This window comes from Brachypodium distachyon, chromosome 5 (assembly GCF_000005505.3).
Source record: "Brachypodium distachyon strain Bd21 chromosome 5, Brachypodium_distachyon_v3.0, whole genome shotgun sequence".
NCBI classification, from domain to species: domain Eukaryota; kingdom Viridiplantae; phylum Streptophyta; class Magnoliopsida; order Poales; family Poaceae; genus Brachypodium; species Brachypodium distachyon.
This window is the reverse complement of record NC_016135.3, coordinates 12,452,215-12,522,021: the sequence shown is the minus strand read 5'-3', so window position 1 is coordinate 12,522,021 and position 69,807 is coordinate 12,452,215. Positions and strand designations below refer to the sequence as shown.

The following is a 69,807-nucleotide window of genomic DNA, read 5'->3' as shown; positions in this document are numbered from 1 at the left end:
GGGCATGTGCCCGGGAACCCCCTGTCCCGGCAAGTCGATCCCCGGGAAGCGCCCAGGCCCAACGTACCCAGGAACCTGCCCAGGATGAAACCTTCCCGGGAACTCAGGAACGGGGCCCACGCGTTGCGCAGCGGTGGTACCCCGGGTGCCACTGGTGCGACACCTGTGCTGTGACAGCTCGCACAGGCTCCACCTCGATCCACTTTGAGAACTTGTCGATGGCTACAAGGAGGTACTCGTAACCGCCAACAGCTCTCAGCATCTTTCTGACGATGTACAGCCCCCAGACCGCAAACGGCCACGAGGATGGGATGACTTGCAGGGCTTGCGCTGGCTGGTTGCTCTTCTTGGCATGAAACTGGCAGGCTTTGCAGGTCTTGACTAGTTGCTCAGCATCAGCTAAGGCTGTTGGCCAGTAGAAGCCGTGCCGGGATGCTTTTCCAGTTAGCGCCCTGGAGGCCACATGGTGCGAACATGTGCCTCGATGGATATCCTCCAGCAGCGTGCGCCCTTCCTCCTGTGGCACGCAGAGGAGCATAACTCCGCTTGGACGCCTCCGGTAGAGATCCCCATCTACCAGAGCGTACATCTTGGCTTGCCGGGCTACTCGCTCCGTGGCAACGTCTTTCTCTCGGAGGGTTCCGTCCCTGAGGTAACGAACAATATCCGCCCCCCAGGCTGGCGGTTCCCGGCTTAAGCATGCCACGAGTTCGGTGGCATGTTGCCCCACAGCTGCGGGGTCTCCTTGGGCTGCCGGAGGGGCTTCCCCGGCAATCGTCTTGGGATCGACAGAGGGCTTTGACTGCCTCTGTACGAATATCCCAGGAGGCACCTTGCTGCGTTCCGCTGCCCACTTGGACAGTTCATCCGCAACAAAGTTGTCCTTGCGCTTCACGTGTTCAAACTGAAGTCCCTTGAACTTGGACTCCAGCTTTCGCACTTCCTCCACGTACGCTGCCATCTGGGGGAAGTCGTAATCCTTGTTCACCTGGTTTATCACGAGAGAATCCCCGCGAACAACCAGGCGCTTGATGTCGAGGGCGATTGACGCGCGTAGCCCGGCTAGCAGCCCCTCGTACTCTGCTGTGTTGTTGGTGGAGTTGGTGAAGTCGAGCTGTATCACGAATTTGAGTTGATCTCCAATGCGCGACACCGGCGCCCTACAGACTGAAGGTGCCGTCGAAGTACATGACCCAGTACCCTTCATCCAATTTGCTAAGAAGGCTTGCTTCCAGCTCTTCTTCCTCTATTCCCGTGGACGTCCACTCTGTGACAAAGTCTGCGAGAGCGGCGCTCTTGATGCATTTGGTATTCATGAAACGCAGCCCGAACTCTGCCAGCTCCATTCTCCATTCGGCCACCCTCCCGGTGGCTTCACGGTTGATGAGGACTCGCTCCAGGCAGAACCCCGACACCACCGTGATGCTGTGCGCCTGAAAGTAATGGCGCAACTTCCGTGAAGCGAGCAGGATCCCAAGCAAAAGCTTCTGAACCTGCGGGTACTGTACCCGGGCATCGCACAACAGAAGGCCACAAAAAGAAAAAAGAAGAAAAAAATCTCAGGGATTTACTTGTTGTGCCACCGTGCTAACGAAGTACACGGGGTGCTGCACTAGCCGCTTGCGGGGGGGCATCCTGAGTGGACCGCCCCTCGGCTCCCGGGGTAGAGGCGGTTGCCGGGGGTTCTCCCGGATCGCCGTAGCCCCCCCCCCCCCCTGTCTCAGTCCCCGAGACTTGTTCTTCCCTCTCGGCAATGAGCATGGAGCTCACTACCTGGTCTGTTGCTGCCAGGTAAAGCAGCAACGGCTCGCCCGGCTTGGAGGCAACGAGGATCGGCGGCGACTTCAGGTACTGCTTCAAGTCCTGGAACGTTGTTTCTGCCTCGGGGGTCCAGTTGATTGGGCCCTTCTTCTTCATTACCTTGAAGAAAGGCAAGGCTCGCTCGCCCAACCTTGAGATGAAACGCCCGAGCGCCGCAACGCAACCGTTGAGGCGATGGACGTCTCTGACCTTGGGGGGTGCCTCCATCTTCTCGATCGCCTCGATCTTCTGTGGATTGGCCTCGATTCCTCGGTGAGATACCAAGAAGCCCAGCAAGTGCCCCGAGTCCGCGCCGAACGTGCACTTCTCGGGGTTAAGCTTGAGCTTGATCCTGCGGAGATTATCGAATGTCTCTTGCAGGTTGCCGACGAGCGAGTCCCCGCGCCACGACTTGACGACGATATCGTCCATGTAGGCCTCGATATTATAGCGTAGCCGGGGTCCCAGACACTCGCGCAAGGCGCGCTGAAATGTCAAGCCCGCGTTCTTCATCCTGAAAGGCATGCATGTATAACAGTAGCAGCCAACTGGGGTGATAAACGCTGTTTTCTTCTCATCTTCGACTGCCATCTTAATCTGATGGTAGCCGGAGAAGGCATCCAGAAAGCATAAAGACTCACAACCTGCTGTGGAATCTACTATTTGATCGATTCGGGGTACGGGGAAGGGGTCCTTAGGGCATGCACGATTAAGATCAGTAAAATCTACACACATGCGTAATTTATTCCCAGCCTTAGGGACTACAACAGGATTCGCTAACCAAGTAGGGTACAACACTTTCCTGATCGCCCCGGCATTCTTGAGCTTTTCCACTTCTTGCTGGATGAAGTCCTTGCGTTCTTGTGCTTGCCGGTGAACCTTCTGCTTGATGGGCCACGCGTCTGGCCGCACCGCCACCCTATGCTCGATCACCTCCCTAGGGACTCCGGGAAGGTCTGACGGCTCCCAAGCGGACACGTCAGAATTCGCCCAGAGGAAGGCGACGAGGGCGCTTTCCTATTTGTCGCCGAGGCTCGTACCAATGGAAACGGTGCGCGCCTTGTTGCCGTCATGCAGGGGCACCTTCTTGACCTTGACACCCTCCTCCTTTAGCTTCATGCCCTTGCGGACGCGCGCTGTAAGACCCGGGGACCGGAATTATGCAATTTAGCCCCAAATTGCTAGCCTTAGGTTCTTAACCTACGATAAACACTTCAATACATACATGCATTAATGTGCTCATCGCAGGGTTTTGCAACATGAGTATCATTATCAAAACTCTACATAAGAGAGTAATTACAAAGCTCATACAAGGAGCGGAATAACAATTATTAGAAAGAGAGGACATATGTCCCAACATTACATCATTACATCAACAGAAGTCGAATTATGCCCGAGTACGGACAAGAATACAGCAAGGCCTGAAGAGGCTGGAAGCTGGAAGGAAACCCACCACGAGTCTCAGAACCCTGATCTGGATCTCCTGGCTAAACATCGAATCCTACGTCGTGCTCTACGAAGAAGCTAGCGGCTCACCTGCTCTGCTGGAACCTCTGAAGAAAACAATGTTGCAAAGCAACTGAGTACAAAGTACTAGCAAGACTTACGGGGAGAACTAAACTAAATATGCAACCAGTCTCAAAGGATGGATATATATGGTGGGATTATGCGGCAGCATTACTATCTGGAGAGACACTCTAATAACAACGTCTAATGAGAGGAAGAGAAGCGTCTACCAAGGTGTAAGGTGATTAACCTATTTACTAAACACCAAACAACACAATCTCATATCACCCCTCAACCCCTTGTGAGGAAATGATCCAAAGGCACTCACACTTAAGCAGTTTAAGCATATCCATGATTAAGGCTAATTACTACTCAAGTTTTTGAGATTAAGTTGGTTAAGTTCTCTGTGATCAAGTTATGACCAACCAAGTCGTCCATAACCGCAGACACGGCTTTCCGAAAGATTTATCCCTGAAGGGTGTGCCAATTTACCCGTGCACGTTCGCCCAACCCTTATTGCTACTTGAGTAGGAACACACAAAGGCGTGTGTCGGCAGGATTGGGCGACACGACGTTTCCAAGCCCCACAACTAATCCAGGGGACCAACCCAACTGAGCCTATCCGAAACGAGAGCCCGGCCGAAGCGTCGTACGGACTCAAGAGTTGCGTGAACAGCTGGTAGCGGTTCAGAGCCCGCAGGATGACCACTCCAGACTAGTGCCGCAAGCCCTATATGTATGCAAGGTACCAACAAATCTCCAAACACAACACCAGGGTATATGCGATATGCGAAATGGAACGCCCGAACTATGTGGCCCCTGGAAGAGCTATGAAACGAGTAATAGGCCGAGAGGGAAGCCATATCTTCTCCCACGAGCGATTAGCACGAAGTTTCTTGGGTCGGCGAAAATGAGATCTCAGTCCTTAGCCGGCTCGAATGGAACAAATCACCAATGCGTTAGAGCACGGCCTCCCATCGTTGCCTTGTTACAGTTAAATAACATATCACAGTTTTAAGATAAAATAGCATGTGGATGTAGCAATTGTGTAACCTCCAAAGTAAGGACATTAGACTCGCAACCTAAGCAAGACTTCTAATGACCAAGAACTAGGCAACAAGCAAACATGTGACATGGTATTAGGACAAGTAACAAGACATAGAGCAATAAATAGAGCTGACTAATAAGTTATGCAACCTAAAGGCATCGTGACAAGACTGAGATAGTAACTTAATGCAAGATTGAGGGAGAAGCAATAGGTAAAATCAACATGGTCAATGAAGGATTGCTTGCCTAGAGTACTCAATTGCCCGGAATTGAGTAAGAATCCTGAAAGAAGAACACAAGGGTAGTCGTCGTAGTAGAAATCGAAGACTAGCAAGGAAGAAGCAAATACACCACACAAAAGGAAAGTATAAGCATGCAAGATACACAAGTTAATTGATATGTGCAATCAAAGAATGATGCGTGGCATATAGGGATGATGCGTGACATACTAAGGATTCCGAAAGTAAATCCGATATACAATTACCAAGTTAAATGGAGTCCGAAAATACTACACATAACATCTATACAACTCCATATGCAAGGAATAGAGTTTAATGGATTAACTACACTCAACATTATAGTTGTATTATCATGCATGAGAATGACATGGATAGGTGCAACACATGCTTTAACAAGAATAGCACAACGATCCGACTAGGTCGGGGTTGCACACACCAATGGCAACAAGGTACATGCACCTATCGGTAATATCAATATATACACAGCATCTCATACAACACATGAATATCATTGATCGTAACCTACGGGTCTACGCCGAAGAACGGTGGCTCCACGGTTTTACCTTTGTAGCGTGCCACGTCCGTAGTCGATGTAGCCGACGTAGTCGTACGGTTGAAGTAGTCATACAATCGTCGTGGTCATAGTTGTTCATGGCACTTCGGGTCCAAGGCGATGTTGGTCTCCACGGTGTTGATGAAGTGCGGCAGCAGCAACACGTGGACGCAGCAGCGAGGCGACTCGACACGGAGCGATGACAAGCGAACAGCAGCACACAGCAAGGACAGCGGCTGACAAGCAGGGCCCACACGTCAAGGTTTAACGATTTCCAGAAAATAGAAAAGGAGCAAGGGCTATGGGATTAGCTTCTGATGGACTTGGGTTTGCGGGCTGAGTCCGGTCCTTGCTGGGCTGGGCGTCGGCCGATTTGGGCCTGGGGCTGGAGGAGATGGGCCAGCAGCGAGCGGAGCATCAGGAGGCGGTGCCGGTGGTGAGCTCGACGGCGCGGGGAGCGAGGAGAGGCGGCGCCGGCGAGGCAGCTTGGCGGCGCGGGACAGAGAGCGGTACCGGGGGTGAGCAGCAGGCCGAGGTGGCTCGGCGGCGTGGCGTGCTATTGCAGGACGGCGGCGAGCTGCGCTGGGGAGCAGGTGAGATGGAGGGCGCGCTGCAGCAGGGAGAAGAGCAGATGATAGTGGGTTTTTGGACCAACAAAAACTTCAACCAAAAATATAGGTTTGCAAATTGAGCTTTTCGTAAAAAGGTAAGAGGCAAGGGGCTAGGTTTAATTAAATCCGAATTAATTTGTCAAACCAAAATAGGATTTCTATAAAATAATTTTAGGCTTCTACAAGCACAACAAAAGACAAGCACATGACAACACAAAAGAAATGACATTTTGTGCAAGCGACATGTGAGATGATGCTAATGACATGGCATATATGCAGATGATGGCATGAGCATGACACGACAATGAAGATAATTAAATTACAAAACAGTCCAAAAGGGTTTAAAAGAAAAAGGGTTGGTCTCGGGCTGTTACACGCGGGCTGGAGCTGGTGCTACCCCCAGCATCCTGCCCGGGAGCGGCTCGCGCCTTCTTCTGTGCGGGCTGCTCGTCCGCAAGTGGATCCTCGCTCCCAGAAACGTCGTCGTCGCCGGAATCCGCCACTGCGGAGGTCTTTACGACCTCGCCCACGCACCAAGCAGCGTCCTTCAGGTCGCACTTGATGGAGAGTACACCGTATGTTGACGGCATCTTCATCACGCGATAGGCACAATGAGTTGCCGCCATGAACTTGATCAGCGCCGGCCGACCAATAATCCTATTGTACGGCAATGGGAGCCACGTTCAAGACAACGTGCTCAGTCCGAAACGCTTCCCGGGACCCGAAAGTCACTGGGAGCGTGATTCGCCCATGGGCTGCACCACTCCGAGGTTGATCCCCCGGAACGGGTCGGTGGGCTTCATCTTCTCCAGAGGTAGCTGAAGCTTTTCCACCAACTTGGCGGACAGGAGGTTAAGCCTCGCCCCGTTGTCCACCAGAATCTTGGTCACCGTCACGTTGTTTATGATTGGTGAGACCACGAGGGGCAATACCCCTAATCCGAAGGGACGAATCGGATGCTCGGCACGCGACCACCTCAACGGTTGTTGCACCTTCACACTGGGGAGGAGGGCGCAGACCTCACGAGTGAGCCGCTTCATGGCGGCATGAGACGTGAGAGCATAGGCTCTCTCGTGGATGCGGGCGACTTTGCGGGGCTCCTGGAAGCCGGGCTCGTCGGCGTTGGCGCTGCAATCGTCCTCGCACTGCTTGGCACGAGGCTTGTCGCGTCCCCGTGGAGGACGGTCCTTGCCGCCGCGGGCGTGACCGCGACCCCCCGCGGGTTTTCTCTTGTCGCCGCCGCTGGCCACGCCCCGGCCCGCTCCGTTGCGGGGGTTGTTCGGGCAGTCTAGGGAGAGGTGCCCGATATCCCCGCAGTTGAAGCAGGCCCCGGCAGCACGACGCTCCTCGTGACGCTGCTCACGCTTCTCCTTGATGGTCTGAAGAGTGCGGCAGTCCTGTGCGTCGTGGGTGGCGTTGGTGTGGATGGGGCAGCGTGCGGCCGCCGCCAGCTTGCTACCCGATGCTCCCGCCGATGCCGCCTTCTTGGTGGGCCTCTAGGGAGCCCCCGGTTCCGCGGCAAGCACTTGCTTCCCGCCGCATTTCCGGGAGCCCTTCTTCCCGGAGCCCTCAGGCGGGTTCGCCGCCACTTTGGCGGCACACTCGGGCGCTAGGCGCCCTTTCTCGGCCATCACGCACTTGTGCGCGAGAGCGTAGAGATCCCTGGTAGTCCGGATCCAGTGCGTGTTCAGCTTCTCACGCATCTTCGGGTCGCGGATGTTGATGGCGTACATGTTGATGATGGCGGCCGCTTCCGCCTCTGGGATGGAGTAGGAGATGTTGGAGAACCTGTTAGTGAAGTCCCGCGACGTCTCCCCCGGCTTCTGCACCACTGTGTGCAGCTCCGCCATGGTTCCCGGACGCTTGTAGTCACCCTAGAACGCGTTCACAAACTGCTCGCGCAGGTCAGCCCAGGAGGCAATGGACCCGGCGGGCAGGTTGAGCAATCAGGTCCTCGTTGATCCTTTCAGGACCATCGGGAACCAGTTGGCCCTGACCTTGTCGTCAGCACCGATATCATGCATGCCCAACGTGTAGGTCAGGAGGAATTCTTTGGGGTTCACGGTCCCGTCATACGTCCCGAGCGCTGGCGCTCGAAATTTGCGGGGCCATGTCACCTTGCGCAGCTCGCGGGAGACGCGGCGCAGCCGTCATCGGCGCCCATGGGAGCGTCTTCCTGCTCCTCTGGGCGCTGGTGCTCCATCTCGCGTCGGTGCTGCAAGCGCTGGCGGAGATCTTCTTGCTGGCGGCACGTCACCTGGCGTGATGGTCGGTGACGAGTCCGAGTAGTCCTCGGGATCCTTGCGTGTTGTCCTCCCGAGGGTGGAGGATGCTCTCCATATCCCGAGGGGCGGGGTGCGTCTCCACGCCCCGGGTTCTGTCCCTGGCCCGAACCGGTCGGGCCACCCTCACCTCGTGGCTGTTGGGCAGCGAGCACAAGGAGCGCGTCCAACTCCGCGCTCCCCACGTCGTGCGCCGACGTGCCCTGCGGCGGCTTGTAGCGCACCATGACACGCGCTGCAATGATAGCTTCCGCTGGGGTCTGGGCGGGAGGCTGACGGTTCTCAGACCTGCTGCCGTCCGCCCGATCGCCCGGTGCCCTCGGGTGAGAGGGCCGAGATCCCACTGGCGTCGAACGCGACGCGCGGTGGTCATGACGCAGCTGTTGCTGCGCGTCCTCAGCCCGCGAGTGAACTTGTTGGCTGGCACGTGCGACGTTGAGGTCGCCCGTGCGGCTGGCTCCGGCCCTAGGCGCCGTAGGCCCCCTCGGACGGTTGTCCATCGACGCCCGAGCAGGTGCCGGTGGCAGCTGGGGCTGCTGCTGCGGTTGTTGACGTTGAGGGGACCCCCAGTCCCCTTGACCTTGTGACGCGCGTTCGGCGTCGTGGGATCGAGTGCGCATGGCCAGCGTGTCGTGCAAGTCGACCCGGGGCTCGTATGCCTTCTTGGGCGGCATGGCGATCTAACGTAGACGATGTCGTTGGTGAAGAAGCCGATGACGCCAGCGGTCACCCGAAGTTCTCTGCACGCCCCCCTACCTGGCGCGCCAGATGTTGGAGCACGGGTCTCCGGCACTGGGTTCCCGGGTGGGCTACTTGTTCTTCTCAGGGATTCTTCTATGAATGGATGGAATACTTCTTGTTACTGACTAGGGTTCAAACCCTTTGAGCGATGGGATTGGTCCTCCTTTTATAGACAAGGGGATACCCTGTGCCGATGCATGCAACGTGACACGTTAACTACACACGTGTCATTGCCACAAAACTTACTCTACTATAGATCCACGCTGGGCTTCATGCAGCGCCTAGGCCACTGTGCATTGTAAATAAAATCTCTCTTAGGGTAGCCTCTCTAGACTTGTTGGGCAAGACAAGCCCTGCCGATGTGACTCCTGTCGGTGCATTAAATTCACTGCGTCCGCTGTCTCGTCTTGTCTCCACTATTCCGTTGGCCCCACCTGCAACCCCCCAAAGCTCCAGTACCCGGGAGGTGCCCCGGTACCGTTGCCCGGCAAGTTGCGAGGGAGCGAGCTGGTAGCTTCCCGGGTTCGCACCTCCCGAGGAGCCGGGCTAGCGGGGTCTCGTTAGTTGCGACCCACGCGTCCCGTAGCAGTGGGGCCCCGTGGGCCACTGGTGCGACATTTCAACAATCCAAAAACCTTATTATAGGCAATTTACACCGAGTGGCTTTGCTGCATCAATGAAGCCGCCTTTTGAGGCCGCGCATTATAAGAGATGGCGTATCAGAGTAGTTCTCTGATTTCAAACCATGAGCTGCTATAACGTCACTCTTGGAAAACCTGAGGGAGAGCATACAACTGCTCAGGAAGAAGCTTTTCAGAAATCCGACACCCTCTTTAGGGCGGCACTTCTCAGTGTTCTTGGCGAGAACATTGTTGACTCGTACATGTCATTTGAAAATGGCAAGGACATGTGGGGTGCGCTCGAGGTCAATATTGGGGTCTCGGACGTAGACAGTGAGTTGTATGTCATGGAACAGTTCTATGACTACAAGGTGGTGAGTGCTCCGTGGTTGAGCAGGCTCATGAGATACACTCTCTTGTCAAGGAACTCGAGCACTTCACTTGTGTTTAACAGGACAAGTTTGTTAACGGAGGCATCATTGCCAAGCTTCCTCCTTCATGGAGGAATTTTTCTACTTCTTTGAAGCATAAGAGACAAGAGTTCTCTGTCACGGATCTCATTGGGTCTCTTGATGTGGAAGAGAAGGCGAGAGCAAAATTACACACGTGCTCGAGGTGCCGATGAAGGTTCTAGTGCCAATTTGGTGCAGAAGAAAAACTTCCAACGCCACAAGTTCAAGAACAACAAGTTGTCTGAGGGCAAGGGAAAGTTTGATGGCAAATACAAGGCCTCGCAGTCTACCAACTTCAAGAAGAAGACTGAGGAGAGGAAAGGAGTTTGTCATGTTTGTGGCGATCCTGATCACTGGGCTCCTAGTTGCCCCAATCGCTTTGACAAGCGTCAGCAGAAGAGCGGCAAGACTGCTAATGTTGTCATTGGTGATACTGAGATGAAATATTCTGGGTACGGTATATTTCCTATTGTAACGTACATGTTTGTGCTAATATTTTCATGTTTTCTTCTTATCAGGTCATAGGGACTCCCCCCGTGCTGATGGGCAACGGTTCTCATGCTTCTGTTCGTGGTGTTGGTACGGTCGACCTGAAGTTCACTTCATGAAAGATCGTGCATCTGAAGAACGTGCATCATGTGCCCTCCATCAGTAAAAATCTTGTTAGCGGTTCTCTTCTGTGTCCAGATGGTTACAAGGTTGTTTTTTAGTCCATCAAATTTGTAGTATCCAAGTTTGCAACTTTTGTTGCTAAAGGCTATGAGTGCGGAAGCATGTTCCGCCTATCTTTGTCAGATGTTTGTAATAAAGTTGTGAACCATGTTTGCAACAATAGTGAATCAAATATCTGGCATTCACGTCATTGTCATATTAACTTTGGTTGCATGACGCGGCTAGCCAAAATGAGTTTAATCCCTAATTTCACCATTGTTAAGGGAACTAAGTGCCAAATTTGTGTGCAAGCAAAGCAACCTCACAAGTCTCATACGACTGTTGGAGTAAGAGATTTGGCACCACTAGAACTTATACATTTAGATCTTTGTGAGATGAATGGTGTGCTGACAAAGGTGGAAATAAATAATATGAGGTTCATTGATGATTCCACTAGACACAGTTATGTGTATCTTCTGAAATCAAAAGATGAGGCTTTGAATTACTTCAAGAACTATAAAACCAAAGCAGAAAACCAACTCGATCGCAAGATCAAGAGGCTTAGGTCCGATCATGGTAGAGAGTATTTTTCCAATGAGTTTTATTCCTTTTGTGTGGAAAATGGTATAATCCATGAATGGACCATGAACACGTGCAGATTAATGGCTACAATGTAGTGGTACATTTTTTCCGAAAAGGAGGTTGAACCCCCGGCCTCTGCATCAAAAATTGATGCACATATTGACTTATTCAACAAGCCTGCAAATGAATACATCGGTCGAAACAACCCAAAGCCACCATGCTATATCGACTATCCTAATGAAAGGGTGTGGCCAATATCAGGGCCGTATGCCATGATAGCACACCACCGCGCAACATCTAAATCCGGAGGCCACGAAGGCAACCGGTCAAGCTAGTTCCAAACATGTGCCGTATGCTCATGCTTAAGAAATTGCCACCACCGTCTTCCACCAACCCATCTTCAAGACAAAGAACAATATATTGAACTTGCCAGGCCTGGAAACAACGACGCAAACCAGAGCAAGACCAGCAAGGGCGCAGCCATCCACCAAGACCCCCATGCTCGCAGATGAAGTGTTCCCCCGACGGCGCACCCAATGGGGAGAACGACACTGCCAGCGCCGCTGCCGCCCAGTCCGAACACTTTGGGTTTTCACCCGGGAACAGAGCGGGGGTGGTGTGGGAGTACCCCGACAACGCCACATGGAAGGAGAGAGATGTCCAAGGACGTCACCGTTGTCATGGTCGGACACGCGGACAGGGAAGTCGCGCCACCACCAACTGGTCGTCTGGCCAGGGCAGCCACCAGGAACTGCACGGGCATCACTCTGGTCAGTGCCGCCGCCACAAACCACCCACAATCCAGGGCTCTGCCGCCGCCGATGGCACACAGGCTTTGCCCAGCGGCGCGAGCTGGCAACGGCGAGGAAGGAGGAAGCTGGGAGGTTGCCGGATTTTCGGATCGAGTTGAGGGAAGAGGAGGAAGGTGCGGGACTCACATCTACAAATTCTCTTCCTCATGAACACGTGCAATCTAATGGCTACACTAGTGCACCATGAATACGTGTTATTCATGGCCTAGGACATTGAATAAGATTCATGGCTCTGGACATTGAATACGATTCAGCGGCTCTTTGTTTCACTTTCCAGAGCTTTGCACGAGATACGCCACACTCTATGCGACTGCCACCTGGTTTCAGAGCTTTGCGCCGCCGCTCAAGTCTTCCCCATCTCGCCTCGCGGCGTACATCGTGGTTCGGGATAGTAGGCCTCTAAAACCTTGTCTCTTCACATTCTGTACGGAAAAAGGGCGATAAGGTTTTTGGGGAGCGCTCTAGCGCGACTACTGGCTTCTTCTTCATCATGGACGCTGACGATCACTTTCCAGATGACGACTACTTCCCTGACATCGCCAACCTGCTCGACGACAAGCCTAATGTTGGCAGCGCTGCTACCACGAACGATCGACATCGTACGTGTTTTTTTTTCTATTCAAAATTTTGCTACAGTTTTTGTTCTAGCAAATGGTTTAGATTTGCTCCTTTCATATTCGATGTTCTATTCATATCCTCAACTAGTTAGCATGTCTAGTTTAATATGTGTTCTTGACGTCATTATTTATCTATCTACTATTTTATGGATTAAAACTCATGGTGAATTGCTCATATTTCCAACATGAACATATCGAAGAAGAAAAACATTAGAGTTGCAGACACCCTCGCTAAAGACCTACGATGGAAGAAGGCAGTCTGTAACGTCCTATTGTTTAGCGCTATAGCACGCGTACGTTCGCGCCATCGTCCGCGCACGTGACGGTGTTCACACTGTAGCCCCAGCTCAGCGAACCTGTTGGCGCTTTGGTCCGGCCGAGGCCCCTCGTGAGAGCTTCAAATTATGTTGGGTCAGCTTGTAGCATGTTAGTCCGTTATTTTTCATCTGAGTCCGAGCAGAGCACTGGCAATGTTATATTATATCTGATTTCTAGCATAACAACAGTGACACGGCAGGCATGATCCACAAGATTTTACTTCACGAGATGAATCAAAAGCGAACTAAAAATCTTTAATATTTCACAAATATAATATCTCAAACCAAATTAGAAAATAAAACTAAGAGTTGCCACACAAACTATGACTCTTCTTATGAACACAAATTGCCGCCTCTAATGAACACTAATTGCTACCTCCATTCAGAATGACCTCACAAAAGCCTTATGTCCCATCAACGCCAATGAACTGAATTGCCACCCATATATATTAATTAAGCATAAATTTCCATCCTTAATGACCACAAATTGGCATCCTCCATTTAATATAAAGGTACAAATTGCCAACCTAATAGATACTCCGTGTGTGACGCGGGGAGTACAAATAACCATATACGTCCATTTCGGTCAAAATCATATCCCGCATCTTCTGCACTCCAATTCGAGCTACACCACCATCCGGACCTACCTCACACCGACACATATCTCCATGTTGCACCTAGTGAATGCAAATTGTTATCCGTAATGAACGCAAGTGGCACCTGTAATGAACACAAAACATGACTCCTGGTGAATACAAATTGCCACCTCGTAATGAACACAACTAACCATCCCGTAGTACTAGTGAACCCAAATTGCCACCCCTTATAAATACAAATTGCTGCACCCCCAGTGAATACAATTTGCCACCTGTGATGAATACAAATTGCCGTCGTCTAGTGGACACAAATTGCCGTCCTAGTGAACTCAAATTGCCACTTATAATGAACACAAATCGCCGCCCCAGTGAACACAAATTGCCGCCCCTAGTGAATTCAAATTGCCACCTGTAATGAATACAAATTGTCGGCCTCTGATGACAAAAATTGTCACAAATTGCAAATTGCCGCCCCCAGTGAACTCAAATTGCGAACTTTAATGAACACAAATTGTTACCTTCTAAATACAAATTGCCATCCGCAGGGAATACAAATTGTCACCCGTAGGGAATACAAAGTGTCACCTCCATTTTAAAGGAGCTCACACAAATCCTATTTTCATGTCATACACAAATTGCCAACCTGGTTGAGCAAAAATTGTCACTCCAAATAAGCACAAATAACCGCGATACATCATTTTAAAATAAACCACGCGCGACCGCATCCCGCATGCCACTCCAAAATCGTGATTCTCCTCCAACACCGGACGGGAAGACAAAGCCGTCGATGCGTCCTTTTGGGCGAGAACCGTTTCACCCACGGACACTCGAAATGAACACAAACAACATGATGTCAGCGGATACAGCAGGGGGAGGGGGCGCGGAAGAGGCGACGGGGACCGGGGCGGCGACGGGGACAACTCGTACACGGCGGCGGAGACAAATCGCGGCCGCGAGGAGGGGCTGCACGGGGACTGCGGCGCGAGGCAGCGGCAGAGAGGGCGGCGCGCGGCCGCGTCTGCGCAGCCCGGAGGGGTGCGAGGCAGAGGCGGAGGGGGCAGCGCGCGGCAGGGCCAGCGCAGCGGCGGCTGCGCAGCTCGGGGAGGCGAGGAGGGGGCAGCACGAAGGTCGGGCGGAGGCGGCTAGGGGCTGGGGCAGTTCGGGGTGGCGGGTAGGGAGCTAGCAGCGGACGCACGCGCAGAATTAAGATGAGGAGGCCGCGAGAGGAAAGAGATGGGCAGGCGCGTCGCGCGAGAAGCACAGCGAGCGAACGTTAGTTCGATATAAATCCCGATAGATAAATCTGTAGACAGACTCTTACTCTCTCCCCTCCACCTCATAAAAACTCTCACGTATCACCCTCTTATAGACAGCTGACGTATATTGTTGTGCTTTGCTGCTTTGGAGCATTTGGTTTGCCCGCAACGAGGTCAGGCACGACAACACTGCCTGATGTGGAAGGCTCCAGTCGGTTCCTTTGCAGCTATATGACCTCCCTGGTGAATATCAAACTTAATAAACTCTCATGGATGTTGTCAAAGGGAAACAGCCGGTGATTGATTTCCAAGGTCGTCGACTCGTCGTCTCCTGTCCCGGGGACTCCGGCTGTCCTGAAGACCTGGGAGAAACCTCTTGCGGGCTGGCCTAAGCTGAACATTGATGGCTCCTTTCTTGCGGAGCCGAAGGCAGCAGGTGCAGGCATGATCCTTAGAGATGAACATGGTGCCGTGATCTTCTTGTCCTGTCGTGCTTTGGCTCACTGTAATGACACAATCGAGGCCGAACTGTGTGCTTGCATGGAAGGGATCGCTCTGGCGTTCAATGGTCCCAGCTGCCGGTCCTCGTTGAGACTGATTGCAAGGCGGTCGTGGCTGCAGGGATTGTCGAAGGTAAAGACTGGTCTAGATTTTCATGTGTTGTCGATAACACTAGGCTTTTGGTGTTGCAAGCGCGGCCTGTTTGAACTATACCTAGCCATCTTTTATCTTTATTAATTCTCTATGCTAATTTTCAATTTGTGATTGTGAATTTATCTAGTCTCGTTAAATTTAAGAGTTATGAAGCCATTTGTCGTCTAGAAAATATCGTGAGAAAAGGAAAAAGAAGATATTGGTGGCATCAGTTGAAATTGTTAAAGAACTATATTTAGCGTCTACAATGTCTCAATAGAAGTTAAATAGTTTGACAACTTTATGCCTCGAGAAGAAATTGGTGGATGGGATTGATATTCATAACATTATCAAATACTTTGCATCAAAGAATGTTAGAAGAAATTTTTAAGGTAACATGTATGAACCTTTTGATATAAATGTAATTTTAGATTCATTATTAGTTTCTTTAGTGAAATTTTACATATACATACATTATTTATTATTAATATAGTTTATTAAGGGCCCCGAGAGGGCATTGAATACTAATTTGGCACCGGACACCAGAAATCTCAGGACCGGGCCTGCCGGTACCCCAAGCTTTGGGCCGGGCCACCCATGCCTAGGTATAGTTTGAACAGTGCTTAATCATTAATCATGCGTTTGCAAATATCGCTCGCATGGAGAATCGCACAGTCGTGTAGCTGGGTTCCAATCTGTCCACTGAGATGGACGTGGTTCTCAAATGTTGTAATATTTCAGGTTTTCAATATATCTCCCTAAAAAAAGTAAGGAAGACGATTATATAAGCAGGCTCTACTACCAGATGTAGTTGCCCGCTTGCAGCCTTGCAGGGCAATCTGAGTAACCGGCGCACCTACGATCAGGAACGTTTTTCAAATTCAATAGTAGTAGTACTCCGTATCTATTGTTAGAAAAAAAAAAGAGCTAAATGCTAATATTTGTCTAATTCGTGGTCAAATTAAACCTCCAAATACATGTCTGCCCATTAGATGTGGACGGAGGAAGTAAGCATTATTGAGGTATTTAGGCGTAACATGTTAAAAATCAGACAAGCCACTGCAGTGCAAAACCGAAGTGGTCAAATGGTTAAATTGCCATTTAATTTGTACGGCCAAATGCCCAACGAGGCAACGAGCTTCAAATAAGCTGCAAAACTTGGCATGCACCATAAATAACACTGCAGATCCGGCAAACCAGATCCAAAAATGCTGCATTTTCTATCCCGTGAGACTAAGAGCGCATGTAAAAACACCGTTACAAACATATAGTCCCTTCGAATAAAAACACCTGTGGTTAATCCATCTCGTATGCCTTACTAATTACGACTCAGTTGGACCAGGAGCAACAGCGTCAGCATTTTCTTTGCCCTTCTGCTTGCTCTTCTCCTTTGGGGCCGGGACAGGAAAATCTTCCTCCTGCTGTCGGTGCCACCGGAAATTCGAGGCTTCAATCCAACGAGGGTGGACCAAGATTTTGTTGTTGCCAACCGCCCAGCGGGCCTTCTCTGTTCCGCTATCCACGGCAACAACATGGGTAACCGTGGAATCCATGTCCGCGCAGCAAATAGCCCCCAACTGCTCGGCCATCTTCCATATTATCTGATCCTGTGGGCGAGAAGAGGACGGGAACACCCGACTGAAGACTACTTTGCAGCCCTGCAGTACTTCCTGCCGTACCTTCTTGATTACCTACAAAAGAGGGATACGTAAGCAGTACTCCATGGAAATTCACAACTGAATTTGCTTGCACATTTTTTTGTTATCACACCATGGATCATATATCCATGAAAGTAGTTTTACAAGTGAGAATTGAGCAGGGCTGTCCATATTCCACAAAATGGTAATACATAGCAATTAGTGAAGGTTAAGGCTACTGAACTTTAGTGTAGATACCATGGGATAATTGTTAAACCATTCATGTTGCATAAAATACAAAAAACTTCCAGGGTAAGTCTGGAAGTGTACCTGTCTTACATCCCGTGAAGAAAGAGCAGTTTCAACAGCCTACAGAAGAAAAAAGTGCAGGAGCAATTGATTAGATAAAAAACATATGTGCTTATTAGGTTCAAGTTTCTGCGCAGTAGCGAAAAGGCAATAGGGTGGTAAATTGCGGTAACAATGTGCGCTTAAGTAACCAACCGAGTCAAAGAAAAGCGTGTGTATACGCTTCAGGACATCTAAAGTAGTAGCCAAAGCACCATCACTCTCCCTTTCATCTTGCATTGACTCTGACAAAGCTTTGACGCTAAAACCAAACTGGCGACAGCTTGAAGCAAAGTAATGATATCTCTCCATCAGAATAAGGTTTTCTTTATGCTTCTGCCAGACCTGAAAGAAGATACTACCATTCAGGCTAGACAAATCATGCTCATACAATTGAATTATGAATATATCTATCTACTATTATAAAAAAGCCGATTGGTGGCGGCGGTCTGTCACCTCCTTCTATTGTAAAAAACCTTTCTAGTGCAAACAACAAATCTACTGCAATAAACTGCGAGGGTAATGAAGTTTGCCACCAGAGTTGGAGTTATTATTACTAGCAAATATCGCTAATATGTCATAATTGTTTTTAGTCTAATTTATCTATAACGAGTAGTTTAATTTGTATTATCCATAGCAATGCATGTGTATTTAGCTAGTATCTACTAAAACAATAAACATCACACTACCATAGGATCAGAAAAACAGCACTACTGTTGTTAAGTCTTCCAGAATAACTTAGCGACTGAAGTATATAATACAATGAGGACGTAACTTGAGTACAAACTCCTGATCAATAATGATTACTGAAAATAGTATCATAAATGTCTGTCAAACATGCTAACCGGAGAAAAGCACTTACATACTCAGTGTCATCAAGAATGATTGCAACATTTTCAGCTCCAAGAACCACATCAAGACCTTTCTGGTGTCGCTGAGTGCAGTCAGAGTTTGAAATCACTTTGGAACCAAAATAGACATTACCAGGGTCAAGAAGCTTTGCAATTTCAATTGCGTAAGCCTTGTCACCCATGGTGTATATATACATCTCAAACATATTGCTTGCTTCTTTTAAAAATTTACAGACAAAGGGTCTCAACTTTGTAAGCATCTGCATTGCTTCTAATGTGAACAAGCTTTTCTCTGGAGCGTCTGCATTTAAGACATGTTAGTGGTTTAATTGCAAATAAGTTGAGGTGGAAGAAAATAATATTTTACAATGGAAGTTTGCATACGCTAGAAGTCCACGACTACAACTAGTATTACAAGACTGTTGCTCCCATCATATATGCTACTCCCTACGATCCATATTAATTGTCGAAATATTACATGTATCTAGACGCTTTTTAGGCATAGATACTTCTATATTTGAGCGAATTTGAGACAATTAATATGGATCGGAGGGAGTATATCAGTCTGCTAATTTTGATCAGCTTAAACTATTGCCAGGCTGACTGATGTAAATTGCACTGAGCCATTATGTTTTTAATTGAAAACCAGAGAAGAATAACATCCTGGTAAATAGTGATTCCAAATATAAGAAACAAAACAAAACAGAGAATTACTATGCATACATTAAATTTTCATTTATTATCTGATTACATTGACCAAGAGTTTTGAACGTAAAATGTTCGTACGGGTTGCAAAGTTGCACTAGAGTGAAAGTAGTTGACAACAGATCTAATATCAGTTCCTCGCAGAATTTAACAATTTCAAATATATTAGTGGTGAAAACTGAAAAGACTTGGATTCCACATAAACCAGTCACATTTATATGTTTAAGAACAGAGTTAGTGCTTCGACATTGATGGTCACAAAATATCAAATCATGTAAAGAAATAGCTAAAAGTTCTCAAAACTTGAATGCAAGTAAATACACCTTACCTTCTGATGCAAAAGTTTGAATTCCCAGGTCCCTTTCAGCAGCAGAAATATCATGGAGTTTTGTTGAGTTAATCAGTGTATGATCCAAGTCTAAAATAAGTACCAGTTTTCTTTCACGCAGCAAACTCTTCACATTAGATCCACGCAATCTGTCAATTTCTGAAGTACCTAACCTCAAACCCTGCATTTAAATAGTTCCAAATTCAGGTCCTATCAAGGCACTGTGCGCGCACAACTGGAAATGAAAAATACAATTTCAAAATCTGACAATGTATTAGAGAAACTATGCTAATGTTTCTCCCAAGAAATGGGTTTTATGAGTACGGTAAATTCAAAAAGGGAACACCGTTACACCTCTCATCTTTATATAAAGGTCACAGGTCTATATACCTTATGGATGTAACCAAAAGCAACTCCCGGGACATCTTCTTCATCTTGTCTTTTCCCACATCTAAAGCAAAGTCCACCAAAAAATCCAGGATGTGGAGGACAGATCTTGATTTGAGAATCTTTACATGAACCTGCTAAAATAAAATCAAGCAATACAGCATATCACCTGCTCTACTCATGAAAATTCAATGCTCTAAGATATAACAAATTGAACTGAAGATAAGATGCAGATGCGGTAGGAAAGAAAAGGAAGCTTTACATCAGACTAGCTTCTACATGTTTTGGGTATATTTTAAAATACAAAAAGAAAAGGCATGTAGAGTTTTAGGCAACTGGGTAATCTGAAAATTGATAAAATACATGACATAGATAAATGTTTGTTGCATATTCTAGATCAAAAGATGAACATGCAGACATTTACACCCTTTGCAGCTTTATACACACTATGAACAAGGATAGCCAAATTATGCTCTTAACCTGTGCATCATTCATGATTGAAATGAAGAAAGTAACTTAAAATCGTTTAGTTAGCATTATCAAAAATAAAAAACCAACAGTCCAATATAAATATATAATACCAGCCATGTGAGCAACAAAATCAGCAGCTTTTATTTAAATTTATTGTTTACTTTCTACACTAAAGTACATCTTTTATGTATTACTGCACACTTCACACAGCATCTAATGGACAGTAATGATAGAAATAATATTTACTTTCAATTTTCAACACCTCATAAGCCATGCCAATATATATCTTTATTTTACTAGACACTTGCTGAACAAAAATAAAAAATGAAACAAAGAAACAAATATATGATCATCTGTATGTCAAACAAAGTGGTGAGTTAGTTAGAAAATTCATTGGAGGTTGAGATCACGCAAGTCTTCACATGCCCACAGAACTCAATGATAATAATAACATCCACTAATGGGAATGGAGCCTGGAAACTTGTGATCACATAGACCCTTGAGCTGATAATACTGCAGATCACGTATCAAAAAGACAAATACTATGAAATACAACTATTTGTGGCAAACAGTCATGTCCCCTTGAGTTGAGCTGCTAAAGTTTTTTTCCTTTTTGGCAGAAAGTTGAGCTGATAATGCTAATTGCTTTGCAAAATGAAACTCATAACTCATAAACATACCTTTGGCATCTTCATCAGGCTTTATTGTTATTCCTCGATCTTGGACTTGTTCAATCACTTTACGCCTTTTTGTACTGCATTTTTCATGGGGTTGACATCAGTCAGATAATCATGATTAGTTCTTTCTCAATACAACGTCATCTTATATTATTGCCTCATGTTCCCTCCTATTACTAAAGTATTAGAATCCTTCATCAACAACTGCATCTAATCCATTGGATGTAGCATTTTTCCGAATGAATGATTTTTATAAAACTTTCTACCTCCGTATTCTTGTACCTGCTCACTTAATCCTATCAGTATAACATTTGACTTCAACTATTTTTTGCGAATAAACGATTAAACGAAATCAGGATAGATATTAAACAGCAGAAGAGCAACTAGTAACCCTAATTCCATGGATCCTACCTGTGCCTGTTTGGATGATGGAGGCTAAGCCAACCTTATTTCAACCAAACAATACAAACCCAATACGCAAATGCAGTGCCTAATCTGAATCTCAAGCTTCATTTTATGATAAGCCACAAAATAATCTACATGACTTGTCCTAGTTTCAGATTATAAGCCGTGCTCGGCAATGAAATTAGGCTGATTGGCACTTCACAGATACAGAAAACTTGCATACCACAGCAGAATGGATGGCTTTCCACTTTCCATGTGCATTGTAAGGTGCATGGCTATCTACCTAGATCAAGTGTAATAAACAATTTCGCTTTGTTCAATAAGTGGGCTACTATAAAATATAATAAAGTGTCGTGTCTGGCTGCGTGCTGCTAAGTACATGAATAGTGCTGACAGGATCAAACCCTGAAAGAACTTCTAGTGCACAAAAGGTGTTAATAGCAGCAATCGTCTGCTCGGATCCACCAGTCACCACATTGCAAGTAGAACAGAAACAAAGACTCTCAAACATCTATCTGACCCGATCTACCATGACACGATGATAAAAGTGCACCAAATTACAGCATCGAACCAAGCCCGACGACATGGTATGAAGTAGGAATTGCAAGTCCCGTACCTGCTCTGCTCTACGGCTTCCACCTCGACCACCACGTCTTCGTCGCCATCCTCTTCATCGTCGCTGGTGGATGATGTGGAGGGATCGCCGAGTGAGGCGGAGTCGACGACAGATGTGAGCTCGAGCTCCGCGTCTAGGAGCGCAGCGAAATCGTCGCTGCCGCTCGATGACGACGGGGACGGGGACGGCGACTCGGTCGCGAGGCTCATGTGCTACGACTTTGGGGGCGGGGATGTGTTTGGTGGGCACAAACCAAATACTCGGAGAGAGGTGGGGAGGAATGCAGAACTCACCGGTGGACAAATCGGCAGCGGAAACACCGCCTAGGGCGAGCTAGGGTTCTGGACTTCTGGGTGAGGTCGGGGGACGGAAGCGCTAGCGATGGTGGGGGAGAGGAAGACGGCTCGCCGAACGGCCGACCGGCAAGGACGAACGGGAAGGAGATAGAGGGCGGGCGGGCTGGACCGACGGGAATGGGGATGGGGACACCGGCGGGAGAAACGCCGCGACGGCAGCGCGTGTCCTCGAGAGCGGTGTGAGATTTGGGTCGCACTCGCAACAACATACCCTACGCTTTTCACTTCTTTTTTTATGTGATTTTTTATGAAACGACGGAATGGTTTACTGCCGACGGTTTGGGCCAAAGTTTTGACGCTCCAGACAAAGTGTCACGAAAAATCATGGTTCACATCCATAAAAGTGTTATAAAAATACCGTTTTCTACTTCATCTACGTTTCGGTTTAGCACATTCACATAGAACAATGAAACAATATAGGACTTGAATACAATATAAAAGTATGCGATGCTATCGTCGTCCGCCACGTTGTGGTCGTGAGTGTGAGTCTACCCCCCTCCCTCATACATCATCTGGTGACATAGAGTCGATTTGCTACTATTGACAACCATCTCAAAAGGTTCAGCATCGTTTTTCACTTGGCAACAGTATTAACTGTGCATGTGCAAACCATGTGTCAACTAATACATGAAAAACTATTGGTGAGGGATATTGTCTAATGACAAAAATTTAAATTAACTAGATTAATTTGCAACCAATTCAGAGTTTCCATAATCTATTATGTTTCCACAATTAATAGATATTTGGCCTCGGTGGATAATTGGTGGGTAATTAAAATGTGTTATACTAACTCATCGTTGAACTCGTGCGTGACATTAGAGTTAGAGTTGGCCTGATTGTGGCTGGGATCTTTTGGATCCGATATAACTCGTGCTTTTAATAGTTGTATATAGTCAAAATGAAATTATCGGTGGGTTCGCATTCTCTCTTAAGATGTGCTTTTTAATATGACTAGCAAAAATGCCCGTGCGTCGTAACGGAGCAACAAAATAAAATGATACACTCGAAGACATACAACAAAACTTTCTCTTATGGTCTTATTTGATGACCATCAAATATTCCTTATGGTCTTATTCACATAAAAAAAATTATGCGTACATACAAATGGGTAGCATATATATATCATCTAAATGCACTTTTTTCTTCTTCTAAATACATCCGTGCAGGTGTATCATTGATTAAAAGGAGTTGATGTGATGCGGCTACAAGCCCCGAGGACGATTACAAATCAACTACCCGTTATCCCTCCACTCTGCAAAGACCTGACCTCTAAAGAGCCCGGCCCTAGCCCAAGCTGTGTAGCCTCGGCACCTATGTAGCCCAACAACTGTACTACATTAACCACTGCATGATAAAAAAATCACTCTATTCCTATGGACCAGAAGACGAGCATCGACGCCGTAGCGAAGTCCTTCCGATCCTTACCGGCAAGCGGTACATCTAAACACAGTTAGTTTCGGGTATGCTTGTGAGCATTGCACTGTTTTGACAACTCCCTGACAAATATAGTTAGAAAATCAATATTTCAGTTAACTTCAATTGGGCAGACACAGGAATGAAAAATGAATGTAGCCTGATATATTCATCAGTTTGTCTTTCTATATTCTAACTTAGGTCCATCATTTTATTTCCTGATTCATGCTTTACAACTGTGATTATCTATCGCGGCCTGCACAATTCGAGCATGTGCTGTTTGCATATAACTAATCACACAAAATACAGTATATGGGTATTATCAGCATCTAAGTTTATTGGAAACAAAATACAGTATCTGGGTATTATTTACGTTGCCTAACCAAAGCATTCGGTACTCCAGAGCTCAACGATTACTATTCTTCTTGAAGTACTTCCCAAGACAACAGAATACGTATTATTGGGGCTGGGGCGACGGACCTTGCACTCGATCGTTGCGGTTGACCAACTTTACAAAGGAAGTAGAAGCCCAACTCACACACTGCTCATGGAGCACGTCGAGCAGAATTGTGGTTCCATGCCATGTAAACGTGCAACGCATAAGGAGGGGCAGGGAGGGAGTTCAGGATCGGAGTCGGACCTTCTTGGCGGTGCATCAGAGCTCCCAAGATTTCGGTTAGTGCAGCACAGTGAAGCTTGCGTTATGCAGACAAAATTGCTGAAATAAATCAGAAAAAAACCCCGGCAGAAAAAGAAGAAGCAAACAATCAGGAAGTACAAGAATGTCTTACTCCAATTCCTCTTCTCTCTATTGGAGCAATGGAGGAATTTATTTCAAGGGAGTGTCTTATTTTGTTAACTACCCCGAGCTGCCCGTCGGTCATACCCGGCCCCCTACCCCAGCTACTGTTATCTACTCTACTTGGTTGCTACTGGTGGGCAGGTCTATAAACCAGGCCGAATTCAACTCGCTGAGCATATGGGACTAGGCGGTTCCACCCGCGCTTACCGGAGAGGCCGCCGGCGCTGGAAGAGGCAGCAAGCTCGCCTCTGATACCCGCGTGGCCCTCCACTTCCTCCGTCCGCCGGCGACGCTCCTCGAACTCGCCGGCGGATGGCCAACCTCAATCTGCATCCACACGACGGAGAGAGGGAGGGGGCCTGCCTGGATCTCGCCGGAGATAGGAAGGAAGAAAGGGTGAGGACTCAACCGGCCGCCGCCATTCTCTGCGATTCGGCAGGACGCGAAGACCCCGCCACTTCCTCCTTGGCGGCATCGCCTCCTTATCCGAGGGCAGACTTGATGGATGGTAGATCTGGGCGGGGTTGCGGCACTACGGCAACGGAGCTGGGCATGGGCCATGGGGATGGCGGTGCCGTTGCCAACGGGAATCCCTGGGTCAGGGATGCATGCGGAGAAGAGGCACCGGAAGAGAAGGGGTTCGGGGGAGAGAAGGGACGTCGGCGTGTGGCGGCTGGAGGCAGTCTTGGTCCAGTCTTGGTGGGTTGCAGGCTGCAGCCTCGGAAATCGGGATCAGGAGAGACGGGGCGTGCGGGGGCGAGGGAAAGCAGAGGGCCGAGGAGGCGGACCGCGGACGCGGGCAGACGAAGGAAAGTTCGACAGCCGACGAAAACGGTGGCGAAAGAAGGATCCGTATTTTTTAGATAGGCATAAATTATAAAATATATTTTGACATGGTTAAAAAATTATTGGTATGACAAGGAAGCTATTTTGTGGGACGCAATGTTCTTCTCGTGATCTAATGGACAACACAGTATTCACAATCTAGCTTAAATCCTACTATGTATTACTTTTCCCACTAGTCCAAGCTCACAACACCATATTACACCAAAGATGACAAGCTACCACCAAAGCCATTATGAACAGCAAAAAGGCCTACCATTTTCGATGACACATTCCTTTTTAGCAGCTTCTCGGCTTGTCCTGGTACGATTTTGTGTTGATTGTACCATATCATGCCAACGCGTAGACTAAATTTGTCCTGATTAGGTCCCATTTTCCATAGGGGTCTGTCTATGTAGCAGCCGCCTGTTTTTAGATACCGAAACAGGCGCCTGCTTTGTGAAAACAAACCAGTCGCCTGGTTTGAAAGACGAAATAAAATCAAAAGAAATCAGTCGCCTGCTAGTTTGATGCAAATCAGGCACATAAAGATTCAAAAGACTAGCAGAGAACAATGGCCTGTTCGTTTAACGAGAGACACATAACCAAATTTATGCTCTTTGAATAAACACAGCAACACTACTGAGTGATAGATTCAGACAAAAAAAGAGGACGCCAAATTACTAGATTTGCAATTCCAGTCACAAACACATGCAATTGCATTTCGTATGACCTCCGATTGCGCATAGTAAACTGCATGCAGTTGAGTCAAAAAGATCACAATGGGGCAAATAATTTGTTGATAAAATCCTGGAAAGGTACACTTTGTACCCCTATCATCAACGCTAGACTAGCTAAGTGACAAATTCCATGCAAAATGGGACAGATTCAGACAAAAGAAACCAGAAATACTTTCATCCTCTGGACAACAACAAAGAATCGACAAATAAAGAGGACGCCAAATTACTGGATTTGCAATTCCAGTCACAAACACATGCGACTGCATTTCGTATGACACCCGATTGCGCATAGTGAACTAAGTGCAACTGAGTTAAAAGGTCATAATGGGGCATATTTTTTATGATTAAAACCAACAAAAGTGCAATTTGTACCTATCGTCAACACTAGACTAGCTGGGTGACAAAATTCCATGTAATGAGCTCAATGCCTTGATATACAGAAAATGCAATTTGGGCCTATGACAGATTCAGACAAAACAGGGGCCTAGTGTATAGCAAAACAACAATTGAGTTAGGACAACATAAGGGGACATATTTTCAGTTCATTAAAATCTGCAAGAAAATTGCACTTTGTGACTCATCAAGACAGCTGCTAAAAGACCAGAATCGACAAAAAAGAAGAACAAACAAACAGGTGCACAACTCCAGAATACAACAAATTTGATTTCAATTTGTAAGCCATTGACTTGCCCACATGAAACTACCTGCAATTGAGTTAAAGAAACGAAAAGGGGCAGATTTGCTGTAAAAACCTGGAAGAAGACAGAAAGTGCAATTCCAGTATTGGGCAACTGCAATTGCACTTCATAAGAACCTCGATTGCAACTACATACAATTGCATTTGATAAGACACTCGCGAATATTTAACTACATCCAATTTGAGAGATGAAACAAAAAATATCAAGTAACAAAGAGGAAACAGGCCCAGGCTAGAACTGTCTCAATTAGTTCAAAGAATCTATCTAGAGAGAACAGATTATCATCTGCTTGGTGTGTGCTGGATTCCCAAGGGAATCTAACATCTTGGGCAAAATTGCATTGGGGATTGCATTTGAATAGCACAAAAAGGGATTGGATAGATTGCAGAATTGCAGCGACAACTAACTAAGGATGGCAGAATAAAACTACAACTAAATGTAAAACTAATTCTGAACCTAAATAGAAGTTCTGTAGAAGTTATATACGGTTCAGAAAAATACACATAAGCCCATTGGTCTTGATTAAATAGAACGGAAAGCATATTACAATAAGATCCTGCCGAACTAGAAAGAAACTCACTGCATCAGCTGCAGTCGGACCGCCAGCATTTACAGGTCCGTGCCAATTATCAGGAACAAAATTAGACTATTCAGAATTGGATTCTGAACTGAATCCATCATCATCAAAGCCATCGGCCCAGTGTCGATATCAGACATGATGCACTGCAAGTAAAATCAGAAAAACATCTTAACAAGCTAGCAATGAAAAAAGAGCTTATGCTCTTCTGTAGACAAGACAACAATAAACACATACTAGTTGCAATTACATGTATAGTTACTATCTACCGCATATACTTAGTCGCATCTACACCTTTACAGATATATGGTACCATTAAGCTAACCCAAATGCCTAATCAGATGATGACAATGTATGAGCCTGAACATACCCGACACATAGAAGAGCTTAGAGCTAGCTTACATTCCACAGAAGCACTGCAATCCAAGGGAGACAGGTGACCCATGAATCAAAGGGTGAATCAAAAGCATGATAAGCAAACCCCAAATTCAATACATTTCCCCAACAGCTCTAATTTCAGAATAAGAAACCCTAAAAACAGAGCATATAATTACACCCTAATTTGACTCAACAACAGCCGTGCCAGCACAAATGCACCCAAAATCACAGTCCGCGCCGCATAGCTCAAACCTTTTTTTTTTGAACGAAGTCGGGAGGGGAGGCCCCTACCTAATTTTAAATTGCGGAGCCAGAAGGCTCAAAGTTTACAGGTTACGAGAACAAAGTTATACAAAGGAAACATAGCTCAAACCAGGCACAACCAAATCAACTAACGAGGATGCGCAGTCCCACTTGAGACAGACAAAATCTAAGGCCGCCGGCAAGCAAACCTCATACACCGAAACCCCAAACCCCGCCCTGCGAGCAACCTGAAACCACCAGCCTCCCACCACAAAAAACAAGCAATGAACATCACATGGGGACACAGACTAACCGAGGGAAACAGACAAGGGCTCGCCCCGACGAGGACGGATCCAACACACCCCACGCCATTTCCGATGTTTCTCGAGAGGCTAGGAAAAAATAAATGTGGTGAGCTCAAACAAAGAGGATGTAGCTCCATTAGAGAGGGAGGAAAAGGAAGCTAGAGCTCAACTCACAGCGGCGGCGCGGCTGAAACTCCACCGGCGGTGCCGAAGTCAAAATCGCCTCGGAGCCCTCCCCCACCTTTTCTCTCGAGCGTTTCGCGAGGAAGACGACAGCTCGGTGCGGGTTGAGCATTGGAGCGGTCGGACACAGAGAAAGAAAAGCAAAAGGCAAAATCTGTCAGACCAAGCGGGAATCTCAAAGAAGGATCGAGCAGTCACACGATCACCTGCTTTCCAACAAAAAACCAAGCGACTGGTGTATAGCAAAACAGTAAAGAAAATGAGCAAGATAACCAGTTAACCTACACAATGGAAACAAAATTCTAAATGCAGCTGCAACTAAAAATCATATCAACAGATCCAACCAAAATCGGCCAAACAAACCAACCCAAATTCATATAACGAGCGATCAGAGAGGAACAAAAGGTTCATGAAGAGCTTGGATACAAACATGAATGACCAGCAACCACATGCATCAAGGTTTTTCCCCCTTGCAGTTATCTTTGCCCTTTGTGTCCAAACCTTGCTTTCCCCAGCCTCCTCAGCAAATATCTTCACTCTGTGAAGCATTCAGATTAACAGTCATCGAGGCAATGAACTGCGGGCTTCCATATCAATCATTGTCGACGATTTCTTGGGTTTCCATATCAATCCACTCAACGGCAAGGAGGCAAGTGACTAGATTGCAGGTTTCATTCAGAAATGCAAGGAGGACCCCACCTACTGGAACAAAATGTCCACTGCTGGACTCCAACGAATCTATGAGTGCTAAAGTTACTTATGTCACCCTTCTCTCTTCTAAAAAATATATCTATAAATACAATCCTCATCCAAGAAATCCAAATAAACTTGTAACATGCTTAAAGCACAGCTGGACACATCATGTTTTTTCCATGTTAAATTAATGAAACCATCCTTGTCTACAATTGTAGTTACACATGACAGATTTATGCAACTAAAGTTCTGAACATGGGATCAATGTGTGGCTTCTGGAGGACTCTGAACAACGAAGAGAGACAGGCCAAAATGTGCTACATGCAGATCTTCTACAGACTTCAGTTTAGGCAGCTGGTGAGTTGAGGTTCAGTGTTGCAAACTTGCAACACCAAAAGTACCTGAACCAAACCAATTCCCATTAACATCACTATTACTATTATTTTCAGGTAAAGAATGTCCCGAAACTGGGCAAACAATTTGCACATCCTACAGAAAGCACGGTGCCTGGTAGGATTGTGCCAAGGCCAAAAGAAACGCAAGTGTGCCCACTCTTACAAAATTTACTAAGGAGAGGGCGGGGAAGCAACTGACTGACCAGTTTGATGTTTGGAAGCTGCAGAAGGACAAGGACAAGGATTCAGAGGTGAGAATTCTCAGCAGTAATCAAGCTGCAACCTGAAAACAGCAATCAGAAGCATCATGTCACATAGAATATATTTATTATTCATGCTTTCCGACTGCAGGATTGCATCAAACTTACTTGGACCGGTACTCCCAGCCTCCTATTTCTCCAATGATACAGCTTGAAGTGAAGACCAAACATCATATACCATAAAATTTGTACACTGATAATCCATAACAACAACAAAAAAGTTTATTAGTGAACTTGTTATATATTTGCTAGAATTCAGAGCAGCGCCGGCTAGATGGCAGAGGTTGAATTGCAATTGAAAACTCAGAAACTTAGCATTGCAGTACTACAATGGGTGCAAATTTAATTAAAGAGAACTGCAATTCAAAAGCAGTAAACAAGATAAACCACTTTTGATGATGATAAAATATTAAAAACAATAGCATGATGAGGTGTTACAGGACATAGACAGTGCAATCGGAAAATAGAGAAATGCTAGAATTCAAAGAAGCACTAGCTAAAAGGTAGGGGTTGAATTGCACTTGCAAATTCAAAAACCTAGAATTGCAGTACTACAATGGGTGCGATTATATTTAAAGAGCAGTCTGATTCAAAGCATTAGACAAAAAAAGAATAGCGAAAGACAAAAATACGGCATAAACACCTGGTCAGAGGCAAAATAACAGTAAGCAGAGTCATAATGCACCCCACAATCCTCCTGGTCTGATCCAACATTTATGCGACCCATAAACTCCTGCACGTTTAACATAAATAGGTTAAAAAAAATATGGACACAAAAAATCCAAATTGCAATTCCCAGAAAAAATGGGATACAAACCTTACTACCAGAATACATACATGCAACTTTAATCACAAAAGAAACCTTGTGACAAAATGACACGATTTATACTAGCCAAACCCCTATAAGCAGAAAATAAAATAAAATAAAATAAAATAAAATAAAAAGACATCCCTTTAGATTCAGCGCACATAAGATTCAAATATACACACCCCCTTAAATTCAAAAATCAGAGTAGGGGTGCATCCCTTTAGATTCAGTGCTCATATCACTTATGTTAGCCAACCCACTAGCACCAGAAAATACCAATGAAATGAAATTTTGATAGGTTACATTCATTCAAATGCACATAAGGTTGCAAAAATGAATCAAGTAGAGTACAAATTAGTCTTATAGTACATAGTTTTAGTAACAACACTGCAGGAGCTGAAGCAATCACTTAAATATGACTCTGATCGAATCACTGGAAACAACAGATATGACTCTGATTGAATCACTGCTACAGCTAGCAGGCAATCAGAAACAACGCAGCTGAAGCTGAAGCGGACTGACAGATACAACATCACGAACCGGCCAAAATCAATCGCAGAAATGAACCAAAATCACCAACATGCCAGGAGGGGAATGAACCCCGAACTCAGAGCTAACCCTTGAGTCACAATCGCCAGAGGAAACAAGAGGAACTACCATTTCGACGGGACTTTCTCGGGGGACAAAGGGATCGAATACTCACCACCTGATGCGAACAAACTGCGCCGCCGCTAACAAGCCTTGGCTCTGCTACCATCAACTCGCCAAAATCCGCACCGAAGGGGGAAGCAAAATCAGCCACAAACTAACGAATTACTACAGTCATTTCATAGGGGAAACCGAACTCACCAGACAGCCATTCCATAAATCTCACCGTCGAAGACGCATCTCGGAACCCTCCTCGCCTCTGCCCTCTTCTCCGTGAAACATTGCAGCCAAAAGCAAAAAATATGAGCGCAAAAACGGTAGTGAGAAGACAACAGAACTGTGATTTGTGACCAGAGAAACGCCGGCGAACTCGCCGGAGGGAGGGGGCAGGGGTGGAGGAGGGGGGGGAGGGATGGGTAGAAGACGGCTCCGCCGACGAGAGAAGCGAATCGCCTCGCACCTTCTCAGACAGACACAGAGCACGCAGACGACTCGAGAAAGAGAAAAAACGACAGGCCACGCATCTTTACGCACGATCGGACGGTCTAGAAATCGGCTGCTTTCTAAAAAAAAGCAGGCACCTGGTGTATAGCAAAACGGAACTTTAAAATATTTCACAATGTATCTAATTATACACATTTGATACTATAGATGTTGATATTTATTTTTGGACGCAACTAATTGGCGGAGTTCCGCCCAAACGCAACCTGGCGATTGATTCTGACCAAGTGATTCGCGTGCGCGCGCACCTCCGTTCTCCGTCTCTACAGGAAAAATTTCTATGTGTTAAAATCTTACGAAAATCCATAAAAATCCTTCCATCCAAAAAGAACGTTAATATGTAACAGAGGAAATACAAATAGTTTGGCCGAAAGTTTTTTGAACAACCCGCCTCTCTGAATTTCGAAGCAACAAAAATCAGGTGTCAACTGCCACTCAAAAGACCAAAGCGGCGACACCCGAGACCCTGACCAAAACTCTCCCCTCAAAACCCGGATTGCGCCGCGGCGAACACCGGCGGGGATGGGGTTCGACGGCAACGATGACCACATCAGCGAGCTACCGGAAGCGCTCCTCTCAGACATCCTCTACCGCCTCGGCACCGCAGAGGCGGCCCGCGCCGTCGTCCTCTCCACGCGCTTCCGCGACGCGTGGCTCGCAACCCCACTCCGCCTCGACGACCTCGAACTCCCTGCCCTGGCCCGCGGCACGGGATTCTCCAAGGAGCCCTGGGCTGTGCGCGCTGACGCCGTCACCCGCGTCCTGGCCTCCCACCCGGGCCCCGTCGCTCTCTTCCGCCTCTCCCGGACCACCTTCCGCAGCCGTGTCTCCGCCGCCGAGGCCTGGTTCCGGGACCTCGCCGCCAAGCGCGCCCGCGAGGTCTACCTCTGCTGCCCGCCCGAATGGTGCCACGACGCGCTCGCCGACCCGCTCCTCGCCTGCCCCACCCTCGAGACCCTGGCCCTTGGCAAGTGCTCCCTCTCTGATGCCGGGGCCTCCGCCTCTCGCCTCACCGAGCTCACACTGTCGGAAACCAACCTCTCCGAGGCTGCCCTTCAGAGCGTGCTCTCCGGATGCCCCGCGCTGCGCAGCGTCATGCTCAAGCACGTCCATGGCCTCCACCGCATCCGCGTCCGTTCCTGCCGCAGCCTCGTGCTGCTGGGTGTGTGGCATTACAAGAAACTCGAGGAGATCACCGTGGAGGATGCCCCCTGCCTGGAGCGTGTGCTTGGCAGTGTGCGTCTGACTGCAGCCATTACCGTTGTTGGCGCGCCAAAGCTTACTGCTTTAGGCTATGTCGTGGTCGGCATTCCATATCTGTTCGATGGCGAGACTGCTCCGCAGGTGTTTCGCTTATTTCAATTTCTCCTCCGTAATTAGTTCGACTAAATTTCTTTACTTAGGTCACGCCAGCGAAGTGACTCCTAGATGTCTTTCAATCATGCATTGCAGGAGGTTGGCAAGGGTCTGCGTGCTCCGCTGCATAGCGTGAAAATTCTGGCTATCACAGTGAAGTTCTCGAATGAAAACGACATGGAGAAGGTGATAAGCTTACTCGAGTTGTTTCCCTGCTTGGAGACATTGCATGTCAAGGTAATTTTCTGTTGTGTTGCTTTGTCTCTACGGGTACTAGCTGTCAAATTTAGTTTAACAGAGCTTAGCTTGATTCCTCATCATCTTTTGCAGTCCAGTGATAATGATCAAGAGTGTGGCGCAGTTGAGGATGACACAATTGGCTCCATCTACTACCCAAAGTGTGATCCCATCAGGTGCTTTGTGAGCCATCTCAAGAGCGTGAGACTGGAATGCAAGTGCAACCACCCCAACCATAGCATGCTTGAATTCGCATCTTTTCTCCTTGCTAGAGCACATGTGCTGCAGTTCATGAGGATTCGGTCCAAGATGTCTGGCCTCTCAGAATGGGTTACGAAACAGCAAAATCTGCTCAGCCAAAGCCACCGTCTCTCCTTGGAAGCTGAGGTCGTGTTTGAAGGTATTAAACGACGTGATGGCTTCACCATAGAAGGTGTCAATGCTCTGTCTGACCCCTTTGACGGTGATATCGACATCTCAGGCTACTAAACAAACTATGAAAGTTTACTGGTTGAGGCTTCATTCTGAAGATGATTGCTATCCATGATGTGCAGGCTGGACCTTTTTTTGTCTGTCTAGTTGATTTTCTGAATCTAGAATCTAGACTATCATTTAGGTCGAGTTTTGAGGTTTCATCCTGAAGGTTTCTATTTATGATGTTACAAGTATCTTCTGACTTGCGTCTAGTTGATTTGCTGGATGTTGAGTTTATTTAGGCTGTTTTTTATGGTTTCACTGTGAACAGGGACGGGTCCATTTGCCTAAAAAAAACAGGGACGGGTCCATGTTGGGTCAAGGGTGCAGAAAGGTACACCTAAATGATTTGGCAAAAAAAAGTTGATAGGAATTTCGAGCATGGATCTGGGAACAAAACGGACGATGCGATATGCCAAGCGGCTACCTGTACAGGTAGAAAATCCGCTCTCATATTAGCCATATAAGGTAAGGACTAAATATGAAATAGTTGCTGCCTGTATTTCCTGCAAAGCATAAGTTGGTCTGCTGGTAGTAGTGGATTCAGTGAATGACATGAACCTTTAGCTCTTTCGAGCGCTGCCAATCTCAATTTGTTTTTCAAAACAAACGTTTCATGCTCCCTCTCAGTTTTTCAATTTTTCCTTCAAAATGAAATGTTTCTTCTTCTTACTTCTTTAGGATTGTCCATTAACTTTACTTCGTCTCAGTTTTTTTTCTCCATTAGATCTCGCTTTAAGAAATGAAGAATCATTCTGTGATATTGTAAAATCTATTGATCATATTGAATATTTTTTGTAGAAAATTTGACCTTATTTAAGTTTGACACAAAAAAACTATTTTTGCAACTTTAAACACCCATCCTGAAAATTCTTGACTGCCGGTGGCGGTGAAGGTTGCTGCTTATGTTGCTGCTAGTAGGACTTCTTGTGATAGGTTAGTTGTAAATCTAGACTATAGTTGTGTTACGGCTTCTCTTGTTGCTTTTGAGATTTTTTTTCGTAGGGAGAGTGTAAGCACCGGATGGCAAGACCAGGGATTGAACCTGGGTTCACAGCATGGCAGCGTGCACATGTCAAGCTGTCTTGTTGCTTTTGAGACGCCTAAAACTTCAGTTTTACTGTAGTTGAATTTCTTTCGTACTCCCCTTGTGATTTTGCGTGATATTTTAACTTTATTAGCTTAGAATCTGTAGGCTTTAGAACATTATTAGTTCATTATGACCCTTATTGAAACTTTATAAACAGCATCAGTTTTGGTTAATTCTTACTAGGGGGCTGGTGCCTACAGTACTTTACTTGGTTTGTTATCTTCCATCTGATCCTTTTGATGATTGGTATCCCGTATCCATCATCTCATACAAAGATGAAATTTCTAGTCTAAGAAAATGAAATCAGGGCATGTATATTTCGGCAGCCAATCAAAGTGCCTCAGTTGTGCCTAGCATATTCAACCTCCCGTATAATTCACAGTTCACACACTCCTCTCATACAATCCATTTAGGTGGTAACCATCATACCATGATTGATTTTACGTAAAGAGGAGATTTTCTATGTATACCTGCTAAGGCATATTTTTGGTGTGGCTTTTACCCATTCAAACAGTTGCTAATTTATGTTGATGCTCTTTTGCAAGAAAGCGGAGAAACGAAAGGAAATTGACTATAGATTGATCCACTTTGGATCGAAAAGGCAGTCCTGAATTGAAGGAGTATAAATTTAAATTTAAGTGGGGGAGATCTTCGGAGATCTTCTTTCCACAATTGTGAGTTTTAGGGGTTGCAGAATGTGTGGAGTGTGTTCAGATAGGAGACGCAGTAAAACATAATTCCCATATCTTTTTTCCGTCATCCTCTGACCCAGATTCTTGGTGTATAATCTTCAGAACATCGTGTAGGAGCATGATTTGTGTGTTTGGCATGCCTGAATGAGTGTACTAGAGAACGCTTTCTTGTCTGAAGATGGAGATCTAATCGAATCTGTTAACACCTTTTTCTATATTTTTTACTATATACTTTTTCACTATATTACTATATTATAACTTTTTTTATTATATTTAGTCTATTCTTAATATTTTTTTCTCCCTCGTGGATTCTTTGGTCAAGAATTATCTTCGTTTTTTTTACTTGATTGAAATTAAGCAGATGCAATGAAAATAGAAATTGAATTAGACTACTATTTCAATCCACTAATTTATTCTACTCCCTCCGTCCAACATGACTCAGTGACTTTATTGGACGGAGGAATATATATATATATATTCAAAGCTAATTCTATATAGATTCGAAGCTGATATAATAGAAAGACTCTAAAGTGTTGCACAAAAAACTATATGTAGTTATGTATCCCCTCGTAGTGTGTACTTCGGCCATTAGTATACAAACATGAGAAATTCTGGAGTAAATACTAGTGCCCCCTCCAGTGTACTTTGGCTACTATTCACGCCAGATTTTTTTTTAAATCAACTTGTGGGTGAATTTGCGTTTCAAATTTTCTTACATGCAAAATACACATTGTGTTGATCCACTACAAAAACATTTCAGAAAATTTGATGACCTTTTGGGTCTATCTAAAACTAGAGAACTATCGAGTGCCAGGAGAACATCACAAAAAAGTTGTGAAAAATCCAAAACTAATTGAGTGAATCAACATAAGACACATCTGTCATGAATTTGATCTACATAAAAAATGAAAAGGAGAAATAACACAGGTGCACCATGCTTCTGGCTAGTATTCACAGTGTAGTTTGTTTTCTCAACACGTGGATGACATTCGAATTTGAATTTTTTTTTGACTCGATGAATACACATTATGTCAATCCAGTAAATTTTGATAAACTTGTGTTGACTTTCTATTTATTTTCCCGTCGCTTGAGGGCACAATTACATCACTAGTCATGGGTTCAATAGAAGTGCCCGGCCTCTTACAGCTACAGCTACGACCGATCACCATACAAAGGGGGACATGGTCATGTAAGCACTCCGTAATTCCGTATATGCATTCTCTCATGGCATGGTAATACAGCACAGGGAAATAGCAAAGATATGAACAGCACACAACGTGTGAATACTTTGTGGTAGCATATGATTACCAAAAACATCTCCTAGTACTCAAACACACCCAGCTACTACCAAGCAGCATACCTCCTCGACCGAGTTAATGGAGATCAATTCACGTGTTCTTCTTTCTTTTGTGAGAAGAACGTTTAGTGATGGATTAAACCTAATGCTTTCAAGAGGGTATTTGGATTGATGGTTCCAATTTGTTTTAATTTTTTATACTATAACATTTTTGGGTGTCCTGAGATGTAACTGTAAATTATGTCTTCACCAAGGGATTGTGTCCAACCTGGAGAAATGAAACCAACCACCATTTTATGCTGTTAGGATGGATTTCTAGTCAAACTGATAGACCTAACTGGTTAGCTAACACCAAAGGTGCCTTTTGGGGTTAAATAATATGTACAAGTAAACATAATATCTCCATGGTCTTCACACAATTCTTATGGGGTAACACAAAATACTCTTCTTTGTAGTGCCAATAAAACGCACTCTGGAGAATCGCCAACAAATTTGTACAAGCCATGCCAGCAACATATAAGTTCCTACTCCCTTCATCCAAAAATAGATTGAGATTTTCTAATCAATCTAAAAAAATCCAAAGTACAAAGAATTGACCTTCGAGCTTTCATCACACGTCCTTATGTCATCGTTACTCGTTACCAAATTGGTTCTTAATTACATTTCTATTCAATGTTGCGCTGCAGTTGGTCTAGCGGGAAAGTTTTGTTGAGAAAGTCTAGCGGGGAAAGTTACCGACTGTAAAGCTTATAGACTTCAATGTTCTTTTTGAGAGAAGTTTCCTTAATTCCTTCAATCCTCATTTTTTTCCCTTGCATTTTTGGATTGAGGTAGTAGAAAACAAAATCTGTATAGACTAACGGATGCATTCATCTTGTCCTCGCTGTTCAGTTTATTCAGTAAGTAGACGCGCATCACAACATGCCCTCAAGTGCACCCGGCCACGCAATTCACAAGTGAGACAAACGTGACAATGCAAAAAACAAATCCAACTCATGCACAACATCATACGCCCACGCAAAGCGGGCACACGCAACAAACCTGACGTACTGACGTGTTACCTCCATTGTCCCCCCCCCCCCCCCCCCCCCAAAAAAAAACCGACGTGTTTGGACCAGCACAATGATGTCACGGCCTAAACAAGATAAAAAAGGAAAAATAAAGTAATGACGTGGCGTAGAAACTTCCCAACAAAACAATCTCCACGCGGGGAAGACGTCAATACGAGCAAAGAAAAGGGGGGAGATCGTAAGAACGCCACAGAAGAGTCCCAGGTGCCTGCGCAAGAGGTCAGTTTCTTTTAGAACCCGCAGATCCTACGATTCATCTCTCGCTTATCTTCAACATCTCTCCCCTGGCTTAATCTGTCCAGTCTTTCAGGTTCAGAAGGTGGTGGTGCCTCTGGTTCAGATCTCGTTCCTGCCATGGCGGAGCAGTTCGGGGATTCGGCGGTAAGGATTTTTTTCCGCGCGCTCTTTCTTCTTCGGCGTAGACTTTTGGTGTTGATTCAAGGTCGCTCGTGTGTTGTGTGGTAACTCTGATTTGAGGGAGCGAGATACGTAGTCTTCAGATCTGCTTTGCCCACGAACACCCAGATCTGCCGTTTAGCGCCCTCGCTCCGGCAGGTGCACCGTGGCTTACCAAGCACGCCCTCGCACCGTGCCCCGTCGCAGCGAGGTGGCCACGGTCTACCGAACGTTGCCTAGCCTCGCTTGCTCGTAATGGATTTCGGCCCATCTTATTTTTCTTTTCTGGATAGAGTTAGATCTGTAAAGCTAGTGCAACAGTTCAACCTGGACAGTTACGTTTTACGTTGTTTTGGTAGTTGTAATTGTAACCAAATATCATGAATTTGTATGTCCTAAAAAAGGATTGCAGAATTTTGATTTGTTTGGATAGGCTTTGGTTTAACTTGTCAGTTGTTGTGATTGTTACATCCTCAGAATAGTGAATTTTAATCTGTTCAAATATTGTATAGTCGATACATTTCTTCTTCATTGTTTTAATATGGGCCCTATCCGCTAGCTACCTAAGTTCCTGATGATAGTTTTAATGTGACCTTCTACAAGTTTAGAACAATACTAGGGAGTTGTAGACATATCTGCCTGTCAAGTTAAATTGTGCTGCTCCTCTATTTATGAATATAGTGCATATGATCTTTTAGTTATTGCATAAATTAATCCTGAATTCATTGCATCGCGTGATCTTTTGCCTTTTTTAGTGACTGCAGTTTTTGTTCTATTATTAAGTCCACATTGGCTGCTCACAATGTTCGGTATTTTCTATCATGTGAATCCACTGAAATTTACTCTCGACATTAATTGCTTTGCTGTTTTTAATGAATATATGTAGTTTCAAACACTACCGGATGTTATGGGCATTCCAGTGCATCCTTGTGCCAGCTAACCTGCACTTTAAATGATTATTATAAGTTGATCACTTCACTTCAACCTTCCTAAGATAACCCAGTTGCTAGTGTAGAAACAGGCAAATATATGAAATTGGCCTTATTAATATATTGAAATAGAAATTAAACTTCACTTTGTGCTGTTGTGGAACTGTGCAAGTGTCAACAACAGCTCGTTAATAGAAAGTGAAATTTATGTACTGGAAATTATCATTGATGAGCTGTGAATTTAACATGTTTATGGAGCTCTAAATATGCCAAACTGTATTGTTCGTTTCTTGTTCTTGCTACCGTTGTATGATATGAGCTCTGCGAGCTCCATGCACTTAAATTGCTCTGTTGTCCAGTATAGATTATAGCTTCTAATAAATTATTTGCTGGTCTTCAGAACAATGTAATCATCGAAGAGGCCAACAAGGGTCTGAACCCTGGAATGATTGTTCTGCTTGTGGTTGCGACCTTTCTGCTGCTTTTCTTTGTCGGGAACTATGCGCTCTACCTGTATGCGCAGAAGACACTCCCTCCTAAGAAGAAGAAGCCAGTCTCCAAGAAGAAGCTCAAGAGGGAAAAGCTGAAGCAAGGGGTTTCTGCACCAGGAGAGTGAAGAGATCCATCAGTTTCTCATGTTAATTGTTTTATCCTGGCTCCTACTTTACCTGATAAAAATATACCAGCTGGAGCTGCAGTGTTCAGTGACTATTATGTAGAAACTTTGTCTTGAGTGGTACATTGGTATTGTCGACAACCTTGTTTCAGCAAACTGATAAACCTTAGCCTAAACTGAGCTGTTCTGCTGTTCTTGGTTTACAATTTTGTTTGGTCATCTTATGTAGTAGACTTCTGAAACCTGTCTAGCCTTTTGCAGTCTGTTGTTTTCATTTGCATTGTACTCCGACATGTCTTTGCATCCTGCCAAAAGATATCTGCATCAATCTTGGGCTAAATTAAATTTGAGCATTAACTGCAAGACATTTTAATCGTCCTCTGATTCCTTGAGTTCATCCTGCGTCTAGGAAATGAACTGTTTAGTGCTGCCCATTGCTACTTGATGAAAGTGGAACTGAAGAAACTAATCCATTTCATCAATCTGTACTCTTGAAATAACAACTTCCGTAACTGAAAACTGTTCAGTGCCTCTTTGATTCAGGATTCAGAAAACTTTGGGCTTTTTGATTTGGATGATTGCAAAGACAGTAGAGAAAACACATGATTGCAATGTCATGCTTACTTGATTCCTCAAAGATTGAATTTGCACAGATGTTAGTTTGATTGCATCTTAGGAGAACAACTTGATTGCAATTTCATTCTTGGAAAAAGCAAAACAATATTCATGCTTGGGAAAAAACAAAAGAATGGTTCCAAAAGGTTGAAAGTCAATATCTTTTTTAGTAAAGAAAAGTCCTACATAATTCAATCCTAAAAATGAAACAGACCCACATAAGAAAATGAGATTTGAACATTCTAAACTTTCTATGACAAATATTTGAACAAAGAGGACATCGGTTTACAACTTCTAACTAATTTTAACTCTCAGAAATGCACAAAAACACTCCACTCGTCCAAAATCACCATCGATTTCTTTTTCTTTACCGATGTGATGTTGTTTTGTCGTTGGAGGCGACGTCTCTGTGTACATGTCTCTTATGATTGGTATCTTTTACTGATTTGATTGGTTTCTCTGTCGAGCATCGAGTCGTACGATGTGAGTGTAATACTTGGAGCGAGAGAAGGCACTAAATTATCTACTCCTTGCAATTGATCGCTTCCACCGCATTCAAATCATAGTCCAAATACATCAAAATGTCATGGCCACCTAAGGAAACTCGCATTCACAAGCCGCATCATGCTCAGCAAACATCTCAACACACCTCGACAGGAAGATTACGGCTGCAAGCGTATCCGTTGCCCACTTAACTGAAATTTTGCGCTATTGGTTTCTCCGGCTTAGGCCCTCTTTGATTCATAGGACATGCGGAGGAAAAGTGTAGGGATAAGAATTTTTCCTTCGGTGGTACTATTCACTCATTTGATTCAAAGGAATTGGGTAAAGGAAAGTGGAGGAAAAATTCCTTTGATATTTGGTTCAAAGGAAAAACGTAGGAACTTAACAATCCAGTCATACCTCTTTTTTGAATCCCTACGCACACAAAACGAGACAAGAGTATGCCGGTCTACCCAATGATGTCCCTTGATTTGCCGGCCAAGATCATTAAGGGCGTGGACAAGATCTGCCGTGGGTTTCTGTGGAAGGGGCAGAAGGAGGCTAGAGGGGGGCATTGTCTTGTGGTGTGGCGGGCAGTTTGTTCTCCCAAGCCGCTCGGTGGCCTCGGTGTTCCCAATCTTCACATGCTTAACTGGGCCCTTAGGGTCCGCTGGAGGTGGCTGGAGTGGGCGGAGGACTCGCGTCCTTGGAGAGGGCTGGCCTTGGAGACTTCCAATGAGGTCGACGTGATCTTCGAGGCAGCTACGTCCTCGCGTGTGGGAGATGGTAAGAGGACGCTTTTCTGGTCCGATCGGTGGCTGCGGGGGATTCGCGTTTGTGATGCGTTTCCCAGGATTGTGAGCTTGGTTCGGCCCAAGTGGATCCGGGAGCGTACAGTCCGCGACGCGCTTCAAGGTGCTTGGCTTGATGATGTGGGGCCGGACTTGGATGCTGTGGCTGTTGGGGTGTTTCTCACGCTCTGGGAGTGGATCCAGGAGGTTCATTTGGAGGACGGGGTGACTGACACCATGGTTTGGAACTGGTCTAAGGATGGGAACTACTCGGCCAAAACCGCCTACGCAAACCTTTTTGCGGGACAGGTGTGTGACCCGATGGCGTCTGTGGTCTGGCACACGAGGGCTCCGGCACGGTGCTGGTTCTTTGCGTGGCTTGCCGCAAGGAACCGTTGCAGGACGGCAGACCGGCTGGCAAGACGAGGTCTCCTGCACCAGGCGAGGTGCCCTCTGTGTGACCGGGGGAGGAGACCATCTCACACTTGCTGTTGGGTTGTGTCCTCTTAAGGCAAGTTTGGAGTCAGCTCCTCACGCTTTGGGGTCATGGCGATTGGTGTCCGGACGCGGACTCCAACTTGCGTGGGTGGTGGACATCGCTTCCCCTTCCGCGGCGTGCTCGGCGTGACTTCCTTTCGGCGATCCAATTGGTCTTTTGGACTATTTGGCGTTATCGGAACGATGTGGTGTTCAACGGGGCGACCCCTTTGAGTTGATGAGGTGGACGCATGCCGGTCTGATTAGGGGTAGTATCTTTGTGTCGGCCCACGAGGCGAGTAGGTGGCTTACTAGCACGTAGTCTCTTGTGTTTTTTGTGCCACTTGGTGGCGTTGTATGGCATCTTCGGCGTTGTACTAGCCTTCTGGCTCTCCTTCTTTAATTGATGATGCACCCGTCGGGTTGCATTCTTAAAAAAAAAGAGTGTTCATTGGTACAATAACATTCTAATTATACTAATCCCTGTGGTTTGACTTTAATTTGACCGTGTTTAGTAGAATTCATGTGTTTTTTTCTATTCCTGTGAATCAAACACCCATGTTTACAAAATTCCTCTATTTTTGAATCCTCTTTTTTACACATGCAGTTCTATCTTATTCCTATATTTTCATGTTCCTGCGTTTTTTAAATCTTGTGAATCAAACGGACCCTTAGTATGCTTTGGATTCGCTTCCTCTGAGGGGCATGGTCAAGTTGAACATCTATGCAAACTTGAACGAGGAAATACGATCGTCTGGAACGTCATGAGTATTTCCGTTCGAAAAGGTGGGAAACCCATTCGAGAGAAAAAAGAACCGGAAAGTCAAGGCCTGTTTTATTGGTGCAGCTAACCATGTACTATTGTAGGTTCCGACGCTCCATGCTTTTCTTTGCGCAAACACTTCAGTATGACTTTCTCCTGGCTCAATAATTAGGATGCAATCGAGTTCTAATCGATTTAGACTGTTCAGATGTCATCGACGCCCATGACTAGTGAAGAAAGATGGATGAGACCAGCCTGCAGCTATCACTCAAAGTTGCGTACAATTAAAAAGCAATAGTTAAACATTGTTCTAGAGAGAAAAATCGTGCGGCAAATGAGTTAGCTTGTCAGACGCAGCTTTCACCGAGCTGCGCAACCCACCAGATTCCCATGGAGGATGTAACTGTTATTGAACGGAACTAAACAAAGTCACTTTTGTCGTAAAAAAAAGGCACATTATGAGATGACCTTTCATTTTTTTTTCTGAACTCACGGTATACCAAAATTGGATTGCCCCCCCCTCCCCCACAATAAAAAAAATCATTACATTGGATTGGAATGCAACAAGGCACGTTCTGAGATAATCTCTCATGGTATATATAGCAGGCCGATTAAGATCATTGCATTGGATATTGGCATGTAATACGGCAATTGGGAGTTGAAGGTGTGAGGGTGCCACCGTCAGAGAAAAGATACTGACCAAGTGGCAGTAGGATAGTCCTATATGTAAGTTGGAGTACCAACTTACGGTGTCTCGCTCTGCTCTCCTCTTGTCTGACCTCTCCCACATTTGACTGGCTGGCTGATTGAGATCAGAGCGTCAACTTCCCCCATCACACTCAAACCCATCGAGTTGCACACGGACGAACTCATAGGCGAAGGACAATTTCTTTTTGAGGTAGGGCGAACTAATGTCCATACATATAACATTTCATATTTATTTATGGTTGCAACAATGTATTTTGATGTATTTTTTTAGTTTTTTAATAATTTGTATGATATTGTATTTTTCAACATTTAATATTTGAATAGCTGAATTTGTATTGATTTTGGTAATGAATTTAATATTTACGAGTGCTCATAACAAGGCGGCTACAATAAGTCTCATAGAAATACAGATCACTAGCAAATATATAGTTATATTTTTTATAAATGTCTCACCAAAATCTGCATGCATGTTTGTGATGATCTTTATACTACGTATCTTTCGTAATCTAATGTTTCATACAAAGCTATAACAAATAGATATGGATTGTCAACTCAGGTTTTTATAATTGTTAATCTGTAGTTATATACTTATATGTTTTATTCTAGAAATATCTCCGTACTTGCACACAAAAATAGATAAGTAGATATGTGACACAGCAAACGAGACTATTCTCAGCAAAGATATTGTTACATTAACAATAATATATAAAGTATAAAAGAATAAATGTATTGTGTATAAAATAATTGGGCCGGCCCGGCCCGAGGCGCCACCTGTGCCGTGTCTGGGCTTCAACCTCAGGCCCTCGAGCCGGGCACGAACCGTTTATCTTTTTATTTAGGATTAATACATTTGGCCACCAACTTTCTCAATTCTTACTCAATCCAACTCATTTTTACATTTGACCCGTGAACTCAACCTGTTTTTGGCCCAAATGTAACATTATTTTATTTTTTCTACCTTAGTCCTGAGGGGTCTTGCTGGGCCGTTGGCTACCTATATTTTGACCCATCCGGGTTCTCGCTCCGTCCCTCATCTTCCTCTTCCTCCTCCATCATAATCTTCCCCAATTCGGAGGACCCGTGGACGAACCAACGCAACCAAAACCCGTGGACTGACTGACGGGTCACGACAACATGCACGAGCATGATGCATCGCACATAAATAATTTTGTGTGTCTTCCAAGCCTCGCGTCGCAGGCGCCATGTCCCCTTCGCCAGCCTTACAACGCAGCCACACCACTATTCTATGCCAGTAGCTTAGCTAGCCACTCAAAAGCTACTTAAGCTAATCCAAGCCAAGTGGAAGTAGTGTACTGTCATGTACCTAAAACCAAAGCATGCACATGAGGTCCATCTTACAGGGCAGACATGCACGGCTCACCCGAATCACTTCCCCCGCAATGCACCGAGCTGCAGAGATCGCGATGGATCGAGGCAGCGCCAGAGAGGAAGAGTTACTTGCACTCGACCCCGGCGCCGGCCGGCCACGAGACCGATCGACAGGGGTGCTCAATTGCTCACCTAACTCCCAACAGATACCGATATACAGCGACAATAAAATACTGTCGGACATAGTTTCTAGCAGAAGCAATCCATCCAATTTGGTCGATCGGCTTACCTATGCTACGCTAAGCCGGTCGATCCACATGCAAAGCGCGCCGGAGGAGATATGATCGAAATGAATGATGGCCCCTTTCCCTGTGCGACACAGCCATTTCACCTCCCATGATTCCCCTTCCCCTTTTTATACAGTACAGGGATGGATCGATCGCAATATATAGTGTCCGCGGCCATATGTGTTGCATTTATATGTTGCGTAGACACTCAGCATGCCAGGGTTAAAGCGACAGGGACTTGCAGCCCGGTTGGTGATGATATAAGTTGGCGGGGGGAGAGCAGGGCACGTAAGAGAGGAGCTAGTCCAAGTCGAACCGAATTGAAGGTACATACAGTACGTTGTGTCGAGGAATCAATTGCTAGGATGCAGGGAGAGGTGGCGGGTGGTGGCGGCGAGCCGCCGATGCAGATGGTGCTGCGGGTGAAGCACCCGTCGTCGCTGTCGTCCGGCGGCGGCAGCGAAGAAGCAGCGGCGGAAGGCGAGGGGTCGTCGAGGTCGGCTCTGTCGGTGTTCAAGGCCAAGGAGGAGCAGATCGAGAGGAAGAAGATGGAGGTCAGGGAGAAGGTGTTCGCGCAGCTCGGACGCGTCGAGGAGGAGTCCAAGCGCCTTGCCTTCATACGACAGGTTTGTACGCCTGAATTCAATTGGACTCGCACTTACCTGCTGCGATCTGTACAGAAGTACAGAACTTCGTAGTACGGCTGTTTTCTGGACGGTATGCTATAAATATTTCAAAGTACAGTTTTGAGGAGACAAAATGGTGTGATTAGCAGCCGTAGCAGTTCGGTGGTTAATAATACTCATGCCTGGCTAAATCTAGATAGTTTTGTTTGTGTTAGGAGCTAGAAGGGATGGCGGATCCTACCAGGAAAGAGGTGGAGTCGATACAGAGGCGGATCGACACGGTGAACCGTCAGCTAAAGCCTCTCAGCAAGAATTGCGTCAAGAAGGTGAACGCACAAAATACTTCCTGAGAATACCTACTTATCAGTTAACATTTGATGATTATTAAAGTGTCCTGGGACACTCTGTAACGTAATATTTTCTCACACGTCAATTAATTCCTGATTCGAACACAAATAGGAGAAAGAATACAAAGAGATTCTGGAGGCCTACAACGAGAAGAGCAAGGAGAAGGCGCTGCTTGTCAACAGGCTGATCGAGGTGAACTGAACATCATCACCTACATATATGCGTGCATTGATCACTGTACTCGACTCTTCAGCTGACAAAAATCTTCATACATATAAACCATATTAAAAAAACTTTTTATTGTTCTAACCTCTGTATCTCTTGTATCGACGCAGCTGGTGAGCGAAAGCGAGAGGATGAGGATGAAGAAGCTTGAGGAGCTCAACAAGACAGTCGACTCGCTCTATTAGGCACCGGCCGGTTAATGTTAATTCCTCCGTGTATTCTCCATCCCATGGACCGATTTGTGGCATGTTCATGTACTTATGTGACCTGTGTCAGCTTGTAGCTGACGATCTCGTGAGCGATTTTTCTTAAGTTTCTGTTTCTTTTTCGTTTGATTAACTGGTTTCCGTCTTGTTGTACTGTCGATGTCGAGTAAAACTGACGTATTTAAACGAAAGGGACCAAGGAACAAGACTGACAGAAAAAAAAACATTCGCCAGGGCGGCGTGTCAACAATTGGGGTTGTATTTGTTCAGTGATGTTTGTTGTCGTTTGCTATTGAGCCTCTGAACCAGTTCCATGCAATGTGAGCATTTTCATGCCAAGTTCAGGTTCTTGTTTCGTCTGGGCCAAAGGCCCATTGCTCTTGCACTAGCACAGACCCTGAGAGGAATTAATTGACGTGTGAGAAATCCATTCTTCCTTCTCAGTTTCTTAACAAAAGAAGTCTTGGCTTTTTTTCAGTTAAAAAAAAAGTCTTAGCTTTTTTCTAAGTCAAACTTTTAAAATTTTGAAAATATATATCACGATGAATTTAATAAAACTAATTTAGAGAGAGTTTAAGACGTCGGTAGATTTAATAAAACTAATTGACTTAGAATAATGTTAGAACTTCGTACATTTAGAAACGGAAAGAGAATATCATCGTTATACAACTTTTACAATGGTTGGCGATTTTAGAAACCGTCCAACCTACTTTATACAACGGTGGAGTACTAGAAAGTACTGAAACGTACTAAAATAAAAGTACTGGAAAGTATAAATATTAGTGATTTATTTTTTTAACTTAAAAATTAGAAGATCGCCTAATTATTCTGTGCGCGAACACTTTGTTGCCGTTCGCGGTGCACACATCCAAACCAACTACCCCCGTCTTCCTCTCCCAGTCTCTCACCCTCGTCGCTCTCTCGATGCAGCCACCGCCCCGGCTCTGCAGCTCCGCCCACCCCCTGGCCTCCCCCGTCCTGTCGGCGTGGCCTCTGGCCTGACCCGCCACCGCCTGCGTGCCCCCCGTCGCCCCCACCCCCGGGCTCCCCCGTCCCGGTGGCACGGCCCGCCTCTGCCCCCACCCTCGGACTCCCCCGTCCCGTCCCCACGCTCCCGCTCCTCTGTCCGCCGCGCCCCAACTACGCCCCAACCTCTGGCCCGACCCGCCACTGCTTGCGTGACCCACCGTCGCCCCCACCCTCGGGCTCCTCCGTCCCGGTGGCGCGGCCCGCCTCCGCCCCCACCCCCAGACTCCCCCGTCTCGGCCCTGCACCCCCGCTCCTCCACCTTAAGCCGACAGCTCCTCGTCTCCTCCCTCTCCTCGCGCCCCGCCGCCGCCGACCGGGCCGGCTGGCCGGATCCGCGCCGTCGCACCAAGCGTCCAAACAAGGTACCTTTGCATATGTGTTTCGGGATTTTTTTGAGTGGATAGAGCTGGAACCTTTGCACTATTGGAATTCCTTACTCTTCATGGACCAGGTTTGTACTTTCCATTGTGTTACCGAAGATGAATTTGTTAATTAGTTAATTGTGTTTCTTAGAACATGATTTCTTTTTTCTTTTTTTGCAGGGCTTAGAACATGATTTCGCCTTCAATGTTTCATTATAACTATGGTGGGATTCAGGCTAAAACGCAAAATGTAACATCTGAGGGCGATTCAGATGGTGATATCGTCATTGTGTCAAGCTGAACATAGTGGAATACTTGCCCAAATGTGCACAGGTCAAGCATTTTATCAAGTCAAAGCCACGTAACATTTGTTTTCTCTCTTTCATGACTGGGACGTTCTCCTCTGTGCACCAAATGTTCACTAAGTATTCTGCAATTGTTTTGTAGAATATTTGGCATAACCTTGTCTAAACAATCCAGGATCACTTTGTCTTGATCGTATCGGAGTTCATATATATTCCATGGAAATACATGAAAGAAGGAGTAACTAAACGAGCAGCTGCAAGGTATGATACTTCATGCACTCCATCTATAACAATTAAGTACACTCATAAACTAAGGAATCATACAAGGAACAATTAAGAAAGCATGCATGTACTACTGTCACCCATAACTTATCTTATAATTAAGTATAAACTGAAGAACATATCGTTTCAAATTGTCACTCCTTATGAACCTCATAGTTCCTTGTATGGGCTCTTTGTATGGCGTTCTGGTTGGGTTTTCCTGCGTGCTCTGCCATCTACACGTTCAGCGATTGCATTTGTGGCAAATTGCTCTATCACAGCGACATGACTAGTAGGTTTAGGTGGCGTAATCTTCCTTGTGCGTCCACGTTTTTGCTTTAGGCAGTCAGATGTCTCGGATTTGCTAGCATCATGCAGAGGGTTATCTTTTTTGCTGGCAGCATCTGGAGGGCTGTTCTCCTTGTTGTTGGCAGCATCTGGAGGGCTAATCTCCTGGACATCATTGTCTGCAGCATTGGGTTGAACAAGTTTTGCAATGCTTGTTTCGTAGGCCGTCTTCTGTAGAGCAGAAAGTGGTGTGTTAGTTGTATTGTGCAAACATGAAAGATTAAATATTGATGAACCGAAATGCCGGTTGTGTAGCACTAACCGTTATTGGATTCTTATAAGATTCTAGCCGAAGCCGGTTAAGATCTGGACGCATCAGACTTGAACATATTTTCCAACTACTTCATTGGTTATCCCAAGGAAACAGTTGGGTATTACTTCTACCACCGCACCGAAGGAAGAGTGTTTGTCGCCAAAAACGGGGTATTTCTCGAGAAGGAATTTCTTGCGAAAGAGGTGAGTGGGAGAACAGTTACACTCGATGAGATAATTGGATCTTCGGCATCAGATCACAGGGTAGAACTTTCGGAAGTTGTTCTGGAGAAAGTTTCTACATGTGATGTAGAAACTTCGGTCGAGCAAGTACCTGAACCACGCAGGATAGGGAGAATTCGTCACGAGCCCAAGTAGTTTGAGAATGAAGTCTTCCTGGTGGAAACAGATGAACCTGCAAATTATGAAGAAGCTATGGCGGGCCCTGACTCCGAGAAATGGCTTAAGGCCATGAAATCCGAAATAGATTCAATGCATGAAAATCAAGTTTGTAACTTGGTGGACCCTCCAGAGAGTGTGAGACCTATTGAATGCAAATGGATCTATAAAAAGAAAATAGACGCTGATGGAAATGTTTCCATCTATAAAGCTCGACTTGTCGCAAAAGGTTTTCGACAAATTCAAGGAGTTGACTGCGATGAGACTTTCTCACCTGTAACAATGCTAAAGTCTGTTCGGATATTACTAGCAATTGCTGCATATTACGATTATGAAATATGGCATATGGATGTCAAAACGGCTCCTTAACGGAAAATTAACAGAGGATGTGTATATGATGCTGCCCGAGGGTTTTGTTAATCCTAAGGATGTTGGTAAAGTATGCAAGCTTCAGAGATCTATTTATGGATTGAAGCAAGCATCGAGGAGTTGGAATCTTCGTTTTGATGAAGTGGTCAAAGGGTTTGGTTTCATCAAGAATTACGAAGAGGCTTGTGTTTACAAGAAAGTAAGTGGGAGCTCAATTGCATTTCTAATATTATATGTGGACGACATGTTGTTGATTGGAAATGATATTCAATTTCTTAACACAATTAAGGAGTCATTGAAAAATAGTTTTTCAATGAAAGACTTAGGCGAAGCAGCTTACATATTAGGTATCAAGATCTATAGGGATAGATCGAGACGCCTGATAGGGCTTAGCCAGAGCATGTACATAAATAAGGTACTAAAACGGTTTAGTATGGAAAGCGCCAAGAAAGGGTTCTTAGCGGCTGCGCATGGCGTGACATTAAGCAAGACTCAGTGTCCTGTCGACATTGATGAGCGAGCACGTATGACGAAAGTTCCATATGCCTCGGCAATTGGTTCTATAATGTATGCCATGATATGTACAAGACCAGACGTATCGATTGCTCTAAGTGTTACAAGCAGATATCAAAGCAATCTAGGCAAGGAGCACTGGAGCGCTGTTAAAAGTATTCTGAAGTACCTTAACAGGACCAAGGAAATGTTCCTGGTGTATGGAGGTCATGACGAGCTCGTTATAAGGGGTTACACCGATGCTGGTTTCCTGATGGATCCAGACGACCTCAGGTCTCAATCGGGCTTTGTTTTCACACTCAATGGTGGTGCAGTACGCTGGAAGAGTTCTAAGCAGAATACTGTGGTGGATTCTACAACGGAGGCTGAATATATGGTTGCTTCTGAAGCGGCAAAGGAAGGTTATTGGATTAAGCAGTTCGTCACTGAACTGGGTGTGGTTCCCACAGCATTGGATCCGATGGAGTTGCACTGTGACAGCAGTGGTGCCGTGGCCCAAGCAAAAGAACCAAGGTCTCACCAAAAGTCCAAGCATATTGAACGTTGTATCACATAATCTGGGATTTAGTTGATCGCGGAGATATTTAGTTATGCAAAATTCACACGGACCTGAATGTGTCAGATCCGATGACGAAGCTTCTACCACGAGTGAAACATGAGCAACACTGGGATGCCATTGGTGTAAGAGAACTTATGTAAAACTAGATTATTGACTCTATTACAAGTGGGAGTCTGAAGGGAAAATGCCCAGAGGCAATAATATTGTATTATTATATTCCCAAGTTTGTAATTGATGTTTATATTTCTATGCTATAATTGCAATGGTTCTTGAATGTGAGATTCGGAGGAACTCATTTGCATGTGTGGAAACATAAACCCTAATTTAAAGGTCTCTAGTCACGCCTCTTTGACTAGCTTATATATAATTGATGATTCTGTTTTCCTGATCATGAGCATATGATGCTGGTTATATATGAGAGCACATTGTTGGTTGAACAATGGTGTTGGATTGACCCAGCTAATAATATACCGAGAGATCACATCGATTACTTGTTATCGGTATTATTGGTATTGTTGTAATTATCATTATCCTTAGACCATGAGAATATCGTATGATATTTATATCGAAAGGATACTTTGGTGTTACCTATTGTTTCCCGTAATAGGGTTATCATGACGGTGATTTCCGGGTACTCCGGAAAGTATGAATTGACTCGATAGTTCAAGATTGGGATTTGCTCCTCTGTCGGTGGAGAGATATACTTAGGGCCCACTCGGTACGACGATATCTATCACCGTCTGGCCAGACACAAGAATGATATGATCATTGAGATATCGGAGTACGAAACGAGTTAAAAGTACAAAACCAGTAACGTGGATAACTAGGTACAAGTGGAACAAGGGTTGGTTCACGGGCGTATCGGAAGTCTCACCCCGGGTTTTGTAAACATATCGCGAAGCAAATGGAAATGGTTTTTAGTAACAAATGGTTCGCTCGAAAGTCTTCGTGGATGTGTAGTAATTATTGAGAGTGTCCATGCTCTTTAAATAATTATTGACTGGGTCATAGCTACACATTTCCGAACCTACTCGGTCACACGCTTAACGACCAATGGTTATTTGAAGGTTTAGAGTTTGGAATTTTGTCGAGAGTTGAATACCGAAATTGTTCAGAATGACGAGACATATTTTATGGAGGTCCTAAATATGATTTAGGAGTTACAGAAATGTCGGAGTAATCACGAGTGCTTCCGGAAGGTTTTTGAAGCCTCTAGAAGGATCCGATGGAAATTCCGGAAGGTCAAATGGCAAAAGGTCAAAAGTCAAAGGTGGGTCATACCCTGGTCAAGGTTGACCATGGGGCCGGCCATCTTGGTTTGGGGAAGGGGATATAAGACTCCTATTAGGAGTCCATATCTATTTCTATTAGGAATCCTTTCCCCCTTTGGCCGGCCACCCTCCTATATAAGGAGGGGAGGGGTGGCCGGCTATAAGAGCACTCTCGCTAGTTGTCTTTTGCCCGTCAAGTCCGAGCTCTCTCCTCTAAAGTTTAGACGTCTAATTAGTAGATCGTCTACTTTCCGATCTAGTTTCTTCCGGCGGTTCTTCATACTGGACGTTGAAGTGCTGCTGAACTATTCCTTCAGGACGTGTGGATACGTGTGGAGAGATCGTCCACTTAGATCTTGCGGGCGGATCGCTGTTCGTCTACTTCAAGTTTTCAGGCGTAGCAGATCGTGCGAGGAATTTTCTCGCGGCTGGGAGGTATAACCTAGCTGCGGGAATCTGTTACAGGCTTCAACGACAATCTACTTCCGCTACGGTTGTTGGTACGTAATCAATCTATCGCATCCGCATAGTGATCTTGGTTGGTTCGTTCGTAGGAAAATTTTAAATTTTTGCCTAAGTTCCCCTTCACTAACAGCTTCCTCGTTTCTTTTGGGTATACGACTGATGTAGTATCAGTCTCTACATTGTTAATGTATGCGTATGCATGAATAACCTGCAAAAGTTGGAATCATATAATATGCCATCAGTTGGTATAGTCATAGGAATTTGCAATGTTAGGGGATTACCTCATCAAAAATGAATCCACGGGTGACATTAGGCCTTAGTAGATGAACTTGAAGGACAGTCTCTCCAACGTCAACTACTTCAACCATGGGGCAACTTTGGTGGATGAAAGCCGCGACCTCTATGTCTTCTTCTGTCAACATGTAGTCATTGTCGAATACATCCATGCGCGGTGGGGTGAAGAAGTTGACGTTGGATCGTCAAGAAATGGACATTAAGGTAAAGCAAGAACGTGCAGCCTTGGATCATGCATTGAAGCTAGAGCGTGATAAAATGGTCAAGGAGATAAAGAAGATCCGTAAGGACATGGATTAGAAGTTGCGGCAGGTGCGGGATGAGATGGACCACACTGTACAGCTTGAGCGTGCAAAGATGGACTCCAGGAATATGCAGGCACGTGCAGACATTGATAAAAAATTGCAGCGTCTCCAGAATCAACTTGCGCCGTTTGTGGCAGCACCGGACCATACCTCATGCATTCCTTGTGACCACTGGATGATTTCTTGTTGTCAGCTTGTACATTCAAAACCAACTTCAGACGATCATATGCTTCAACGGACTGAGATGCCAAGAAGCATGCCGCGCGACTCAAATTCCGCAGCTCACGGTACCTCTTCAGGCATACCGAATAATCATACATGTTGTTCTTTCTGGTCTTAGGAAATGGAGCTTTTGCACTCATCGTCCACCTGGTTGGAACACAACACTTGGGAAGTCGTTCTTCTTGTAATATTCCTAAAACGTAAAGTATGTGGGAACATGGTGTGCCTAAGCATTCCAGCTTACGGCAAGAACAGGAAATCCTGTCCAAAGAACCTTCCTTCACCTCACAGTGCACTTGGAACTTCTTCTCTCTTCTATCCTTCTTAGCCACAACATACGTACTCAAATTGTCTGCATCTAGTATCTCAATCATGGTACAGTTACTTGCAGCATTTGTACTCCATCTGACCAACGCAAACATTGCAGGAGTGAAAACTTGTGCAGCGTGTTTCTCGAGACTTGAAGCATCAACCTCTGTAAATGGTACGGACTGCAAGGCCACAATGTCTAGGATCGACTCGTTTAGGCGTCGTGTCGAAAGGCAACGCTCATAATGTTCTAGGATTTTAAACAATGCCATGCTACCATCAACATGGGTATACAGAACAGAGTTCAGGCTCTCGCTCCTCTGATTACTGCTCAATCCTAAGAAACAGTGTCCCACCAGATATGGAGCACACCACAGCTTCCTCATCTGATACATCTGATGCAACCACGACTCCTCACTTGTTACTTTAGTCCTTTCTAAGAAATCGAACCATTTTTTCTCATGTTCTTCTATGGGAGAGTGATCGTATATAAAAGATCTGAATTCTTCCTTAACCAAATCATCACCAAGATGATGTAGGATGTTCTGCTGAATGTGCCATACGCACAACCTATGAATCGTGTCAGGCCAGATCACCTTGATCGCTCTCTGCATCGCCAGGTCCCCATCGGTGATCACAGATATCGGGTGCTTCTGGGCCATGGCAGCAGAAAAGGTCCGTAGCATCCACTCGTAGGACTTGCTTGTTTCATGAGAAATAATACCACATCCAAAAACAACAGTGTTGCGGTGGTGATTCAGCCCAACAAAGGGCAGGTTGTACTTATTGGTCCTGTACGTGCTATCAAAAACAACAACATTGCCAAAAACCTCGTAGTCAAGCCTGGATTGACTATCGGCCCAGAAAAATCCCTTGAGATGCCCCTCTCCATCGACCAAGTACTTGAAGAAAAAATTTGAATCTATCTCCTGTCGCGCCATCATGTCACGGATCACCGTTTGGGCATCGCCGGCAGCGACTGTTTCCTGCTTATAGAGATGGCAGAAATTATAAATGTCCCTCGTGGTACATCCAACTTCATCATATCCACCATACTGCATCACCAGGATATCCATGATTTTATGTTTGCGAAGCTCAGATATTTCCATCTCTACAATGTCCGCTTTTTGCTCGTCGCTGATTTTTCTGTGCGAACGCAATAGACAAGCAAGATCCCGTGGGGCAAGAGGATGGGTATGCTCATCGATGAAATCCTTCACGAACCAACACCCTGTTTCCTTGACTCTTGCAACGACCAATTTGGCTCGACACCCAACACGAGTGAGATTGCGTGGCCTCCTCTTCCTGTCTTCTCTCTTCATGTGCTTCTCTTCACGCGAACCTTTACGACTACAGACAAATTTCCTCAGAATTATCTCCTCGTTGGCTTCATCCCACTCAACATAGCTTTTCCGCACACTAAAACCTTTTTCAAGAGCATAACTGTTATAGAACTCGAAACCATCATCCTCGCTACCAAACGTCCTCTCGACAATGTCAAGGTACTCATCAATGGACTCATCAACCATGTCTTTTAATCACATACAAATCAAGATTATGTCATGAAAGCGAACCAAAACAGGAACTCTAAAACGGAATTATTGCATTGGAATTATGGAATTTCAATGGATTGAGTTCATCAAGAGCAAGAAATTAACGTAATAAGCGATCTTTAAGAAGATTCGGTCATGCCAGAAACCACAGTGTGCATGAAAAAAGGGTACAAAGAGCCTGAATTTTTGGATTTAATTTTACACGAAAAAAAGAAAAAAGAAAAAAAAGTTACCTCAGCAGTGGCGGCGGCCAGGGCGGCGCGAGGCAATGCTTGACGAGGATGTGGCCGCCCGATCCGGCCGGGGGTGGTCTTCGCAGCCCGGATCCGGCGGGGGGGGGGGGGGAGGGGAGGTGGGCAGTGACGCGGGCGGAGCGGCGCGGCGGCGGCGGCGCGAGGGGAGCAGGTGGGAGGCGGCGCGCCGGCCCGAGGGGAGGAGGCGGCGGCGGCGCGAGGTGGAGGGGGTCGAGCGGGCGATGCAGAGGGAGTCAAGCAGGAGAGTAGGTCGGGGAAGGAGACGCGGGCGAGTTAGCGCCTTAGCGGGGAACGGGTTCAGATTTTAAATCAACCCAATAATCAACTGTCATAATTAATTCTCGCGGAAGTACTTAGAAATACTAGAAAGTACTCGCCAAAGATGTGCCACCAAAGATGTGCTTTTGCTGTTGGGATTCTGACGTGAGGGATCAGCAGAAGCTCAGCGCTGTTGCTCTTACACATCTAACCTCTCTTCCCTGTTCCTTTGAGCTCGTACGAAGGTACAATATCTCAACGAGTCGTCAGTTTTGTCTCACCCACCACCTTATGTTGGTTGGATGGCTGCTGCTAACCAGGAGATTAAAACGTCCTTTAGCTGAAAGGGTTCATCGGATCGTTCTATGTACCATTCCATCCGTTTCATAATTCTTGTCGAAATATTATATGTAACTAAACGTTTTTAAAAATCGATACATCTAATTTTAGGCAAATTTGAGAAAAATTATGAAACGAAGGAAGTATCATTTAATAAGCTACAGGAAATAATGAACTTTGATTCTAGGTAGCTGCATGTGGTTGGTCCGGTGGTCCTCCAGAGAAATGAGTCATGAACTCGTGATGTTTTTTTTTTCAGTGACATTAAAAAGGCGAAGAATCAAACTTAATCAGACATACCTAACATCACAATATTCTGCCACACAATCTCAGGAAAAACTAACATTTTGAATTGGTATACAGTATTGGTCTGTAGTAGTGCTGGGGGAATGGGGATTTGTACAATACTAATTGGACTACAGTATTGGTCTATGTGAGTCAATTGAGAATCAAATGAATTGAGTATGAGTAAACTATTGGTGTATGGCCTTGTTACATATTCGTTGGAAATGTAATACAGTATGATAGATGACTAAAACATGTTTGCTATTTGAGCTATAATATTATAGTTGATTTAAATAATACAAATTAAATAAAAAATATTTGATTTAAATTATAACCGTTCCAAATTATCCTTTCAAATCAAGCTGCGTGTGATATAGATATTTAGCAAAGTGGTTGAGAGATATGAATAAAATATAAGGGAATGAAACAGAGGGAGTGAGATTTGGAGAATTTGTTAGGGAGGAAATTAATTAATTTGGGGGAATCGTTATAGAGGATTCCGTATAGACATTTAGTGAGCCAAATTTAGATTCTCGCTGGAGTTACTCAAAAAGAGGTGTTATTTTGGTGTTGGGATCCTGATGTGAAGGATCAGCAGCTAGGCACTGTGTTGATCTTGCAAATCTAACATCCTTTCCAAGTTCCTTTGAGCTCGTACAAATGTACAATTAATGTCCAGGAAATTATGAGCACACTTGGGTCTATACAGGTGTCCGTAGCCCGTAGGTGGCTGGTCCAGTATGGCCGAGAGAGAGAGAGAGAGAGCGGAGAGACAGAGTCATGAACTCTTGATGTTGACGGAGAGACGACGAGACAAGTCACATGAACCCCAGATGATTAGCGCACGGCGAGGCCGTATTTTTTGGCTGCGTGCTTGCCGGGGCCTTGGAGGACTAATGAGTGTGGACCGGCTGGTGCCATAATATACCATGAATAATTTCACGTACTTGAGAATCCGGCCATCACGCCACTAAACGCGGTTCAATTAGTACGTGCATGCTATTGATTAGCCGTTCAATTGGTACGTGCAATGCATGCTTAGGTGAGTATACTGACTACCGGATGGGGATTGCCTGCCTCCGTGCTCTCTTCTTTTTTCAAGAGCTCCAAAGTTACTGCTCAAACATTAAGAATCTTATGGCAGAAAAATCTAACTTTGTTTTAAGAACTTGTTCAAACTTTAAGAATTTTTCAAGATATCCATTTTTAGATATAAAAAATTCTAACTTTGTTTTAAGTAAATCTTTGACTAAATAAAAACCTACCGACATCTACAACTCTAAATTAGTTTAATTAAATCCATCGTGACATATAATTTTTTTATTTTTTTGATATTGTAGATGTTAATAGGTTTCTTTATAAACTTGCTCAAACTTTAAGAATCTTTACTTATGAGGAGTCATGATTTCTTATATTTAGAAATGAAGGCATTAGTATTTTTACACGGTGAATCACTGAGGCACTCTGTTGGTCTCCAAAACAACGCATAATGTGTGTATGTTACGTGCATTGCCCCAATATGATCCTTCAGAAAAATGATGCTAGGCAGTACTATAAATTTGAAAAGGACGGAAACCTCCACGTGTCAGCCTCCACCGGCCGTGGATGCCACCAATTGCACGATCTGATGCCACCAATTACAGGTAACCCGTTACCTGTAGCTTTGTGTACCCCCCGTCCAATGAGAAGTACTCCCAAAAGTGCTGTAGCTACGTTGAACGAACGGCGCTCGCCGATGAGCGGGAGGGAATAAGGTCGTAATTAATGACGATCTAGACATCAGTTAAGCCTGTTAATAGTTGTCGTGTCTTAATGGATAGTACAACACAAATCATGCCCCCACTTCAACAGCTAGTTTCTTTTTCCGAAAGTCTTAATTAATTTTGTACTAAAAATCAAACTTATTCAAGTTTAACCAAATTTATAGAAAAATATACCAACAACTCTGAATTAGTTTTATTAAATTCATCATTATATACATTTTGATAGTATACTTGTTGGATATTGTTTCTGGTATAGTTTTCTATATCAAACTTGGAGAAGTTTGATTTGTGACAAACATAGACTTCTTATATTTAAAATGGAGGTAATAAATATGGTAAGGAAGGCAAAGTGGTAGCTAGCCCAAACTGATTTGCAGTTGCATTCGGGTCATGTTATTACAAGGATATTTAAGGCTGCCTTTGTTTAGGCTGGAGCTTAACTCAAACTAGCTGGAGCTGGAAAAACCTAATTTTTTGCTGGAGCTGGAAAGCTGGAGCTAAACCTGACTTGCTGTTCGTTTAGCATGACAGTGAAACAGTGGCTGCTCCCGTATGAAAGTGAAATATCTGTAATGTTCCTGTTTACTGCAATTTTTTATTAAACGCTGAGTTTGATGATGTAAACGCAAATGAAGTTTAAGAGTCAGTTTTGGCGTAAAATACTATTATTGATCTTTAACAATGAGAAAGATACTACTAATGGATCCATTGTCATAATTAATCGTAGTCCAAAAGTTAACCATATAATGTCATAACGGATAATACTAATATTAAGTATATTTTTTCATAGCCTAATTATTCCCTATCGGCCATCAGTCCATTTGCAATAGCTTCACGAGTGGCATTCATGTTCACATTGCCTTATCCCTCATGGTTCCACTCATTTGTGACAACCACATGCAGTCCTCATCACGGTCACACTTATCAAAATCCTCATCGAATATCTCACTCTCTCTAATGAAGTTATGAAGTGCCATGCAAGCAATGATAATGTTGGTTTGCTTCTTTACTGGGTAACTCGAGATATCCAATAAGATGCGCCACTTTTTCTTCAACACACCAAATGAGCGCTCAATTACATTACGGAGTGAGGAATGAGCAATGTTGAACAACTCTTGTTTACCACTTGGTGCTCGGCCTATGGGGAACTCAGGTAGATGATATTTTTGTCCTCTGTATGGTGCAAGATAGCCGGTGTCATTGGGATAGCCAGAATCGACAAGATAATATTTGCCTGCACAATGATGTATGTATTAGTACGAAAAGAACGCATACATACAAGAATGGTATATATGTGATGCATCAAAGTAATTGTACCTGCTGGAGAGTGTGGAAATCTCTTCTTGTACCTGTCAAGTGTGTCTCTGAATATCCTTGTGTCATGTGCAGATCTTGACCACCCAGCTACTCTAGATGTGAATCGCATGTCGAAGTCACATACTGTCATGACATTCTAAGTGGCATACCCATGGGGACCAACATGGTTAATCATCTCATCAGCTGGCACAACAACTGGTATATGCATACCATCAAGTGCACCAATGGACAGAATCACAACTAACACCAGTTCATAGCTACAAAAATTCCACACTTGGACAGTTCATAGTTTTTATTGATAATTTCGAACTAATACATTTATATTTCAAACAAAATAATAAATTACTAAACTAAACTAATCAATAGCTCATCTACGATCAGATTCTGAATCCAAGTAGATGACCTGCTTCTCAGGCGTCCAGGCCTCCAACGTCGGCGACCAGGGCTCCTCCTTCACCTACACCGGTGGCGGTGTAGGTGCGCCGACGCTGAACGTGGAGAGGTAGAGGGTGGCCCCGAAGTTGGGCTAGTTGTTGCCCAGCTCCTCAAAGGCCGACTGCTCCATGGCGGCCTGGAGTTGGGCCTTGCTCTTCCTCGACGGCTAGCTGCTCCGGCGCTGCCTCCACTTTGGAGAGCTGCAGGGGGGCCTGGAGGTCATCGTCGTCCTCCTACTCATCCTGCTTGACCGGCGTCAAGCTGGACGCCGACGTTGCTTCTCGATGAGTCCACCCTCTCTGTCCATGTCCCCTTCCTTTTTTCGCTAACCAAGCCAGAAGCACGATGGACGAGCTCCCCAAAGATGTGTGTCGGTTCGTAATAAATCTACTCCGTCCGTCCCGAAAAAGTATCACTTAATCTCTACTATGGTGAGACTTGTTTTTGAGACGGTATTTATGGTTACCGGTTGGTAAGTGCATTTCCCAGTCCCCTAGAAATTGGGTTTACTGAATATTGTTTTCAAAACTTTTGACCTTACGTCACAAGTATGACATCTTTTTCAAGAGAAAAAGCTTCGAACACTATGCTATGGTTGTTTTTGAATCATAAATATAGTTATATTTAGGAAATAAACTTTGCGAACTGTTATGGCCATTTGGCGTTTGATTTTTTTTTCCAATCGCTCGCATACATGCGGCCGTACTCCATTCCACAACATAAACGGAGCAGTAAGTTCAAACAGAAGTGCGGAAGAAGTTTGAAAAGTAAAAAGGAACAAAAGGTGAAAAAAGCAGGACTATAGCCGCCTTGGCTAAACCAACTCCATCCAACTATTACAGGCAACATGATAGCGCAAAAGAAAAGCAACATTGGCAATTAAGCCCCGTCTCAGCTTCATCACTCTTCACCTCATGTAGCCGTTCCTCAACAAGTGTCTTCGATCGTCAGGCGACGTCTCTTCCTGGATGCTGCATCACAAAGGTCTAGCGCCATCCTCTGAAGGTCAGCAGCTCCTCTCAGCAATACCTCCTTGTCTTCTTCGTTCCGTAGTTCTGCCCAATAATGTAAAAAGGCACATGCACGACAGATCAAATCCACTGGGTCCTTAATCAACTTATCCTCAAAAGAAGCAGTATTACGACACTTCCAAATAGCCCAGCACACCACAACTAATCCTACGATTTGCAAGTTAGCAGACAACTGTATCAAATCCGGCAACCACCGGAAGTAGTGAGAGAAACAGTTTGGCCTCATTTTGGCCCCTAACAAATGGCTAACAACACTCCACACATCACCAGCAGCTGCACACTCAAAGAAAAGATGCCATATAGTTTCATCCATTGAACAGAAACGACATGTGAAATCTCCCACCCAATTCCGTCTCTTCATGTTGTCATTTGTTGCAATTGCATTGTGCCGGATTAGCCACATCCAGATCTTAATCTTTAAAGGCAATTTAGCTTTCCACAGATGTTTGAATGATCTATCTGGGCCTCGACCAGCCAATATAGAGTACATACTCTTCACCATGAACCTACCAGTTCTAGCTGTTCAATAACCATTGAGATCTATCAGTTTCAGCATTAGAAACCTCTAAGAACCTACAAACCCTTCTAGCATATTCTTCTAAATTAAGAGATCTAAGTCTAACTATATTCTGAATTGCAATTGCCAATTTCTGTTAAACATTTCATTCACAGTGATCTCTCTGAATCAGTGCACACAACAAATAATTCATGAAAAACTTCTTTTAGTGGACCTTTACCTATCCACCAATCGCTCCAGAAATCAGTTCTACAACCATTACCAACCATCATCCTCCTGCCCTGCATATATAGTCCCTTAATCTTTAGTAGGGTTTTCAAAAATAGGAGAGTCTGAAGCATTAGGTAAGATCTGCCTTACACATAGATTGTCCCCATATTTTCTGAAGGTCACTTGCTGCCAGATGCCAGGGTCATTCTCTAACTTCCACCACCATTTACAAAGCAAACCTATATTGAGATATCTCAAGTTCTTAATCCCCAAACCCCCTTTCTTCTTTGGCCTACAGATTAATTTCCATTTGACCATGTGGTACTTTTTCTTCTGTTGACCTCCTTGCCAGAAAAATTTCCTTCTAAGCTTATCCAAACCCTCTGTGACTGTCAAAGGTAACTGTCGCACCAGTGGCACCCGGGGTACCACCGCCGCACGACGCGTGGGCCCCGTCTCCGGGTTCCCGGAAGGACTTCGTCCCGGGCAGTAGCTACGAGCAGCGCGGCAAGCCACCAGCCTGAAAGGGCTAGCGGGGCTTTAGGGAATATTCCCGCCTGGAAACCTCTCAGGAAGCCACTTCCCGGGAGGGGGGTTCCCGGGTGCGTTGGGCCCAGGCGCTTCCCGGGGGGCGACTTGTCGGGAGGAAGAGTTCCCGGGCACAGGCTCCCGCCTCAAGGATGGGGCCCAGCGAGCGGAGCAACAGCGCCACGCAGACGCGTGGTGGGCGTCGGGTGCGCGGCCTCACCAGGGCGAGGAGTGAGGCGCACGGCTCATTAAATGAGCCAACAGGAGGGGCGTTACCCGTCCAAATCAGGTGAACAGTGGCTGTCCAATCCTACCCTAGGGTTTTAGACCCCTAGCGGCGGAAGTGGCGTCCATGCGTGCCACCAGCTCACCGAGAGGGAGTTGTATGCCTCCCCGTTCGACACTTGTAATGCATGCACCGTGGCACCTGTGGTATCCCCTTGTTTATAAAAGGAGGACCCCCGCCAACGGTCAAAGGGTTCCACACTTTTCCTAGGGTTGGTTCGACGATCACACGGTTTGCCGGACTCACAGTTCACAACTAGGCCTAGTCCAAGAATAGCAAGTAGCACTTAGCAAGAAAGGAGAGAGGGCCCGGGGACCTTCCCCCGGCAAGGTGTAAACACTTGATCCATAATCAATACAAGCTCAGACAGGTAGAACGCAGGGTTTTACACCTCCGGGTGGCCCGAACCTAGGTAAAAACGAGCGTGCATGCGTTCTAGGTTTGTGTGCACCCCGGGTACATCACTTCGCCGGTCGCGAAGGGCCGTCGGCCACGCCGGCGATCACCGGAGCGATCCCCGACGCCCCTGCCGAACCTAAAAGGGGGCCGTGACCGCACGCCCCCGGTGTCGGAACCCCGTGGGACGACAGTAACAAATACATTGACATGTGGTAGATTGGTGCACTGGTCAGGCAAGAATTAATTAGAGTATTTCTGCCACCAATAGATAGAACACTCCCCTTCCATCCATCCAATCTCTTCTGAACTTTATCAACCAGAGCAGCCCAGTCAGCAACCAGCAGTTTAGCACCATTTACAGGTACACCCAAGTATTTTAATGGCCACTTGCCAACCTGCAACTAAACATTTCAGAATTAAAGTGCAACTTCTCAGTGTCATGTCGAACCAACACAACTTCACTTTTTTGGAAGTTGATTTTTAATCCAGACATTTGCTCAAACAAATATAGCAGAAGTTTAACATTCCTTAACTCGCTACTAGAAATCACTGTTTTTCCTAGGACAAAAAACTTTACCTAGAGCTGATTTCATTTTTCTTGGTAGACAGGTCTCACACTTAGTTTGGGTGTAAACGAGGCAAATAATACATGGATTATGCATGTCTAAGGAAAATATCAAGAAATCAAGATAATTCAGCTTGTGACACTTAAAAGCAGGAGGGCTTCTCCCTTTAGAAAATGATGGTCGTAGTTTGATGACTGATGATGAGACCATTTGGCCTCTTTGATGGTTCATGCATGTGTAGAATTTGGATCGCTGGTGTTACCTAGTCTGATCAATGCACTGTAGTTTTATTATCCATCGAAGCTCTATGTTACATTGTGGTTTCGTTAATGAAACCGGGAGCTATGCTCCTTCCATCGAATTTTTTTTTTCAGTTACCGTAAATCTCGTCTCCCTGAAAAACAATACTAACAGAACCCCAGTACGTATGCGAAATTAACCTTGGCCCGACATGGGCATTTCCATGTCAAGATTTTTATACGTTCAAGTACCACAGCTGGCGCGTGTTGCTGTCAACCTCCGAAGCATAAAAGGCGGTGCGATCCGTGTCTAGCTCATACATATAGTGTCCGCTTCTTCTTCTTCTTCTTTTTTGAGTGGAAGGAAAATGAAGATACTAATATGGTAATAGTATATGTCTATATATTTGTGTGCAGCTAGCTATTCATGCTAGCTAGCCAGGCCCATTATATCGCGCGCTTGAAAATATAGTTGGCACACGACCGAGAACATTGAATAACGCCACGTACCACGCATGTCCGTTAACTTGTTAACCAATAATGGTGATACTTATGGCCGGAAGTGTAAATAATACGGAGTAGTTAATTAGTTCAAGACAACACACTATATATCGGAATGCCAGCCATGAGGAATTAATTACTAGCTGTACGTAGATTTTCTTTTTCTTTTTCGAAAGGTTACGTAGATTTTTATCATAAGAAGGTAGAGTCTTCGTCTACTCGATCGATCTTTCGCTGATTTGCAATTCAGTACCCATCTGCCAGGAAAGCGAAAGATCGCTGTTGCGGTGGTGCCTAGATGGTACGGTATGCATGCAGTGGAGATAGAAGAGAAAATGATCCCTAGCTCTATGCATGTCGAGATTACTTCCGTTTGTTTGATTTCAGCAAGCAAACGGTTGTAAGAGAGTTATGGTATCAACGACCCAACACGCAATCCAAATAGAAAAGCAAAAAGGTCACTCTAGGAAGTACAGTTTGACTTTGTAACTAATCGTAGCAAGCAAATTTTTTTTTTTTTTTGACACGGTAGCAAGCAATAGCTAACTGAAGTGTAGAAGCTAGGCAAGAAATGAAAAGGCAGGTGCGTAGAGAAAGAGGAGCGGCCAGGAATGTAGAAAAACACCCAAAACAAGTCTGGCTCAATTACAAATACATATTCAAACGTCGACAACCAAATACGTACTTAGCAGTATATAATAGTTCTACTTCAAAATCATACAAACTCGAGAGCGATCGTAATTGTCGATGCATGCATATGCATCTGCCTAGTATTGCCTCTGGCACACGTACATAACCGTATAAACGTACGTACAGCTATTAACTACTATACGTAACACTTGTGTGCACGTAGCTTACGTACGTGCTGATGATCGATCTAACGGAAAGCAGGGGTGCACGTTGTGCGTGTGCGCGCGCGATGGGGATCGATCATATCAGAAGAAGATCTTCCGGGGCGTGACCATGGCGAGCAGCGGCTGTTCCATGACGACGGTGAACTCCACCTTGTCCTTGAAGTCGAGCTTTGGCTGCGACGGGTGCGCTTGCCACTCGAACGCCTGCAGCATCCGCGCCACCATGAGCGCGATGTGCGTCGTCCCCATGGACAATCCGGGGCAGATCCTCCTCCCGGCCCCGAACGGTATCATCCGGATGCCCGCGGACCCCGTCATGTCCGCCGTCTCGCCGCCGGACAGGAACCTGTCCGGGTCGAACTCCGCGGGCCTGTCCCACAGCTTGGGATCCTCGGAGATGCCCGGCAGGAAGATGTCCAGGTTCGCGTCCGCGGGCACGTCGTACCCGGCCAGCTTGCTCCCGGGCTTCACCGCGGCGTGGGTGAGCGAGAAGTACGTGGGCGGGTGCTTCCGGAGCAGCTCCTTCACGAAGGCCTGGAGATACGGCATGCCGTCCGTGTCCTTCTCGTCCACGGGCCGAGTGTCGCCGACTTGCTGCATGATCTCCTCGTGGAGCCGGGCCTGGATGGACGGGTTGTCCACGATGCGCGCCATGGCCCACTCGATGGCCGTGGCCGTGGTGTCGGTGCCGCCGTTGATGAGCTCCGCGCAGAGCGTGACGAGCTCGTCGTCCGAGGCCACGCCGTCCCGGCCCTCGATCCGGAGGTCCAGGAGAGAGTCCAGGTAGGAGAAGGGCGCGGCCACGTCAGGGTCCGCCGGACGCGTGTCCCTGTCCCGGAGGATGGCGCGGCGACGGTTGATGAGCGGCAGCAGCGTGTCCACCTGCTCGCGCCGGACGTCCAGCGCGCGTCTCTGCTGGCGGCGGAAGAAGGGGCGGAGGAACGGGAGGTAGTCGTCCATGCGCACACCCGTGGCGAGCAGCACGCGCTTCATGACGGCGTCGATCCGCAGGATGTGGGCCTCGTCCAGGTCCAGCAGCCCGAAGGTCATGTCCAGCAGGATGCAGAACACCGCGAACCGCGCGTTGCGGAGCACCCACACGGAGTCATCCCCGGCGTCGGCCTCGGCGCGCATCCGGGACACGAACCGGTCCATGGCGCGGCGCCTGGCGGGGCGGAACTCGCGGAGCCGCGACGTGCTCAGCATCCCGGACACCATGTTCCGGCGCAGGGAACGCCACTCGGCGCCGTAGACAGCCGAGTTCACGGTGAACTTGTTGGAGGAGAAGATGTTGCGGGTAGCGTTCTCGGCGGGCCTGCTCGCGAACTCCTGGCCCTTCTGGACCAGGGCCTCGTGGGCGAGCTCGGCGCTGCTGATGACCACGAGGGTGCGGACGCCCATCCGGAGCGTCAGGATGGGCCCGTACTCGCGGCGCAGGTCGCGGATGTAGTGGATGAAGAGCTTGCCCGAGAAGGCCACCTGGAAGAGGTTCCCGACGATGGGCCAGCCCGGCGGGCCGGGAGGGAGCCTCAGGCCCCTGTATTTCCGATTGTACCGCACCACGGCCGCGGCCACGGCTAACGCCACGGCGGCCGTGAGGATCAGCGACATGGCGCCGGGAAGGGTGGTACACGTCGGTTGTTGCATGGACATGGGGTGCGATTAATGCAAGTGCTGGACGACGTCGTCCTGGACGAGATGGGGGAGGGGTAGTGATGATGTGAGTAGGATTTTGAGTTGGTTGCAGATAATTATAGAAGGGCGGGAGGAGAGGTCAGAGGACCGGAGTAAATGAGAGGTGTAAAATGTGGTTGGGGCATTCAATGCCTCCATCAGGAGCCGATTAGCCGACCGATCGAGCACACCTGCATGACTCGAGTGGCCAGACCAGTTGCTTGGCGCGGCCTCGCACCGTAATGCCGGCCGCCGGCCTGGTCCAGCTATTCGTAGTTTTTAGCTTCATGCTCACAGACAACACAGAGGCACACTAGAACTTCTGAGGATTTGGTCAATAACACATTTTTGACGGTTGGGAACTGGAACATCTACTGAATTGACCTTTCCTCCGTCATCAGCATCAGACTAGAAATAGACCAAGGTGAATTGACGTCTGCGTTTCCACGATCAGTCAGCTGCGGATTGATATTCAAAACTAGTAGTTGTGGTTCGACTTTAGTTGAATTATTGCGCTGATTTTGCAGACATCAGGGCAGCCAGAGGGCTTGTACAATGAAGCAAAGCCTGCACAAACGGTGACGACTGACGAAATTACTAGTAACGTGGTCAGATCAGTTTGGTTGTACTTAACTCTGACTGTTATGTCTTGGCATTTTAACGGCTTACACAAATATGCTAATTCCTCTGATCCATATCATACATATTATTTGTCGTCTGCGCAATAATATGGCTCGAACTGAGTACTACTTTTGTTGGGTTCCTGTATTATTATCCTACAAAAGTATGAGTCGTCCTGTTCTTCACGGTGAGATTGATAAGTTGGAATTTAATTTAGTCAAACTTTGGACAAAGTTAGAATATAGTGGTATTTATATTGGGAAATGGAGGTAGTATTTTGGAAGGTAGATCTTTATGATCACAAGGAAGTAGTAGTACCAATTAAAGAGAGTAAGGAAGAATATCCAAACATAGTAGCTTATCTAAATTTGATAGTGGTTACTCGAATTTGTCTAGGTAAACATTTATCTGTTCTTATTTTCCAGTTGTAGCTAACATGATATAAACACAAAGAGAACAATCTATTTTCAACCCGAACTTGTAGACAAATCTGGATCAGAACTTAACCTTTGAATTCCTGAATTTCAGACCCTGACCTTACTGATCCCGGTCAATTAAGCCTTTTAATCCCGAAAATGGTGTTTGGCGGACTGTTTTTGTTGACGTAACACCTGGATTGCTGGCTAAGACTAGAGAAAGGACCCAAATGATGCTCTCGTATCTCTTATTTTTCTAATTTTGATATTTTTAACTATGTTTATGAAATAACTAACAAGAATAAATATTACTAATTTTCTTAGAGCCTCTTCAGATATATTTTTAACTATGTTGGCTAAGGTCTTCTGATATATTTTCTTAGGCGGGGCGACGGCTTGGCTCGCCGCTTGCCAGAACCGGCACTCCCTGCGTGTATGCTCTACTACTGCTGCCTAGGTCGCCGCTCGGCAGGTCTGGAAGGCTCGCTTCGAGGGAAGAATACTGATGTCCTCACCAGAAACATGGTAGTTTTTTTTAAAAAAAAATTGTGGGTAATTTTCTTCGGTAATTTTTTCAGGTATAATCATATAAGAATAAGTAGCCGGGACCCACATACAGTGCTCACTCACCAGATCCTAAGACACACTTCATTATCCCGACCTAGCCAAACAAGGAATTTCAGGTTAAGGTTTAAATTGACCGGGATTAGATAGGTCAGGGGCTGAAAATTCGGAATTAGAATGTTAGGATTTGATTCAGACAAGTTTTTCATATTGAGGGTTCAAAATGGGCTTTTCTCAAACACAAAAATACCCTAGTTCTGGAGAAGGACTCATTCAAATCATGTAACTTTCTTGTGTGGTCCTTTAAATTCAACAAACTTAATTGTTGGTAACGAGAATTTCAACGTCGCGATGAGGGGAGTGTTACTGTAACTTCTTTTTAGAGAAAAGATTTATCAGCCCAGCTTTACTAGAAAGGCAAGTGGAGTTTCAGCCGCTAGCAAGGCAGCAATATTACACACGAAAAAGTTTATAGACCACCACCAAAAGCAAATTAAGCAACTAAATCTACGGGTTTAACCCACCCTTCTCTGTCGTTGGTGACTGCGGCGACGACCCTTTCCTTACGGCCGCACGGCGTTTCAGTCATGATTAGAGCCTCTTGGCTGCGAGAGGAAAGCCGGGCTAGGGCTGTGGCTGCACGAGAACTCGTGCTCCATTGACACACGAGGACGCCAGTATGGCGCCAGAAGGTGCTTGTTGTTCTTGTCTGATCTTGGTAGGACAGGAAGGCAAGGGTCCGGCTCGCCACCCTGCCCAGGAGCCTGCGCTGGTTCATGAAGCTTGAGATAGTCTGAGCTGAGAGCAAGCAGGCTGCGCTGACCCCTTGCGGCCTTGGATCTGGAGCACGGGCGCCAACCTTAAGGTTTGCTAAATGGGATCAAAAGACGGGAATTTCACTAAATGGAGTAATTATTGCCACAAGTTTTGTTAAATGGAGTCAAAAACGAAAAATTTCACTAAATGTGGTTGTTACTGACACAAGTTTTGATGGAAGGGGTAAAAAAATGAAACTTGGAATAAAAAATGGAATTCACTTTGATATATACTCCCTCCGTACCATATTAAGTGTCTCAAATTTGTTCAAAGATAGATGTATATATATCTAAAAAACGTCTAGACACATGTAATATTTTGACATTTAAAATGGGACGGAGTGAGTATTAATCTAGCAAGCCCTTCACAGCTCATGCTCATGAACTCCTGCTTATGTCGTACCCTGACTAATCATGTTACATAGCTAAAATCGACACATTCGCGCGTGTCGTTACCATGGACGTCATTGTCCATCCGTAAGATTGTCACCTTTTACTTGCATGTGCTTGCGAAAACAGGGGGTGTTTTGGACCTACCATAC

At 45.7% G+C, this 69,807-nt stretch overlaps 6 protein-coding genes and 2 long non-coding RNA genes across 14 annotated transcripts; 3 read left to right on the top strand and 5 right to left on the bottom strand.

Moving 5' to 3' along the window:
- Window positions 1–16,393: 16,393 nt before the first annotated feature.
- On the bottom strand, window positions 16,394–22,313 carry LOC100831091 (RNA polymerase II C-terminal domain phosphatase-like 4). Of its 2 annotated transcripts, none has more exons than XM_010241570.3 (8): window positions 21,741–22,313; window positions 20,723–20,796; window positions 19,575–19,708; window positions 19,185–19,365; window positions 18,163–18,452; window positions 17,457–17,645; window positions 17,283–17,321; window positions 16,394–17,006 (listed from the first exon to the last, which is right to left on the bottom strand). In XM_010241570.3, exons 1-8 carry the CDS (start codon window positions 21,947–21,949, stop codon window positions 16,638–16,640), a joined length of 1,485 nt encoding a protein of 494 aa, XP_010239872.1. In that variant the 5' UTR covers window positions 21,950–22,313; the 3' UTR covers window positions 16,394–16,637. The 2 variants fall into 2 exon arrangements, with proteins under 2 accessions (XP_010239872.1, XP_003579679.1); XM_003579631.4 differs by having other exon boundaries at window positions 19,575–19,705.
- A 795-nt stretch (window positions 22,314–23,108) lies between these two features.
- LOC100830786 lies at window positions 23,109–31,561 on the bottom strand. Of its 6 annotated transcripts, none has more exons than XR_002961429.1 (11): window positions 31,522–31,561; window positions 31,263–31,327; window positions 31,117–31,163; window positions 30,249–30,338; window positions 29,714–29,798; window positions 28,249–29,628; window positions 28,083–28,161; window positions 27,519–27,564; window positions 25,411–27,294; window positions 23,990–24,204; window positions 23,109–23,592 (listed from the first exon to the last, which is right to left on the bottom strand). It is a non-coding gene; the product is annotated as an uncharacterized LOC100830786 (long non-coding RNA). The 6 variants fall into 6 exon arrangements; XR_002961430.1 differs by having other exon boundaries at window positions 31,117–31,160; XR_733000.3 differs by lacking the exon at window positions 31,522–31,561 and having other exon boundaries at window positions 28,249–29,351; window positions 29,549–29,628; window positions 31,263–31,498.
- A 465-nt stretch (window positions 31,562–32,026) lies between these two features.
- Window positions 32,027–33,866, top strand: LOC100846780. Its single transcript, XM_003581144.3, has 3 exons — window positions 32,027–32,906; window positions 33,015–33,155; window positions 33,249–33,866. Exons 1-3 carry the CDS (start codon window positions 32,085–32,087, stop codon window positions 33,642–33,644), a joined length of 1,359 nt encoding a protein of 452 aa, XP_003581192.1. The 5' UTR covers window positions 32,027–32,084; the 3' UTR covers window positions 33,645–33,866.
- Window positions 33,867–37,863: 3,997 nt separating this feature from the next.
- Window positions 37,864–39,993, top strand: LOC100830477 (DNA-binding protein S1FA). The gene is made up of 3 exons (XM_010241569.3): window positions 37,864–37,997; window positions 38,089–38,159; window positions 39,504–39,993. The coding sequence occupies exons 2-3, from the start codon at window positions 38,133–38,135 to the stop codon at window positions 39,717–39,719; spliced, it is 243 nt and encodes an 80-aa protein (XP_010239871.2). The 5' UTR covers window positions 37,864–37,997; window positions 38,089–38,132; the 3' UTR covers window positions 39,720–39,993.
- Window positions 39,994–45,351: 5,358 nt separating this feature from the next.
- On the top strand, window positions 45,352–46,916 carry LOC100830167. Its single transcript, XM_003579628.4, has 4 exons — window positions 45,352–45,798; window positions 46,014–46,124; window positions 46,258–46,338; window positions 46,482–46,916. The coding sequence occupies exons 1-4, from the start codon at window positions 45,538–45,540 to the stop codon at window positions 46,554–46,556; spliced, it is 528 nt and encodes a 175-aa protein (XP_003579676.1). The 5' UTR covers window positions 45,352–45,537; the 3' UTR covers window positions 46,557–46,916.
- On the bottom strand, window positions 46,126–46,602 carry LOC112269539. Its single transcript, XR_002961428.1, has 2 exons — window positions 46,457–46,602; window positions 46,126–46,357 (listed from the first exon to the last, which is right to left on the bottom strand). It is a non-coding gene; the product is annotated as an uncharacterized LOC112269539 (long non-coding RNA).
- A 6,751-nt stretch (window positions 46,917–53,667) lies between the features above and the next one.
- LOC100846172 (protein FAR1-RELATED SEQUENCE 5-like) lies at window positions 53,668–55,369 on the bottom strand. The gene is made up of 2 exons (XM_014895655.1): window positions 54,437–55,369; window positions 53,668–53,724 (listed from the first exon to the last, which is right to left on the bottom strand). The coding sequence occupies exons 1-2, from the start codon at window positions 55,367–55,369 to the stop codon at window positions 53,668–53,670; spliced, it is 990 nt and encodes a 329-aa protein (XP_014751141.1).
- A 9,566-nt stretch (window positions 55,370–64,935) lies between these two features.
- On the bottom strand, window positions 64,936–66,914 carry LOC100845869 (cytochrome P450 77A4). The gene has a single exon (XM_003581142.3). The coding sequence runs from the start codon at window positions 66,826–66,828 to the stop codon at window positions 65,257–65,259; it is 1,572 nt and encodes a 523-aa protein (XP_003581190.2). The 5' UTR covers window positions 66,829–66,914; the 3' UTR covers window positions 64,936–65,256.
- Window positions 66,915–69,807: the final 2,893 nt, after the last annotated feature.

What these genes read in the sequence shown, in the direction of transcription:
- LOC100831091 (XM_010241570.3), bottom strand. Translation starts at nt 21,949, where the DNA reads ATGAGCCTCGCGACCGAGTCGCCGTCCCCGTCCCCGTCGTCATCGAGC. An exon ending in GCCTGATGAAGATGCCAAAG is followed by an intron (nt 19,709 to 20,722) that starts GTATGTTTATGA and finishes ATTTTATTTTAG; the next exon opens with CAGGTTCATGTAAAGATTCT. An exon ending in TCAAACTTTTGCATCAGAAG is followed by an intron (nt 18,453 to 19,184) that starts GTAAGGTGTATT and finishes TCTTAAATGCAG; the next exon opens with ACGCTCCAGAGAAAAGCTTG.
- LOC100830167 (XM_003579628.4), top strand. Translation starts at nt 45,538, where the DNA reads ATGCAGGGAGAGGTGGCGGGTGGTGGCGGCGAGCCGCCGATGCAGATG. An exon ending in GCCTTGCCTTCATACGACAG is followed by an intron (nt 45,799 to 46,013) that starts GTTTGTACGCCT and finishes TGTTTGTGTTAG; the next exon opens with GAGCTAGAAGGGATGGCGGA. An exon ending in GCAAGAATTGCGTCAAGAAG is followed by an intron (nt 46,125 to 46,257) that starts GTGAACGCACAA and finishes GAACACAAATAG; the next exon opens with GAGAAAGAATACAAAGAGAT.
- LOC100830477 (XM_010241569.3), top strand. Translation starts at nt 38,133, where the DNA reads ATGGCGGAGCAGTTCGGGGATTCGGCG. An exon ending in AGCAGTTCGGGGATTCGGCG is followed by an intron (nt 38,160 to 39,503) that starts GTAAGGATTTTT and finishes GCTGGTCTTCAG; the next exon opens with AACAATGTAATCATCGAAGA.
- LOC100845869 (XM_003581142.3), bottom strand. Translation starts at nt 66,828, where the DNA reads ATGTCCATGCAACAACCGACGTGTACCACCCTTCCCGGCGCCATGTCG.
- LOC100846172 (XM_014895655.1), bottom strand. Translation starts at nt 55,369, where the DNA reads ATGGTTGATGAGTCCATTGATGAGTACCTTGACATTGTCGAGAGGACG. An exon ending in CGATGCAGAGAGCGATCAAG is followed by an intron (nt 53,725 to 54,436) that starts GTGATCTGGCCT and finishes TTTACGTTTTAG; the next exon opens with GAATATTACAAGAAGAACGA.
- LOC100846780 (XM_003581144.3), top strand. Translation starts at nt 32,085, where the DNA reads ATGGGGTTCGACGGCAACGATGACCACATCAGCGAGCTACCGGAAGCG. An exon ending in ATGGCGAGACTGCTCCGCAG is followed by an intron (nt 32,907 to 33,014) that starts GTGTTTCGCTTA and finishes CATGCATTGCAG; the next exon opens with GAGGTTGGCAAGGGTCTGCG. An exon ending in TGGAGACATTGCATGTCAAG is followed by an intron (nt 33,156 to 33,248) that starts GTAATTTTCTGT and finishes CATCTTTTGCAG; the next exon opens with TCCAGTGATAATGATCAAGA.